This window comes from Exophiala oligosperma (assembly GCF_000835515.1).
Source record: "Exophiala oligosperma strain CBS 72588 unplaced genomic scaffold supercont1.2, whole genome shotgun sequence".
Classification (NCBI taxonomy): domain Eukaryota; kingdom Fungi; phylum Ascomycota; class Eurotiomycetes; order Chaetothyriales; family Herpotrichiellaceae; genus Exophiala; species Exophiala oligosperma.
This window is the reverse complement of record NW_015622819.1, coordinates 1-63061: the sequence shown is the minus strand read 5'-3', so window position 1 is coordinate 63061 and position 63061 is coordinate 1. Positions and strand designations below refer to the sequence as shown.

The window sequence follows — 63061 nt, the reverse complement described above, 5'->3', positions numbered from 1 at the left end:
TTACACATGATTCCGCTATCGCCACATGCCAATTTAATTTCTTTGTTGACTTGACATATATCGTAAAAAAAGGGCAAAAGCGGGGCTGAAAGTCCGAGGTATCGATCCACGTCAGAACCATGTGCTACCCCTGTAAGATGTATGGTTGGAACCTGGCCAGAAAAGAGGCAACATACGGTTTCTGTGTAGACGAGACAGGTTAAAAAAGACGAATCAACCAGATCAAGGCGGCACTCCGATAGAGGTAAGGAGGGTGGGCTGATAAGGCGAAGGACGTATCGACAAATTGATAGAACGTTGCTTCCTGGCAGATATGGAGCAAATGTGACAATCGTAGCTCCAAGTAACAGAACCGTCGAGATGTCTCGTCGGTCGGAGATCTGAATGGATCGAAGCGATGAGACGGATTTGGCCGCTTTTTTGATCCAAAAGTCCTCGGAAAATTTCGCCAACTCCGTCAGCTCCTGGTGATCACGAGAAAATAAGCCAGCGCCTGCAATCAGGCAATCCTTGAGCATCGAAGTCGAATGATCGAGGCGTGATACAATGGCTTGCCTATGTTCACTGTGAAGACTTGGCACCAACAGGTAGTGCTCGAGGAAGGCCTTGTCACGAAAGATGACATTAATCAGGCGCTGCTCTGCTGTATCGAATGCGCCGGCCGAGAGTACCCCACCTAAAAGGGTGGCAGGACAAAAGCTGCCGATAGATAACTGCGAATCTGATGGTGAACTTGTTTCTTCTGTGGACGGACTGGCATGAGATCCATCTAGAGAGCGTTGGGAGTTGGCATCGAACATAGGCCTGATAGCGCGCGGAGAGACTGGTTTTAGAGTGTTTCGAGCTCTTCTGCCGGGCCGACCTAGCTTCCGTTGAATCTCGCAAGTGTGATGCAGACGCAGGCATCTTTGGCATTTTGGGGAAGCTTGTTGCCAGACGCAACGTTCTTTGATTGCATGGCAGCGATCACAAGACGGCACTACGCTCCGTTTTGTGGGACTTGTATCTCTGTAATTCTCGGCGTCCATGGATCTGGTGACATAATTTCTTTTCGCGAAGTAGTAAGTGCTGACAGACAGAAACGAAAAGCAAGTTGGAGAGCGGACGGTACTTGCAGTAATAAAAACGTAGTAACCGCATGTTTATTCTATGACCCGGGTCTGATAATCGTTTTGAAGTGATCCATCATCGAAGCCACGTAATGCGGGGTCATGTAGCTGACTTACTACTTAGGTAATCTCAGGCGACGAACCGGTCATCCGTCATCCCGTTCTGACTAGCCGCTCGCCGCTTTGCTCATCCTCGGCTCACTTGGTACTCCTGGGGCAGCGTGCTGAGCCTGTTTGAACCTCGGATGGCCTCCTCTCGTGCATAAATAAATAAAACCACCGAGGTGTGAGGCCATGGCTCCAAGACTCTTGGATTACAAGGTGGGACTCGCCTCAGCACCTCGTCGCAATGGGATCTATGGGAATAACTATCAAATCGGCAGAGGCGGCCATTGACACCGCGGCGGCCAAAAAACAGCTCCATGAAGAGGGCTGGTGTGCCATCCCGGATATCCTGACCCAAGACGAATGCGCACAGGTGTTGTCACGGCTCTGGGCAGCCAAAGAAGCTAGTGAGAAACAGGGTGACCCGACGCGTCTCGCGTACCTGGATCCCAACCCCAGCAATGTTCGAGTGTTCTACCTGATGCAGCTAGACAAGATCTTCCTCGAATTAATCCAACACCCAACGGCGATCGAGATGGTCAAGGCGGTGCTGGGCAACGACTTCCTCATCTCAAACTTTACGGCCAACATTGCCCGCCCAGGCTCGAAGTCCATGGGCCTCCACTCAGACATGTCGCTGGTAGTTCCGAGCCCATGGACGAATATCTGGGCGCTCAATGTCATCTGGTGCCTCACCGACGTGTACTTTGAGAACGGTGCCACACTGTACATCCCTGGAAGCAACAAGTGGGAGCATCAGAGCCAAGTGCCGCGCAACGCGAAGCAGCTGCTCAAGCCGTTCGAGGCCAAAGCCGGGTCGATCATCGTCATGGATGGCAAGGTGTGGCATACCAGCGGAGAGAATGTTTCGAAGCAGGATCGTGCGTTGCTGTTTGGATATTACACTGCGCCATTTCTGCGACAGCAGGTCAATTGGACCGCGAAGTTGCCCGAAGTCACGAAGCAGGAGTTGAGCCCAGAGATGAAGGAATGGCTGGGATTGGGGGTCACGGCGAATACTGGCCGTGTTGTCCACCTGAAGTACTTGGATGACCAGTACCCCAAGTAGGAGGAGACGCTATGGCCAGTACGGAAATTAGTCAGCCGACCTGTTCGAGACAGTCTCAGTGCCACATTTCCGTGCGGCTAACATCCTAGCGGCCTAAAACTGCGCGCTCAACGACATGGCGATGTCATTTTACCCGAGTGACCAAACTTAACCCGACACAGTGGGATTTGTACTTGTGCCGCTCACATCAATGACAAAGGGCTTCATGCTGCCCTGCTCTAAAAGCGCCTTGCGTGACTTCCGATGATCCCAAAAATCATGTACTTGACCTGGACTCGTATTTCAAAGCACAATGCGTCCGGGGCAAGCCCTTGATTCTGCGTCTGCCTTTTCCTCTTCCTCTTCTTCTCCTAGCTTGGCTTTTTACTGTTGTATATTCGCTCCAATAATTGTCCAAAACTCTTCACCTTCCGTGCCCTGCGCCTCCCGCTGACTTTTCTCTAGCAGCATCACTTTCGCACGTACGCTTGATGATGGTCTTTGCAGGCCACGGATTATTTGCTGGACTCCGTTGTCTAACTTTCCAAGCAGAGAACGAGCGAACATTGATTATTTTCTAATCGTGGTGTCTTCTCTGTGCGCCAACTCGAAGTCCAAGGTAGTCTTAAGAATATTAATTGTCTTCAAGGTGTCGTAGAGATGCACGTCCATTGTTCCAATAACTAGGTGCTCGAGTTCGGCGGCCTTCTGCCCGGATTGGAGGGCCTCTTTTGCTATGTCCATGACTTTGCTAGGAAGGATTCGAAGCCAGCTCGAGAGGACGGTAGGGACCAGGGAGCCATGGGTGCGACTCACACGCTGAGGAGTGAGGTCTCTTACTGAATCCCGTGGAGTTTGCTACTGTATTTGGATTCGTTGCCAAGGCTCAAGAAAAAGTTCCTGACTTTTCCTGTTGCTTCCGTCATAGAGAAATCTTGTTAATTCGCCTCAGCGCGAACCAGATGAGCTTGCGTGCGTTGAAGTATCTGAATTATTCGAACCTTCGAAAGGCCAAGTGGATTCCTGGATTGTCTCCTTACGTTTAGAAATTGTAAGGCTGTAGCAAACATACTTGCCAGAACACGACTTTGTAGCTTCTCGGCTGGCACTGTACAACTGTTTCAGTTCAATCTCGTCGGCACTTACAAACTTGTAGATGATAGCGTGAGTTTAGTAAAAATAGAACTAAAAACGAAAGTCTTTTACATCTTAAAAGTGTTTTTGTCGCTACAAGAGTACCTACTCGCTGTAATTCTACACTCAATCTAATAATCTTGAGCAACACAGTGGATCTCATATACCATGTCCCAGTTTGAGGCCTCTGGGGATACCGGAAGGGATGACTATATGATCTCTCGAGTAATCATCGACCGTTCTAGTATTCGGGAAGCTTCATCGGGTCTACATGCATAAAAGTCGAGCTAAGCCACGCGCTGGCACTTCTCCGCATCCCGCAATGGCTATAGTATGCGATTATCTCCCAGCTGAGACTCCAAGCCTAAAGGAGGTGGATAGTATGAGGACGGAGAGAGAAGATGTTTATTTCCGCCCGGTTAGAAGTTTATACTGTGACGGCGCAAAAGTGCGCCATACGGAAAAATTACTTCTTGGGATCGAGATGGTAAGTCTAGACGGACACTGATTGCAGGACTCCGGAGTATGGCTTTTCGAGAATTTTCCCCGGATTAAACTCTACCCCGGAGGTAGCCCCGGGACAAAAGCGAGGCGCAAGTTAATTGACAACACGTCCTCCACAGCGTTTAACGCCTCACGGCCTCCGGGAGAGTTCTATTAAGTTTGTTCTAACCATATTGACTATTAATTAGCTCGTAAGCGTAAGTCACTGCTGCTATAGAGATGACCTCAATTTCCTATAAGTCTTGAGGATTTGGGATAACAAATCGAGTTAAGCATCGCGTTGACTTCTCGCCACTACTTCACCATGGCCGTTATCACCTCTTGTACAGATAGAATTCACATACCGGAAGAGACTACAGTGCTCAGTCAAGCACAACGAAAAGACAAACCCTTGGTCGTGGACAGGGATGATCAAGACGCAGCAGCTCTCCAGGACAATTTCGATGTGGCCGAACGACTACCGACCCAGACTATCCTTGCCGTGGCTGTATGTTAATAGATCTATGTGCGATGGGTACGGCTGATCTGATGACGCAGTTTCTCATCTTGTCCTTTGTTGCTCCCTTGGCTTGTACTTTTATTCTGCCCGCTGCCGTGCTGGTCCAGATTGGCTCCAGCTTGGGAGATGTGTCTCACGTGACTTGGATCGTGGGTGGCTGGAGTATTTCTTCTTCTGTTGCCTTCTGCGTCGCCGGTAGGCTAAGCGACATTTTTGGTCGTCGGTGGACCATCTTGAGTGGTCAACTTGTCAATCTTGTCGGCTGTGTATGAACCCTGACCAATCTTAATGGAAGATCATTACTAATCGTGCACAGATTGTTGCTGCCACTGCACCATCTACCTTGATTGTCGTGGCAGGCACGACCATAGCAGGGTGGGGCACCGGTGTTATCTTCGTTGCCTACGCAGGCATCTCCGAACTCGTACCAAACAAGTGGAGGTGGGAGACGTTGTCTACAGATAATAGGATGTACAATCCAAGCTAACCTGGTATATAGGGGTCTTGCCCTTGGTCTCACGGAGGTTGTCGCGATAGTTCCCTGGGCAGCAGCATCTGTGTTGATCGGCACATTGCTGAATACCCACACAGCAGCGGGATGGCGTTGGATTTTCTACATCGGCGTCATCTACGATAGCATCAGCCTGGTCGGAACGGCATTGTTCTATTTTCCGCCTTCACGCCCTCTTCAGGACCACCAGAAACGCCGATGGCAGCAGATTAAAGAGGTCGATTACATCGGCATCGTCCTGTACACCGGCGGGCTGACGGCATTCCTGATCGGTTTGACCTGGGGAGGTACTCCTGGGAATTCATGGGCCTCTGCCTCGACCATTACTCCTATCGTGGTTGGTTTCGGTGGCCTCTGTGCTTGCTTCGTGTACGACTTCCACGTGGCACACGAGCCTCTCTTTCCCTGGAGTCTATTTCGCCAATTTCGGGAGTTTTCCCTACTGCTGGTGGTAATTTTTGTGGCTGGCATGGTATTCGTTTCCATGTCGGCCATATTGCCCCAGGCCACCCTGTACATTTTCACAAGCAATCAAATAGAGATTGGAATCATGTCTCTGCCCAACGGCTTTGGACTGCTGTTCTTTGGTGGTATATGCACGGCGATCAGTGGCAAGATAGGACACCTTCGACTACAAGTGGTCTTCTACCTGCTTCTCTGGGTTCTCTTTGTGGCTCTGTATTCCGTAGCGGTGCCCAATCACCGTGGAATGTGGATGGCCTTCCAGTTCTTTGGAAACGGTCCATTTACCGCCGTCACGGTCTTGTGCTATCTTATCGCTGGACTCAATATTCCACTCCGATATCTCGGTATCGCGAGCGGCCTCATTGGAACATTCCGAACCGCTGGAGGGAGCGTGGGCAACGCTATGTTCAGTTCCATCCTCAACAACATAGTGACGGAACACTTGGCCAAGAACATTGCCGAAGCTGGCCTAGCCAATGGCCTCCCATTATCCTCTGTGTCAGACCTAGTGACAGGAACCATCAACAACGCACTGGGAGTTCCCGACTCCTTCATGAATGTTACGGGTAGCACACCAGCCATTGAATCTGCAGCCGCGATGGCGCTTCGGGATGTTTACGCGTACGCCTTCAAGCGGGTTTTCTGGGCCGCTACGCCGTTTGGTGTGATTGCAGCAATCGCCAGCTGTTTCCTGAAGGACCCGTCTCGCTACTTGACCAACCACACTGCCGTGCATATGGATAGAAAGGCAATTGGGCGTATTCGAGCTCATGCTGCCAGCAACAAAGTCTCTGTAGAGTCCGAAAAAGTCTGACAATCATGCATGGCCAACCACGTACCTCAAAAATCTTCTACATTACGGGTCTCTGAGCATGTGGTCATTACACTAGAGGCTAACTCTCTCGCATTACTCTTTTAGATATTATACTGTTGCATTCAGAATGAAGAAAGTAGTATACAGGTTTCGAAATGAGCTACATATTTATGGAACAGAGTGCATACAATCATAGGTCTTGGAGCCTTTTCACTCCGGCAGTCGTACTGATGTTCATGCTGAGCTGCGGAAGCCACAAGGACTAAGTATTTTACCCTCATTTCTGGCCTGAATACCACTGGACAAGTGTTGTAACATCCGTATTTGACGTATAGGCCGCGATAGTTAAGCTATGTATTGCGATGTGACTAAAATTCTTCTATGATATCTGCCCATTCACTCTTCTCACCACCGTACATAATATCAAACAGCCATTTTCGAAGGAGAGATACAAGTGCCAGATTATTGTTGGGCAACTCAATCGTCCTTCCCCTAAACTCGATGACCGAGATCGAGGTTACAAAAGCCGCCGTTCCGCAGATGAATACGCCTTCAAGATTGCCGTCGCTTAAATCTTGTAAGAGTTCGCCCATGGTGAAGTTCTTTTCGATCGACTCTACAGGCCCAACTTCCTTGGTTGTATCGCCAGATAATCTCGCTCGTACCAGTTCAAGAATACTCTGCCTGGTCACACCTGCCAAGATGGATCCTCCCTCGAGAGGCGGCGTGACCATTTGCAACTGGCGATTAGATTCTCTGCGCACAATGAATACATTCGATGATCCAGCTTCAGTGATTTGGCAATCCTCTCCATACAACCAGAGGACTTGGTCACAGCCTGTTCTCTTGGCCCGTCCATGCGCCTTTAGAGCAGGGCCGTAGTTTGGACCAATCTTTGCGAAACCTGTGCCCCCTGGCCAAGCTCGCAGCTCTTCAGCCTCACTGGCTAGTAGTCGTAGTCCGCGAGCGCCGTCTGAATACGACGGCTGTGGCCAATAGGAGATAACCACGTAAAGAAGGGCTTCTTTTGGGACTTCGAATCCCAGACAGGGATCAGTGCCAATCAATGCTGGCCTGATATAGAGGAAACTGCCCCGACAGTGCGCAGGTAGCCACTTTGACCCGTCCATTGCACACAGCCTGCGGATCATCTCTACAAGTGCTTCCGGCTCAAATCCAGGTAATGAGATTCGCTCCGCTGACTTGACCATCCTTGCACAGTTGGCAAGTGGTCGAAAAAGGCGCAGCTTACCGTCCATGCCGCGATAGAGCTTCAGGCCTTCGAAACACTCGGTGGCATAGTGCAAGACATTCGCTGTCGGCATTATTGGCAAAGGTCCATATGGTGTAATCTCAGGTTGCTGCCAGCCGTCTTTCAATGTCCAGACCGCGCTCACCATGTGATCGGAGCAGACTTTCTGAGACCGCTCTTCAGCTGATCCTGGATCGGGGACAGTCCTTGGATTCTTGTTAATGGTGACTTTAATGTTGGTTGCGTCAAGTTTCCAGGGTCGACTTCCATCATAGTGATCGTTGCCATTCATCTCGCTGGGCTTATAGTCGATCACAGCGGACTTTATGCTTGACATTCTAAATGAAGTGAACCGAATCGACGAATTGTTCACGATCTCAGGCGAGCGAGATGTTGCTGTAAATTAGAGCTGCTCTTGAAATGCTTTAGAACCCATAATCTATGTCGAATCATCGTCCCAGCAAGGCATCCATCTCGAGTGCCTGGGTACGGCTTACATCGTACATCACCGAAATGAGAAAGAGCTCCACACCGGATGTAGAACTTGAGTATCCTGTGTTGATTGGTTGCTGGGGGATGGGCCCGGAGTGGGCCCGGAGCTTTTCACGGAGAAAACCCAAAAAGCACTTCGCCGGGAGTACAGGGTGGTTCCGCGGAGACTTGCTAGCATTGAAAAGTAAATTTCACGCTACGGAACTTTGGTGATTTCGGATAGGCTCTTTGGTGGCGTACAGAACTTGCAGTATTTCGGTGTCTTTCAATCTTGGAGGGAGTTTATAGTGTGGGAGGTCTCAAACATCTCAAAAGATTCTGGTAAGTGAATGGACTAGCATCCCATGTGCATGAAGCCTGAAATTCAGTGGCAGAGGATGTCGCGCGACCATGAGATCGTTCCCTTTGGGAAGGAAATGCGAAAAAGGCACTTTCTCTTCGAGGATGGTTTTGTTAATCTAAACCACGGTAGGCACTTAGCCCCTTCAATATCTTTCTCACAAGGAACTGACCAGGAAGGGTCATTCGGGACCTACCCAAAAGACATTCGGAAAAAGCTCCGTTACTTCCAAGACATCGCTGAAGCAGCGCCAGATCGCTTCATTCGATACGAATATCCACGACTCCTGGATGAATCTCGTTCAGCGATGGCTGAATTCCTCAGTGTACCGGTGGAAGAGGTTGTGTTTGTGCCAAACGCGACAACGGCGGTAAACGTAGTGCTCAGAAATCTGGAGTATCAAGAAGGCGATTTGATTGTTTATTTGGATCCCATCTACGGGGCATGCGAGAAAACAATCTCATACGTGACTGCCACGACTCCAGCAAGATCAGTCAAAGTCGATTTCACATATCCTATCGACGATGATGAGCTTATTTCCAAGTTTTCAGCTACGCTTGCAGCAAACTCGGGCAAAGTACGTGTTGCTTTGTTCGAGACTGTCGCCAGTCTTCCAGGCGTTCGTCTTCCTTTCGAGCGACTGGCCGCAACAGCCAAGTCTTATGGCGTTTTGACATTGATCGATGGTGCACACGGCGTAGGTCATTTGCCGCTCGATCTTACTAGACTAGCACCTGACTTTTTCGTTTCCAATTGCCATAAGTACGTTCTCGTCCACCTGCAACGGATTGGCGGCCCAAACAAGGAGAATGCTGACCAGTGATTGAGGTAGATGGCTGTTTACTCCCCGAGGATGTGCAGTCTTCTACGTCCCCAAATGCAATCAATATCTGATCAAGTCATCGTTACCAACCTCGCACTATTATGAGCCGAAGTTAGAGCCGGGGGAGTTGGTCGTGAACAACCCACTGCCTCCGACTGGGAAGAGCAATTTCGTGTCGCAGTTCGAGTTTGTAGGGAGCGTTGATGGCGGCCCCAATCTTTGTGTACCTGAAGCACTCAAATTTCGGCGCAACGTATGTGGTGGGGAGGAAGCAATTCAACATTACTGTCACAGGCTTGCCATTGATGGCGGGCAGCTCGTGGCCAGAATACTAGGAACTGAGATCATGGAGAACGCAGGACACAGCTTGACTTCGCAATGCTGTATGGTGAATGTCCGGTTACCCCTAAGCGTTGTGAACGACCAGCAGCACACGCGTTCAGCTCCAGTGAAGGCTGCGAAGCCCATCCCGCTGTCACTAGTGCCTCAAGTGACTCAGTTTCTGACCTCATCATGCGTCTCTGAGCACGCGACATTCATTGCATTTATCTTCTATAGAGGCTGTTGGTGGGCCCGGCTTTCAGCTCAGATCTACCTTGATCTCGAGGACTTTGAGTATGGTGCTCGAGTGCTCGACGCTCTCTGCACTCGCATAACTCGAAATGAATACTAAATAGGCAATCAAGTGCTTGTGTGTCGGGATCTCCACTGATATAGACGCTGTAAAGATGTAACCGAAGGGTATTCTACTATGAAGTCCTACAGTACAACGGCTCGACGCTTAGAAGGGAGAGAGAAAACCTCTTCCACCCGAGTTGGGGTTGGCAGGTTTTGTAAAGCTCTCCTCTTTTGATGTCACGTGCTCTAAGCCTTCCGAGGCAATGCATACCGCCGGCGTCCTTTCTCACGTAGTCGCTAGGCCCTTGTCCTAGGGCTCTATTCTCTACTCCTTTCCCACCTGAACCCTGTGGGGTAGGTGTAGTATTTCGTGACACCGTGGCTGTGCTCGCGTAAGATTCTTACCCTCTTTTCTGAGAATTCTATCACATCGGGGAAAGCTACTGTTCGTGCTTCCTCTCAAGGTAATGGACAGAAATAGAATAGATGCCGGCCACAGCAAAACTTGGACTCGCGCCATAGTTCAGAATATCGGAGTTTACCATTGCGGAACACCTCGAGCAATTTGTCAGCCTGGATGTCTTCGGGTGCATGTACATAAAATGCCGTGCTAGTAATGCTTGATCGCCCACAGTGTCTCTTCGATTTGATTTTCGGTTCCTTGTTCAGGCCCTCGTCCATGTCAGTCATTCAGGAAGTCGTTTCTATGCAGAAGGGTGTTGTGATTCAAGGCCTGGGAGTCGCCGCTATACAAGAAATTGCGATCCCAAAAGCTACTGGACAATTTTTGAAGATTAGAACTTGCGCAGTTGCATTAAATCCTTCTGATTGGAAGCACGTATACTGGCGTGCGGATAAAGGGGCGCTTGTTGGGCTGGATTATGCCGGTTATGTCGAGGAGATTGGCCCTCTCGTCAGAAGGCCATTCAAAGTTGGTGATCGAATTGCAGGATTCACACACGGATGTAAGTTGCTCGCATATCTGGCTCAATGCTGCTCTGACAAAAGAACGTGTACCAGCAAACACTATGAATCATCTGACCGGCGCCTTCGCCGAACATGTCATTGGTAAAGGCGACCTAGCACTACATATACCTCCAAGTCTGGACTTTGAGCAAGCAGCCTCGCTTGGGGTTGGCTTGGTGACTATTGGTCTTTGCTTGTACAAATCGCTTAAACTACCTCTTCCAACTTCGCCGGTCGACAGGTCATTTCCAGTCCTCGTCTATGGCGGCAGCACGTCCACGGGGACTTTAGCCATCCAATTTCTCAAGCAGTAAGTTATCCCGCCACGATATTTGTTGACAATATTGCATTCTAAGCCTATTCACCTCTAGGTCTGGTCTGATCGTGTACACAACATGCAGTCCTCACAACTTTGCCCTGGTCAAGTCATACGGAGCTGATTTTGTATTCGATTATCGAGATCGCGACGTGGGCAAGAAAATCCGACGGGCAAGCCATGAGACCATTAAGCATATCCTTGACACTATCTCTGAAACAGCATCGGCGAGGATTTGTGCTGATGCAATGTCACCAGAAGGTGGGCGGTACACCAGCATCCTTGAAGTGGTCTTTCCAAGGGACGATTGCATCACGGACTTCGTCATGGCATACACAGCATTTGGGGAGGATTATAAGATGGGCCCCAATGGGGCCCTAGAAAAGGCTCAGCCAGCCGATCAAGATTTCACGCGCAAATTCTTCGACATGGCCGAGCAATTGTTGGCGGATGGAAAGATTCGTCCTCACGACATTGAGGTCGGAAAGGGGGGTCTTGCGGGAGTGCCAGAAGGACTTGAGCGACTACGAGGAGGGAAAATTAGTGGTGCAAAATTGGTGTATCAAGTAGACTAATGGCTCCTTTGCGTGTTCGATTATTGATAAGATATGTAGACACGAGCTCTATGGCAGTGTCTTCTTGATGTGCGAGAAATTAGAAGCCTATTCAGCTCTTAGCCTTATATATTGAAATCATCATGGAATGTTAGACGGCCCAGGGCCTCCCATGCGGCGTACTCCGCCAAACGTTCTTTACAAAGTTGAGGCCTATTCCTAGGCCTCAAGTCGCTCTTTTACTGTCCCATTTTAAGCACTTATTCCTCTTCCTATTCTATCTGACGAGGTGCTGGTTATTAAGGCAACATCAAGGGCCTCACTCTCTAGGCCTATCCATGTTATCGTGCGAGAGTTGATGCGGTAATGAGGACGGCCTTAACCGGAGGAAGAATTACGCTCCTTTTAACTATATAATAGATAGCAAACAGCCTCATAGTCATCGAGGTCAGACTTGACAATTCATCATATTAGACCCATGGCATTTGGGTTACCTGGAGGTTGCACCTCGTTTGACATCAATTCATTTCTCTTCGCACCGCAACAAACACAAAAGAAGAACTTCACGTGACCAGTACGAAGCCCATTCTAAGACGATTGGACTGCATGGCACTCGCCCACGATTCTTCGAAAGTTTAAGGACTGCATTGTCTCATGTGATATTGGACACATTGAGGCTGGTGCTGAGGAATCTCAGATGGCCGTCCTTCCATAAGTTTTAGACCTTAGGTGTCGGAAGCCAAATACAGCAAACCGGTATGATCCCCGGACGCCGTTGTGGGTATTGCACTAATGACGAGGACGGTCTCCGGCTTCCATCATCGGTGTCACAACAGGATTTACACCATTCTTTAAGTTCGAGCATATAAAATCGAGCTTGTAGCAAAATTTCACAATATCATCAACTCGAAGTTTTTGGCCATTGGTCTTTGCTTCAGGACTTGTATTGCCCCCGCATCTAACCATGCCAATACCTTCCTTCGATCGTCTTGTTAGATTCAAGAACCCCTCCGGTCATGTCTTCTACGGAGCAGTTCCAGATAAAGAGTCTTCTGCACAGAGTTTGAAAGGCCAATCTGTATCAACCTACAAGGGCGAGTACCCGTGGGGTGATGATTTCGAGCCCACCGGCGCTCAGGAAACTATTGAGGAGGTAAAGGCTCTGTTGTCAATCACTTGGCAGTCTTGAAGATAGTTTGCTGACTAGATAGGTGCTCTGTCCTATTCCTTCTATGCCGATAGGTTACGGTGCAGGGGTTAACTATCAAGCCCATTCTCAGGAGGCTGGTGTAAGTCTCTTCCCGGGGTTTGGCAAAAGAATAATCTGGCTAAAGCCCGTGCGAAGCTCTCAGCGGTGGACTTCCCCCTTGTTTTCACGAAAACTCCAGGTATGGCATGATCATACCTTAACACAGAAGACCACGTCATTAAAAGAGCCCAGGTTCCCTGGCTGGGCCATTTGACGATGTGCCGTTGAACAAAGCCCTTCCAGACATCGACTATGAGGTAACAGATTCTTTCTCTATGGACGTCCCCGTCGAGTCTGATTCATGTTAGGGCGAGCTCACTGTCGTGATGGGACGCGAGTGTAAGGACCTTAAGGATGACGAAGATCCTGCCGCATACATTCTCGGCTACACTGTTGGGAATGATGTCTCCTCCAGATACTGGCAGGATCCGAAGCGCTGTGGAGGACAACATGGATATGCAAAGTCGTTTGACAAGTTTGCACCCATTGGGCCAGTATTGGTCTCTACTACTGCCATTCCCGATCCGAAACAGCTCACGATGAAGACGCGAGTGAATGGAGAACAGCGACAGATGACAAGAACTGATGACTTGATATTCGATATTCCCGCGCTTATCCGCCACATTAGTCGAGGCACCACGCTACACCCAGGCACCATCATCATGACCGGAACTCCTAGCGGTGTGGGTGCTTTTATGAAGCCTGCAACCTGGCTAAAAGATGGCGACATCGTCGAGGTCGAAATTTCTCAAATTGGGACTCTCCGCAATCGCATGGTGGCTGACAAGTGAGATGGCTTGGTCGAGAGCCTTGTTCTTCTCTTAATGGCAGCAGAAAGGATCGCGGAGAGATTCGAATGCTCTCTAATCGGAGCAGAAAAGATCGTCCTCGGATACGTCTGGTTGGCTATTAATGTTTTGAGGAGAAAGCATCTCCCTCGCAAGAATGAAAAGTAGAAATCTCCGACCATTCTAGAACATTAGCAACGCGTCCTTAGCTCGATGAGGCCCTTAACTAGGTTCATTAGCTCCTTGAACATGAGCGCATCAATGTTTTAATGATGTTAAAGGAAGTAACGCCTGTAATGACAAATGTAGTCATCTGCCAGCTCGCCAACTTATCGTCGACGCCAAGAGGACGGACCTTTCACTCGGAGGCCGATTCATTCTCCGAGCGCATTGCGCCCTGATTTTTTCCCCCTTGGATCCACCACCCAGCAGAGTTCTGTCGTCGCATCGGCCCATTCGCCCGTTTGTTGAAGTCAGAATATAGGAGTTCGGTTTGACTTTCAAGGTCTCCCACTGAAGGAGATTTTAACGGCGTCGGCCTGAGTCACAGTGCAAGCTCCCTCCTCCGGAAATCACTTCTTCGTGTGACTCGATCAGCAAGATCCTCTGCGTTGTTGACCGCGGCAATCCAGGTAAATATCCTTGCACTGAGAATATCCGTCTTCGAGATCGAAATGACTAGTAATGAATGGCGGCGCCTGGTCACGCGATCCCCAAGCCACCTATGCTGCCTAGGAAGGACAATTTATTGAGGGATCGAACAACCGGGGGCCTTAGTATAAGAAATTAGCGCACATATAGCTCCGGTGGCAGACCGCATAAGTAAGGCACTGTAGCTTCCGTATCGAGTCTGTTTTGATGCGACTTGCCCTCAACCTTGGAGACCTTTATCGTCCTCGATAGATTCGAAATCGCTTTTCCTACTTGTTTCACTACCATGAACGGTTACTCCAGGGCTGAAAATAGCCACCTCAGCCCTCGGGCTTTCGTCCATGCGGTTCTCAGAACATCGCCAGAGTCATTCCCATTGATGGTGGATTTCTACAAGAAGTTCCTGACGGCGACGGCTGCCTACGAGAACGATTTTATCTCTTTCCTCCGATACGACGAAGAACACCATCGAATGGCTGTAGTGGCGATTCCAAATACCGCACCAAAGAACCACAAGGCGTGTGGACTTGACCATCTAGCTTTTGCCTTTGACACGTTGCGAGATCTTGTCACCTTTTACCAACAGAAAAAGGCCGCAGATATTCACCCTATTTGGTGCATCAACCACGGCCCCGCGACGAGCATCTACTACCAGGATCCGGATGGCAATAAGCTTGAGACACAAGTCGACAATATGGACCCCGATTCCGCCACTGCATTCATGTACTCCGAGGCCTTTGCCAAGAATCCGATTGGCGCCGACTTTGACCCAGAAGAATTGATACGCAGGATTGAGTCAGGGGAAGACGAGGCAAGCATCAAGAAAAGGCCGGATGTGGGTCCGCGGGACGTCGACGGTTATTAGTCATGACTACAAGTGCAAGATGAAGCAAAGGCTGTTTCTTATTTTGATCTACCTGACACCAAAAAATATGTGATAGCTTACTAGGTACATCACCCAAACACATTTTTTGGCATAAAATTTACTTTGGAGCATCTTCTCATATTGTGAACATGTATTTATAGAACTCCGCTCCTTACGGACTACCTTGCTTACCAGGTCCGGGGTTTATCCCTCCCCAGAAAGCCCATTTGCGTACATTGTAAATCTGGGGTGGGTACGGAGATGTATAGCCAGAGTCCAGGGGCGAGGTCCTCACCCCGGAGAAACTTCAGCATGCGGCAAAATCTACCCGGAGCAGACTTCTTGGGTACATCGTCGGGTTGAATGTCGAGTTGGCTCCACTTGTAACGTTAGTGAAGGTGGCGTCGATTTAAAATCGATTGCTCAACGTTCTCAACATTGGTATGGGGCTGGCTCGCGCAAAGTAAATACTCTCCGAAGTGAGTTCTGGTGTTTACCGGTTTGGAGTTGGTTCTGTTGATCACATATTGTCCGTCCGGCCTGCTGTGTAGATTATGGTCTTCATATACCGTCTCTTGCGCTCTCGATTATTACAGACAACCAGTGTCTTGATAATTTATCATTTATTGAGAACTATGGCGATCCTGAATGATGTCTTCTATCTCACAACTAGGCTATGCACACCAATCGGTGTAGCCTTTGGAATGGTATTGATTGGTTGGGCTGCTGTACAATACCTCCAGGTACTAAAACAACGTGGAAGCCTGCCCCCCGGTCCGTTTCCCTGGCCTTTGGTTGGGAATACGCTACAACTGTCCAGATCCAAGCCATGGCTTCAGTTCCAACAATGGTCCCGGGAAAATCGAAATGGCCTTCTGACCATCTGGATCGGCTATAAGCCGCATATCATCTGCAATGATGCTTGGTCAGCGTCTGAGCTGATGGAAAAGAGGTATGTCACCTCTCTTTAAGGGTGGTCGCCTCTAGCTCTAACATCAGAAAGATCGAACATTTACTCATCCCGCCCCGAGTATGTCATTCTGGGCGACCTCACAAATCAAGCAACCACAAACATTGTATTCATGCCATACAATGATCATTGGCGTTTACAAAGGAAAACTATGGTGAGATCACTAAGAGTGGTCGCATTAGGTCTGATATCTAACAAAGAGAAACAGCATTCTGCATTGGGCTCACAAGCCATCAAGCCATACCGAGGCTTCCAATGTGACGAATCCAGAGTGCTCATGCATGAGCTGCTCACCGATCCAGCCCAGTTCGCTCACTACTTTGAGCGTTATGCTTGCTCCTTGGTCTCTATCCTGGGCTGGGGTCGACGAATTGGGAGCTTGGATGATTCTATCTTGAAAACTGCGGTGCGAAACTCCCTCCCTTTTCTGCGCCTTTCCAAGACTCTAACCAGAGCACTTGAACTGACGGCCCACGTACCAGGTCAAAATGATGCATGATATAACGCTAGTGCAAGTGCCAGCCCTGTATTGGTTGGACACCTTCCCCGCCCTCCAACACCTTCCCAAGTGGTTTTACCCATTGCCAGCTCAATTTAGGTCGCTGGGCAAGTCCTTGAAAAGATTCTGGTGGGCGCTGAGTTGCGAAGGTGCTGAGCGCGAAACACCCAACTTTTCCCATGCATTGATCAAAACTGCCGAAGGAAATGGCTTATCGCAGGCCGAAATCGGCGAGATGACTGCAACTTTGATCGGGGGAGGCCTAGACACCACCTCAAGCACACTGCACACTCTCGTGTTGGCACTGTGCTTGTTCCCAGAAGTGCTCAAGCGAGCACATGACGAACTTGATCGTGTCGTTGGCAATACGGCCCCAAGCTGGGATGATCTCGATGGAGGTCGATTGCCCTACTGTGCAGCGGTGCTCAAGGAAGCAATGCGTTGGAGAAGTGTGACAGCTCTGGGAGGCTTCGCTCATGCTCCTATTCAGGATGACATTTACAAAGGCTATCACTTCCCTGCTGGTATTCCCATCTTCGGGAACGTGTGGGCAATGCACGCAAATCCGGTTGATTTTCCGCATCCTCATGACTTCCGACCTGAGCGGTATCTGGACCAGAGACAACCATATCCGAACAAGATCGGCCATAGTGCGTTTGGCTGGGGACGTCGGTCCTGCAGTGGTCAATACTTTGCTGAACAGAGCCTTTCGCAGACCGTTGCTCGCCTTCTTTGGTCATTTGACATTCGACCAGGCCTTGATGAACATGTGAGGAAATCTCGTAAACAACTCAATTCAAGTGTGCTGACGAATGATGAAAAGGGAAATCCTGTCAAGCTTGACCCGTGGGCATATACAGACAACGAGAATACGCAGCCGCTTCCGTTCAAAGCACAATTCATTCCTCGAAACGAAGAAATCAAGGCTCACATATGTAGGGAAGCTGAAGAGGGTCGCGAGCGGCTCCGAATATACGATGGAGAGACGAAGGTCACGCTCGATCAATTCATGTGATGAAGCTTCGCGTGATATTTTTGTTGAAGGATGATCTACAAAGAGCTGAATGTTGTTGTCGAATAGGGTCGGTGTAGAATTGCAAGGTGTTCGAAAATCACTATAGCCAGGGACTTTATAGCCAGAAGGATCGCCATGGTTCACAATTGCGGCCATTGACGAACCACAGCTAGAATAGCTAGGGAATACACACGAGTCATATATGTCAAGACACAGGGGGCCGAAAAACAGCAGAACAGAATCTATGTTCCGTGCCCGAGAGGATTGGGTATCTCAAGACTACATACTCTTAGAGTGGCTGGGCTCTTAAGTTTGTACAGAGTTAAGAATGCATGTACTTTGAGGGGATAGAGTAATGAAGACGTTTGTTCTACTGCACGTAGTTCCACAGTTGTCCTGACTTGGCACGACTGTACGCCTGCTTTACGGTTTTGCGAGCCGCTCTCAGATGCCAAAAAGGTCTCGGTGGTATCATGATCAAGTTCGTTCGATGGTCCTGCGCTGTACATGAACTCAAATATCCGCTGCCCCGCACATCTCGTAGTCTGTGCCGAGGTGGCAGGATGCGTGGTTGAATTGAACTGACAATTAGTAATGCAAGACCCTGGGGCCCCCGCAAGAGCCACTTTGGGTCAACGGGCTCATAGCACTCCGTAGCTCTTCGCCACTTCATAACTCCCGCTTCCCTGGACTGCTTTCTCTCTTTGCTTACTCTCATTACGTGACATCAGTATTTCCCAGGGACCTTCGTAACTCCTGGACTTCTCATCATTGTGTTTCGGCCAGCTGAATGGACAATAGCTTGACCCATATTCTAGAATATTGGGGTGGGCGCGATGCACCACGAAAGCAGCCTCCCCAATGGGCTTGCTTAGAGTGCCGGAGGTACAACACCCACGATCTACCTCGCTACGCTGGCCGACATGCTGACCATCCTCTCCTACAGAAAGAAGACAAAATGTGCGACGAAACGAGCCATCCCAACCTTTTTACTTGATAGGCATTGACACACACGACGAACTATGCAGGTGACATGAAGCACCCGTCGTGCTCCTTGTGTTCTCGCATGGACCTAGACTGTACATATCCAACAATGCGCAAAGTTCATCGCGGGCGGAAAAGGACGAAGGCTTCTTGTGCCGAGAAAGGTATGCCTGCTAGGTGGCTTCGCAAGGTGATGCACAGCTAAAATGACAGTCAAGATGTGACTCTGGGCCGTGGGACACCCTCCCACCAAGAGCGTCCTCTGGTAAAGACTCCTGGCCTCGACTCTTCAGGGAGGCTTCCAGAAACCTGGTATGAGAGGTCCAAGATGTATTCAGGTAGGCTCTCTTACGTGGGAGACAGCGTCGGCTCTCAGCAACAATTCATCGACAGCTCCGAACTTCCATTCCCAGACACGTCTGAGACGGTCGGCTTTATGGACGCCTTTATCTTGAACGATCCGTTAGATGGTGAACAGACTAATCTCGAAGACTTGAGCGGCCTCTCCGAGTTGGGTCATTTTGGTCTCGACATTCAGACGCCTTTCCAAGTCCCTGATCTCGGAGCGAAAGCTTCGAACCCATTTTGTTCCACAGCTGCTCACACAGCCTCAGAACAATTGCCGTCAAGCACGGGCAGTGCCATCATAGCAACCGAACCCAATCTGGAATATCCGCCTTTTTTGGCAAATCATCTGTGAGTGTGAGATAGGGGGTGTATAGAGGGACATCTAGTCAACGTGCTGATCCGGTCAGGTTCCAGCTCTTCTTCCAGTCCGTTCAGGGCTTCCTTCCATTATTCCATAAACCGCGCTTATGTGACGAGTTTTCTACTCATTTTGATGGAACCGATAGTGGCTATGAAGACTTGAGCATCACCAGTGCCATCCTATTGAATTCCATGTTTGCATTATCCGCCCGATTTTCCGAATGGGTTCCGTGCTGCGATGTCAACCCCAGAGATCGGGGTGCGCCCTTTGCAAGTAGGGCTCAAGCCCTCTGGCGCGAGCACATCACTGACGATGAGGAACCTTCCTTGCGCTTGCTCCAATGCCGCATTCTCCTCACGTTTTATGAACTCACCTCTGGTCCATCATTTCGTGCATGGCAATCTGCAGGAATATGCTGTCGTATGGCCTACGGCTTGTCGCTTCATCGTATCGATGATGTCGATCCAACCCAGAGACAAGATTGGATTGCAGACGAAGAACGCCGTCGAGCCTGGTGGGCGGTGTATCAGATTGACAATGTTTCGTCTGTCATTGCCTGCCGACCGTTCAACCTCGACACCTCGAATATGGAGGTCCTGCTCCCTATTTCCGACCAAGCGTGGTTCTCCGGAAAATTTACCAAGTCGGCGTCCATGTCCCCACGGGGACCATCCGAAGTTTGGAGGAGTCTTCAAAACTGTGAGAACCAAGCCCCTTATGCATGGTATCTTGTCATCAACGAGCTTCTACGAAGTGCCCAACGACTATGGGATCGCCGGGCTCGCGCCGTGGATGAGTTAAAAGTCATTCAGTCAGCTCTTCAGTGTTTTGCCCTGGCCTTACCATCCAGCTTCTGCCTGACTGCACCAAACATGGCATTTAATGACGATAACTTCGTGGCGAAAAATTGGATCATCTGCACCTCGATTCTCCTGCAGACGTAAGCGAACCACCTACTGCATCTGATAGATAAAGACTAACATTGGATGTGTAGAGCACAGAGCTTGGTAGCTTTCAGTGGAGAGGTCGAAGAATTGCGCAATTCATCTTTTCGCCTTAACGTGGAAGAGTGCCAACGACGGCTCTTTGCGGCGTGTGATCCCAATGTCAACAATCAGCTCCGCGCGCTGCATCTCTGGTCTCCCGATTACGTCGCCCTCGCCTCGCCTCTGGTAACTTATGCACTTCTCGGCCCTGCAGCTGTTCACGCTGCGAGATGGCCTCATCGCGAAGCCAACGCCAATAAAACGGCTCTGCGCTTCCTCGAAGGCGAAATTTTGAGTTTTGTTCTACAACGCTTTGCGCGCTTCTGGCCAGTTGGAAATGTGGTCCACCGTAAGTGCTCACGTTGACCCATGCGCAGAGGATCTGCTTCTGATTTGAGACTACACCAGAGTTGTTAGATTCGATACGGTCTCCTTCTTCGAACACCGACAGCAAAGCCACATCCCCGAATGTGACCTGGATTCAAGGAATAATGCCTATGATAATCCAGTCTCATTTGTAAAGGAAATTGATCTTAGGTAGCTCTCATAAGAATAGTTTCTCGATCTACGAAAGTTGTTTCAGATTTGTTCACGTCTATTTTGTTCAGCAGAGAACTGTGAGCTTCGAGACCATGATGACACCAAAAATGATGTTGACATACGAGCTACACTACTAGGCTCAATGAAACCAATGATCATACTAAAGACTTTGTCTCCACAGCGGCCTACAAAGTCCATCATCCTTTTGATCAGACTTTCCAGTTCCGTGGATAGCACTGTCTTTGATGCGCTCGACAGCCTTTGTGGGCCTTTGTGCATTTTCATGCTGGCCGTAATCTTGGAGTCATGGAGCGGTGGTATTTTCCAGATTCAGGTCTTTGTTCATCTCTGTCAAAGTCGGCAGCATCCTTAACATAACCCCGGATTCCGGTGCAGTACCACTGAATGATGCATAATTCGTTTCGTCCACCGTCTTCATTGCTGAAGCGTCCTAATTGCACAAAATCTGTCAGCTCAAGAAACCAGCGTTAACATGCATCATGCAACCTACCATCCAGACTTTGTAAGACTTGATTCTTGGCATGGCTGAGAGAGATTGAGACAGACGAATGCGGGCGATGAACTCTCCCCTTTTTAACTCGCCACTCGCAAAGCCTGCCGTCAATTGCCCGATGAGTAACAAGTCGTCCCCTTCATAGCTGTCGGTGTAGACTTTCAACACTTCATGGCGTCTCGAAGTCAATGTCATCCACGCATTAATTCGGGATCTCCGGATCGCTATGTCCAGTGTTAGTCTTTGGGTCGGACACATCAAGTTGGAGCAGAGATCTGGCTGCATACCATCTGCGCCCTCAAATCGATGATGCGAGTCCAGACATCCGTCCTTCGTAAAGACCTCGTCCGCTAACGTATCGCCTGCTTCAGGTGCTTTGCTGTCTAACACGGCGAATAATTTATCCACTAGCAACTTCGCCGGCTGTGGTACACTTGTGGAAGGCCATTCAGTCAGTTCTGTGTTGTAACCCATTGCTTTCCGATCGCACGTAACTGAAAAAGCACTCTCAGCAGGCAGACCCTTTAAGAACGTGCCAAAGCCGTGTGCTTCTAGTACAGACAACCCTGTGAGACACAATTTTTGAGAGAAGTTCTATATGATGTAAGGATGAATGCACATATGCTTCGCGGATCAATGCCTCACGTGTATTGTTCGTAAGGAGTAATCTTACTGAATACTAATGGTCTATGCAGAGCCGCAACTGCCTATTGTCTAGCCCCATTCGATCATGGGTGGGCACGGGGCAGACCAAATTCGGATTTTGCCGATGTACGGGCCGTTCAGCTTGTATTACATTGATTGATAAGCTCAATGCGCTCTCCAGTCCTCCAGTAAGCACCTACAGGGCTAGATCGTGCGGATTTGTTCCACAGGAGCTCCCTGGGGGCTCGGTATGCCACGGCCTTGCGGTTGTGGCTCGCCTGCTTTATCTACGATCTTCAATATGTTGGTCTGCAGCCGGAGCCTCATTCCCAATCACCATCCGCATGAGAAGCAATAAAGTCCCTCGTCAGCCTCCCATGGTTTTATATCACTTGGCAGACGACTCGCTCCAGTGAGCGTTGCAGTGAAGCAGTGAAAACGTGCCTATATCATTTCATCGCCTATCTGCGAAACTTGTACCCGACAACATACAGAAATGCCGCTTTATCACGTCGGTCAATCACCCCATGTGGTTCTTTCTGTTGGTAGAGAAAGGCTAACATCATAAAAAGTGCTCACCAGGTCCAAAACAGACGTGACCGAGGCGCAACTCGCAGATTTTGCCAGCTCAGTCCAATCCCTAGTTCTCCATGTTCCTGGGCTACGAAGCCTCAAGGCCGGCCAACCACATCCAACGACGGCCTCCCGCTCTCAGGGATTCAACATGGCTGTAATAGCACTATTTGATAAACCTGGAGATTTGCAGATATATACCGACCATCCGGCACATACAAGGTATGTCGAGATTAGCATACAAAGTACGCTAGAGTCAACACGCAGGATGTGAATCTAATGCACTATGTCAGCTTACACGATAGGTTTGCACACCTTTTTGAGGGTATGTTAGCCTATGACTTGGAATTTCTGGAATAATAAATGGTGTCTGTGGCCTAAAGGGTAAGATACTAGGTGGTAGTATACGTAATGAGGCGAGCATGAGAAAACAATTTCCAGTCAAAACTGAGGAAGAGATGGGCGAGACTCGTGTTGTCTCCCGTGATAGTGTTGGCCTTCGCGTGCCTCAGACAACTCTTTCCGGTATACTTTTGAGGAAATAAATCAACTTTGTAGGCCTGAGAGCAGGCTTCAGGTAACTTACCTCTCATAGCTCTGGCAGACAATGTAGCGAGATAGATTCTCCAGTCGAAGATCTCACGGAGATGTTTGGTGTCAGGTCGTATTTCAGAGGAGACGCTTGTTGCATCGTTGTTCTCGTTCGTCTGCATGACTGTACGCTGAACAGAAGTCTTCAGGAAGATACTTTGGAGCTGCTTCCCCAGCTAATAAGTATCCTGCAGCCACTTCCCCAGAATCCGAGATTTCGAATTAGTCCTTTATGGGAAACTTCTTCTGGCAACCACGTTTTATCTCTAATGCCGGTTCCTCGGACCGTGCACTGGGACAAGAGGAAATGGTATCGATAGCCTTATGAATTGCCGAAAGCAAGTCTTGAAGTGTGGTTGCGAGGTAATTGGTGGTGCTCTTTGTCCTCGAGGCAAATATCATGTCATCTAACTTGTCCTGTCCGGCTAGCGGATGAGCCGAACATGCCCAGGTGGACCATTGCAGATCTATCGGAACTGACATTTTCCGCCGCAACAGCCTTGGCGCCCGTAGTCGCTAATTCACTAATGATATCTCGAGTCAGTCGTGGCAGGAAGGTGGTCTCTTGGTCGGCTACAATCTACGATAGTCTCACGTCATGATGACCTGCGCCCCAAGCATTGCGTCCATGTCCCTTGGGCGCGCCTGGGCAGGGCACTCACTCGAAACCAAGCTGGCCTCAGCACACGATGCGGGCTTCAAAGGAATAGAAGTGTTCTACGAGGATCTGGAGCACCTCGCAAGCACCCTTCCAGGAGGGGTGACCGATGCAAACATCATCACTTCTGCCTCCATGTTTAAGTCTCTGGCAGACCAATTCCAATTGATCATCATTGCTCTCCAACCATTCATGCATTTTGAGGGTCTTGTTTCGGAAGAAGACCACCGCCAGAAATTGAAGGCCCTGGAACTGTGGTTCAAACTCGCAGAAGTTCTTCAAACGAATACCATACAGGTGCCGAGCAACTTTCTGGGAAATGGTATCACAGATGATCGATCACGTATCGTCAGCGACTTGCGCCGTCTTGCCGATGCTGGCATGAAACAGAAGCCCCCGATTCGCTTCGCATACGAAGGCCTGTGCTGGGGCCGCTTTGTCAATAAATGGCAACAAGTGTGGGAAATTATTCAAGCTGTCGACCGTCCGAACTTTGGCATGTGTTTGGATCTTTTCCATATCCTAGGGAGGGATTGGGCAAACCCTGCCGCAGATGATGGAAAGATCGGTCCAGAAGCAGATACCCGTCTGCACGACTCATTGCGGGAGATGGTCCAAACCCTTGATATTGACAAAGTGTACTATGTACAAGCAGCCAATGCTGAAAGGGCGGGACTCCCTATGAGACCTGGTCACCAATGGTGGAGTGATGACCAGCCTGCGCGGCTGACATGGTCCAGAAATATGAGATTGTTTCCATTCGAAAACGGAAGCTACATGCCCGACGAGGAGGCTCTTGCGGCTGTGCTGTTGCCCCGGCCACTAGGTCTGGGTTATCGAGGCTGGGTCAGCATGGAACTCTTTTCTCGGTCAATGGCATCTAGTGATCCTGGAGTTCCTCGTCGACACGCGGAACGAGGCATAGAGTCTTGGAACATTATCAAAAATAAATATCAGCTCTAGGTCCATCAATGAAATCATACATGTCTCCATCATTGCATCGTTGTGCATAATGAGACCTCCCACTGAAGATTGGGGTCATCTCAAAGAAGTAGCTTCGGTTAGGGTGAAAATTCTCTTAGAATAGGCGTTGACCATATCTGATCCGTCCATGATTTATTCCCCGGTCCGCGATGAAGCTGGGGACTCCGGTCTGACAATGCTCTCCAGGACCAACCGGCATATTCTTTTCCCGAGGGAATGCGGGGACTCTCGGGGCCCTAGGCTATGGTGGGTTTGGCTGCAGTGATCGACCTCAATGACCTCCATTTTTTGCTTGACACAAGTATTGGTTATTCCTGTATATTGGTAACCCTACGAGACCGAAGAAAGCCCAAGTGCTTTGCCACAACAAGTCATACTTTTTCTCGTAGCTTAGGCAAACCCTCAGGCGTGTATCATGGGTTCCATCGCAGTCGGGAGTCCGGTGACCCTTGTTGTTGTGGGTGCTGGTATCATTGGAACTAAGCATGCTAGCCTCATCTCTCAATCTGCAGATGCTCATCTTCTTGCCATCATTGACCCGACACCGATCGGGCGAGAATTGGCATTCAGTTACAACTGTGCCTACTTCGCAGACGTGGAGTCGCTATTGTCCAGGTCCTCTGAGCTTCCCGATGGAGCCATCATCTGTACACCAAACGAGACGCATGTTCCGATAGCCCGCAAGCTTGCCTCTGCAGGTATCCATCTCCTTATTGAAAAGCCCGTGAGCACGAGCGTTGACGACGGACATGAGCTGCTCAGATTTTGTCGTGACCGGGAGGTGCGAGTTGCCGTCGGACATCATCGACGGCTGCATGCCGCTATCCTCAGTGCGAAAAGCGCTCTCGAAGCTGGGTCGATAGGGACAGTTGTTGGTGTCTCGGGGTTGTGGGCCGCTCTGAAAACAGACTCCTACTTCGCGGGCGTTGGTGCCTGGAGAAGGGGCCCTACCGCTGGAGTCGTCTTGATCAACCTCATCCATGAGTTGGATCTTTTGCAGTATCTCATAGGACCAATAACAAGGGTTCATGCAGAAAAGTCCGTCTCGACGCGGGGATACCAAGCCGAAGAAGGAGCGGCAATTTCTATCCGGTTTGCTAATGGGGTTATTGGGACATTTCTGGTCCTGGACAACAGCCCTAGTCCTTTCAATATCGAAAGAGGAACCGGCGAGAATGAAGTCTTCCCTTTTGCAGGGAAAGATTCATACCGAATCTTTGGCCGATACGGGGTATTAAGCGTTCCTGACAATTTGATCTGGAATCCTGTCAGCTTAGAAAAAGGATGGTACAGCGAATTGACCGAAACACATCTGGAACACCAGGAACAAGATGTGTACCAAAGACAAATGGAAAATTTCATTCGGGTAGTTCGCAATCAAGAGAAACCAAGTTGCAGTGGAGAAGATGGGCTCGCGGCAGTCGCCGTATGTGAAGCGGTCAAGGAGTCACTTGCCACCGGGGAGCCTGCGAGCGTTAGAACTGTTATATAGCCTTGGGGATCAGCATCTAAACTGGCAAGCGGAAACCGGACAGATGTTTTCAGACCTTGAGCGCGTCCTTCATAGCTTGTCGTGGCGCCCGATAGCCGGTGAACTGTTCAAACTGGAGAATCGCCTGCTCATATACAACGTCAACGCCGTTGACAATGGCCCAGGGATACCCTGTCGATTCTCTAAAACTTTTGATCTGCTTGAGAAGAGGAGTTTCGGGTGGGTTGTAAGAAATCTATCATCGTTAGTGACCAAAAGTTAATAGACACGATGATCTAGTGAGACAAACATCAGCTACAACGCCGCCTGATGGACTCCCAAGCCACTCTTCAGGCAACTGAAGAGGCAAATCCGAGTCGCCAAAGAGTGACACACTGATGGGAACACACGACACGATAATGGTTGGGAGAGTTGTACCCTGAGGCCAAGAAGTTCCTTCTGGCTCCAAGATAACCACAGAAGACTTGCCAGAACCTCCTTCTCTTGTCTGACACCACGTGTTAAAGTGTGCCGCCAACTTTACTGCATTGGCATGGGTTCTATTGTATACATATACGGTTTGACAACCGAGGCGAAGTAAGGCATAGACCGCGGATCGAGATGAGCCACCAGCACCAAGGACAAGGCCAGCACCCCTACTACAAGCGGCGGTATTTCGTGGGGAGAGCCTCCGTCGAATATTGTTGTAAAGGCCTTCCCAGTCGCTGTTGTCCCCGTAAAAGCCGACCACCGGTCCCCCTCGATTCCTGAGACGAGCGTTTTCGGCAAGTGCATCTGCCTTGTGGCCTGGCAATTGGCGCAGGGGCATGATAGTATTGACGGATCCGATGACAGATGCGTGTGGACTTGTGACGGTGCATGCTTTGAAGGCGATCTCCTTGTAAGGATAGCTCAATGCTGCCCCACCAAAGAAGTGATCTCTCGCGAGAGTTAAGATCTCGTCAAAGGTGGATACATCGCGGTATGAGAACTCATGGCGCATTCCGTAGAGCCTGAAAGCCACAGTGTACATTGCTGGAGCGCGACTGAAAGATACCAGCTCTCCCAGTACGTGAAAATGTAATGGATCATACTCGAAGCATTGAAACAATGCAGCACAAACCTGATGGAGCCACACGCCGGCTTCAGGGATGTCCCCATGATTGTTAGTGATATCCGCCTCGTGGCGCTTGACAGGTGTCATGATCTTGTTGAAGACTTTCGAGGTGCGGCCAAGATAACCCAAGTTGTACGCGATAATCGGGATTTTCAATGTCTGAGATGTTGCTATTGCAAATTGAAGGGAATCTTGATTGTCTTGCCTTGATGTTGCAAATTGTGTCACTCTGACAAGGTCATATCCTAGGTTCTGTGCCTTTTCGCACAAAATCTGTCGTTCGCGACCTAGCCAGGTCGAAGGGCTGTCTGGGTCAAGATGAATCTCGGCAATTGTTCTGGTTTGCCCCTTGCTTGACAACAAAGCCTTTTGAATCGCCCATGGAATGTTGAAATCGATAACGATGTAGTCGACGGCAAGGCGCAGAATGTATCTTATCATCTCCCAGTATGCTTCGTGACTTGGACTCGACGATTCTGTGCCGGACTTGGCCAGCGAGACAACAATTCGGATACCCAGCTGCCGTCTCAATTTGCTGATCCACATAGCGATATCATTGGTAGTTCCGGGCTCCCAGGTATCAATGCATAGCTCAACGGCATCTTCGCCACTCTCTGCCCAGTCAAGCTCTGCAGGATTCTTCTTCATTGCAGATAGTCGGATGAAGGAGATATAAGAACGGGTTTTTCGTTCTGGAAACAGGGCTGATTGTGAAAAAGGGCTAGAAGGTACAGATTGGTCGCGTGCCAGAATAAAGTCTACATATGCCTGGATATCGATCTTGATCTTCTGGAGAACAAAAGATGAAGTCTGGTTGAAATCTTCGGCACTCGTCTCCGTCTCGGCGACGCATGTGCTGTCGTACAGATTGTAAAATTCCATGTTCGAACATTCTCTGAGTCGCAAGTCGGTTTCTTTGAGGTATCTCGCCTGTTGCTCACCGAGTTGAAGGTGGCGCGAGAGGTGGTCATAGTTGCGGATAATGTGGATGACGGGATGAGTTTGCGAATAATGCCGGAGTAGCTCATGTGCTTCAGCCGCAACACTAATCATGCCACAATCAATCACACAGTCTTGGGGGTTTTTCGCTAACATATATTGAAAGATAGCAAGTGCTCGGGTCTGAAATTCCGCCTTGCCATATCGATGAAGGTAAGCAGCCTTGCTAAGCCCAGTTACCTCTTCAAAGTACAATCCGTCGGAGATAAACTTCCGACCAAGGTGGGTGGCAGCGATGAAACCGAGAGATCTCTTTCCAGCTCCACGAACACCAACAAGAGCGATCGAGGCTCGACTGTCAAAGTGTCGGAGGGTGGTCTGGAAATCTGGGATTGGATGTTCTTGCAGTGATCCGCGACGATGGTCTGAGGAGGAAGTAGAAGTGGGATTGGCAGGCCTCCGCGAAGCCATTTACAATCTCACGAGACGATCAAGAGCACATTCAGCGAAAGGCTTGATTGTGGTGTTCAAGTTTTCGGGATATTGAGGGAGAGATTTGGTGGCGTGTACGCTCACATTCCAAATCGTGAAATCTCTACCAGCTCATTTAGGCGGCTAAGCTTTGACCGACGAATCCAGCGCTCCTAGAATTCAGCGCCCGGTCTTTCCGATGCGGGGCAGGGCAGGGTTCACGTGTTGCCAACTTCTACTATCGGACGAGCGAAAGGCCGTCTTGGCAATTGGAGAACGCTTACCGTTTTCACAGGATGTTCAACCATATTTATGTGATTCTGGTCGGGGGACTTGCAATACTTCTGAGGGTCCTTGGACCTGTCAGACTGCAGGGAGTATAGTTTCTTGAGAATGAGAGACGCTGATAGGCTTGGCAGCCTAGCCAAGGTCTTGAGAGCCCTCTAAGCTGTGTCTGTGCAATCCTCAGCTAGTCGGGGTGCTCACAGGCGTCACACATATCGTCGTCCTGAAATGTAGGAAGATGAATAGTGATGTAATCCGAATCTGCGAAGAGAGAGAAGTGGAAGAGAGGAAAGGGTAGACAGAGAGACGGGAGAGAATTAATCCAAGCAAGATGCATTTACAGTAGTGGCTAGTCTACAAGGGGCCCGTGGCGGATGCACTACTCCCGCCATTCCAAGTTGACCTGGTGGAAAATATGCGCCCTCTACATCTTAACTTAGATCACCTATCATCGAGTTATCTCCTGGTGCATAACATCCTGTGCGGCTTTGTCGTTGATCTGTTCGCCACCGCTAATAAAGGTTGTCTTCTTAAAGACATGATCCTTGTCGAGTTCATTGGCAAGTCTTTCCGGGTCGATTTCTGCCTCTTGCCCAGCGAATGAGATCTTTTTCTTTGCGGGCTTATCTAGGAAGACCCATATTGATCGATCTGGTGTGAACAGCAGATCCAGCTCCTCCAGAGATCTTCCTGTAGTTTCGGGATAGAACAGGTAGCCGATCAGAGCGCAACCGAAGTTGATGCCGGCGAAGATAAAGTAAAGCTTCCAAGATGCAGTATTTAAAGCCTCTGGAATATACAGGCCAAGCCAGAAGTTGGTGAAGTAATTGGCGGTAACGGCGAGAGAAGTGCCTCTGGCTCGGGCAATGATGGGAAAGACTTCGCTTTGATACGTCCAAGGTAGAGAGCTGCTGAGCGCACCAAAGGACACCTGAAAAAGGAACATAAATGCCAGCGCGGCTTCTCCTGCGGAGGTGTTTTCAAAGGTGAACTGAATCGCCTGGGTAGTTTGGTCAAAAGAGGGGCTCCAAAGCGGACGAGGAGAGATGCAACCACGAGCAAACAGGAGCCCATGGCAATGGGACCAAGGAAAATTGGTTTTCTTCTACCATAGTAGTCGATCATGATGGTCAGAGATGTTGTGGCCACAAGGAGCAGAGCAGAGCTGATGCCGTTGGCAAGGAGAGCCGCCGATGGTCCAGTTCTTCCAGTCTGGGCAAACACCTTCGCTGCATAATACAGGACAATATTTGCTCCACTGAGTTGCTGCATACATTGGAGTCCCATAGCGAGGCCTGTTCGGCGTCGAAATTCTTTATCGATAATCAATTTGAGGTATGAAGGTGCTTCGGAAGAATTCTCAAGCTGAACAATAGTTCTAATCTCCGCGAACTCAGCACGCACAAACTCATTGTTGATATCACCTTTCCCGTGAAGATTTGCCAACACGAGAAGAGCTTGGTCGTCACGACCACTTTGAACGAGCCAGCGAGGCGACTCCGGGCGCCAGAACATGATCGCGCCGACGATGACACCAGGGCCTAGCTGAAGAGAGAAGCAGAGCCGCCACGCAGCGTTACCCGAGATATTCAACGCTCCATACTGAATCCAATATGCGATAAGGATGCCAAGGGCAATGCCACTGTTAAGAGTCGCAGTGACACGACCACGGATGCGAGGAGGAGTGATCTCAGCAGTATAACTTTCTTTTGTCAGTGACTTGAACAATCTTGCGTCGTGGCTTAAGAATAAGTGGCCGAACTAACAATGAAATGGTCTGGAACCAAGGCCCAGCTCCGAGGCCGTTGATTGCCCGTCCAACAATAAACATGGCCTGGTTTTGCGCCGCGACCAATATTACTTGACCTCCTAGATACAGCGCGATCGACACAAATATCGTAGGTTTGCGACCAAAGCGATCTGCAAAGATGAAGCCGACAAAGAGTGATCCGACGATCTCTCCAGCTATCATAGCAGCGGTCATAAGCCCCTGGCGGAAGTCCGATGGTGTGCCCATGTAGTTTAAAAATTGAGGCATAGCAAGGATGCCGCCCATAGATCCAACTTCCCAGCCATAGGCAATGCCTGTAATGAGTGAAGGAATAACGTAGTAGAGGATGAGAGATATTGTGAGGGAAGTCTTTACAGCCATTGTTGCAGATGCCTGAGTGAATGTTGGAATGGATGACGGAGGATTATGCATGAATCCATTGACACTTTACGTGTCCGCCAGGGAATTTTCCTTGAGGACAATCCCCAAGCTAGCTAAACTGTGTAGTTCTCCAGGGGAAACTTAGACTTCTGGTGCTTAATCTTCGGCGAAAGAAATTTCCGGGTTCTGATTTAGGTTTATAGCTTCAAGTAAAGAACGTTTGTAGATATGAGGGGGTCAGCCGGCAAAATCTTGAGCCGTCGAACTTCCATGGGTCATTGGATAGAGATTTGCTTAAAAGGCTTTGAATTTTTACCTCGGGAAGTGCCACAGGTACAGGTTTACATTCAAATAAGAGAAAGAAGCAAGGACGCGGTCCGAAATCTCCACTAACGCAGCCTCACCATGGCTACTGTCAATAGTAGGGAATTCAAGTTCCTGAACCATCATCCTCGCAGCGTCATTGAACCCACCAGACTACCATCCACTCCTTATGCATTTCTTCTCGGTGAACGCATCTCCCACTCCTTATCTCCGCATGTGCATCATGTTTTCTGGAATCACATGCAACTGCGATGGCAGTTTTACCTGTTGGACACACCGGACGTCGATGCCTGTTTCAAAGAACTTCAAAGTCCAAATTGCGTTGGCTGTTCCATTACCATGCCCCATAAGGTTACTGGCCTAAGATTTGTGGACAATCTCACCGAAGAGGCTAGAATTATAGGCGCCATCAACACAATTTATCTCAGAGATAACCCGTCTTCGAATTCGAGAACATATATCGGAGCCAACACGGATTGCATTGGCATCCGGGATTCATTCTTACGAGCATTTCCTGGTGTCGAAGAAATATGTAGGGGCCAGCCTGCGTTGGTCATTGGTGCAGGAGGAACCTCTCGGGCTGCTATCTATGCTCTATGGAAGTTTTTCGACGTTTCCACGATCTATCTGATCAATCGAAGCTTCTCAGAGATCGAAGAGGTTGTCAAGTCAATGTCGGAAGGAGGATGTACTACGGAATTGTTGCCACTGACAACATTGGACCAAGCTAGCTCGCTAGACGTTCCCAGACTGATTGTCGGTACCACGCCGGACCTTCCAGCAGAATCAGCGGAAGAGAAACACGCTCAAAAGCTGATCTCAATCACGTTGCATAAACTCACACGTGTGGGTGACCGAGACGGCTATCTCCTCGATATGTGTTATTATCCAAGCCCGCATACCAATCTCATGAAAGCTGCGGAGATGTCTGGCTGGCAGACCGTGTCAGGAGTCGAGGCAGTGAAGTACCAAGCCGTCGCTCAGAACAGACTATGGTCCAGCAAGCCAGTGTCTGAGCTAGCTATCAAGGAGGTGTCGAATGTCATAGAGGCTACACTACATCAGTGCAATTATCTTAACAATTGTTCGAGAGAGAGGAAGAGCTTGGACTAGACATGGAAATCTTAATCACCAGGAGAGAGTATAGAAACGCGAAATTCAATCATGCTAGCTGAGACAGTGATTCCATCTCAGGCCTTTGATCTCCATTGCGATCCTCAACTATAGTCTCGGTATGATGAGTAGATGCTTCGGAATATACTTTGATAGCAGCTAATCTGCAATGTGTCATTCGCCACGAGGCGAGGATAGAATGATGGAACCTGCCATCCTGCATTTTTTACGTCCGGAACAGCTCAAGCCTGTCTAGAAACTCTTCCACAGCAGCATTGAATCGCTGGGGCTCTTCCATGAACAAAAAGTGTCCATTGTCCGGCCACACCACAGTTTCTAGGCGCGGGATATGGTGCAACCAGTGACGATCAAAGTCCTCGAACATTGGGGTCACTAAATGCAACGCCGGCACTTCATAGATCTCCTTGTACCTCCATGCGTGTGGTTGCACGACTGTTGTGGTTGCATTTGTCCGTACATGAAGGGCCGTTGAAGTCATTATGTCGATAATTCTCTCCCAATCTCCACTCGACAATTTGGGTGTCGCGAAAGGCGCCAAAAAGCTCCTGAACTTTTCATCATCCGCGTGCGCTGCAGCAAGCTCTTGTCTTTGAGAAACAGTCATGTATGTCTCTGGTAGGTGGAAGAACGAGTCGACATAAATGACACCTCGCACTGCTTGGGGCTTCAGCCGTAGTACCATGGTCGAGACTGGGCCTCCCATGCTATGACCGATTAGAATAGCGGAGGAGATATTTTCCGTATTCAGTACTTCAATGACGGCTCTGGCCATGAATTCGAGACTGTATTCAATCTTTGGAGCGTCGCTGCGGCCGTGGCCTGGTAGATCGATGGTAATGCTGTGATGTCTGTGGAACAATGGTGTTTGCGCGTAGTATAGAGCGGCCGAGCATGACCAGCCATGGATGAAAACGAGCGCGGAACCCCCACTACCATAGCTGTCGTAAATGACCTTACTACTGTGATATAAGACCGACTTGTGTCTGATCGATGCCATGTCTATGGTTTCAGGGTCACACAATTTCGAGCTTCGATTCAGGTTGGCAACCGTTGGAGATCTAACCAATTTATCGCGTACGCGAGAGGTACGCATACAATGTCTTCCAGGTACAGAAATTCTCATTCCGACCACAGATTTGTGGAGGCCTCCATACGCCCAACACGGAATGCCGAGCCGACCTGACTTTCGGATGAAGTCATAGCCGACCAATGAACACTTGTTCCCATGTCCAGTCACGTGAACAGGATGCCTATTCCAACCAAAAATATGTAACTCTGTTGCAAACGCGCCATGCATTTATCGCTAGAACTTACGGTTGGGAAAGTAAGATGGTAGGCCTACATAGTCTAGCAGGAAGGCTCTAGACCTAAAGATTTAGTGTGAAATAGTGATTCAAACAGTCTAGCATTAGAACGCTACAAGTTACGCGAGCTAGCAGAGGGTTGGTGCATTACAAACAAACCCTCAACACCCGAACTTCGGCAGATTACTGAAGTGGAAACTGCACTAGGGGCGTCACGCCTGCGAGTGGCAAAATCTCCTATCAATCTTCCATCCATCGGCGTACATCTATACCACATGGACGGGGAAGACATATCATAAGGACTCTATTGCCGCATCACAAGCTGGTATGGACGCTGGCGCCTTTATCATGCACAGATGTCACAAAATTAGCACAGATATAAACAAAGCTGCCACTCGTGCTGTCACTGAAATGAAAGCGACCATCATACAAAGACTCATTTTAGACGGACCCGAGGTCGATTGCTGATAGTGGCTGTCGCTTTTTGTTCTTCTGGGCCTAATATGATGGTCATGGTAACCAAGTTGAGGGCGGTCAAGATGGGGAGCAGAGAGCCCTCTGGGTTCGAGGTTGGTACGAAAAGGACAAACTTATCCCCGTTTGTCCTTCCAAGGTGTCTACAATCGGCGAAGAACTAGTTGTAGAACCAATTTCCGTCCGAGTACCGATACTTGGCATACTGCAGCAGCAGATGATGGGAGTAAAAGTGCTCCAAGACATGCTTGGCCATAATCGAGAGAAGGGCATTGAAGGTGGCAGCAAAATTGCAGTCGAGAAGCATGGCTTGCTGTGCCGGCAAGCTAAGGCCTGTGTCGAAGTTGATGACATTGAGTTCTGATTTTAATTTGGAGCATTCTGGTACTTTATAGGCACTAATTCCGACAAAATTACTTCACATCTCGTCAAAGAACGACTTCAAACCATCGTTTGTAGCTTCTAGTTGTGAGAAGCCCAGGTGCTGAAAGCTCTGTTGCCAGGACGAATCCCTAAGAAAGAAGGCGTTAGCTGCCACATACATGCCCAACAGATTGCGCAAGAAATACCATGTGAGGGCATCCATGGTAACAAAATCGGGCATTAAAGACCCGGTATCGCTTTGGGTGCTTGGGGGTATCGGCTCGGTGGGACCGATTTGACACAGCGTAGACGTATTGGTAACTTCGCCGTCGTCCGCTTGAAGGAGACGAAGGTCGAGGTCCGATCGGTGCAAGTCTGCTGGAATTGCACCTCGTGACATGTTCATATCATTACCAACAGGGTCGCTGGCGGACACAAGCTCCTGTTCAGTCATGCGAGAGAATGCATTGTCTGTAGCTTGGCCCTGTTGTATTGGGGGCTGTGTTGTGCTGCGGCGAAGCTCAGCTGTGTCTGCTGAATGTGACTCAAGTCTGCCATTGAGATCGTTAAAGGCCGGCCAAACACTGCTTGCGCTAGCGACAATTGCTTTCAGAGAGACAAGTATGTCTTCGGTGAAAGTTAGCGATAAACTCTCGGCTTCTTCAATATTGTCCATTAATGTAGATAAAATTGGCTCCCAGATCGGAGGAATGGCCGCCGAGTTCAAATTCTTTGCCCGAGTTGTCAGTAGAAGACTCAGCTGCTGAAATAGTGCTGATAGTCGATAAGAATTCTTCGGATCGGCTTGCCCAAGCCGTTTCCGTTGAACCACCACAGCAGTCAAGGTACTCAGAAGTATTAATTGAACCATCCAGAGATGAGGAGAGTGGCCCAAGTCATCTTCCTTGAATGAATATGCCAAGCGACTCTTGATCGGGAGACCTTGACACCAAGATTCAATGTCATCTTCAAGTAACTGGAGCTCCGCCAAACGCCGTTCGGCAGACGTCGAACTTGCAGAAAGTCGTCCGTAGAACTTCGACGCTTGTACCAACTGATTGAGAGTACTCATCGCGAACATCGGCCCAGAGGCCGCTCCACCAGACTGGAAGGCTTGCGGCAACGGTGTCCACTCTTCATCACCATCCTCTTCCACGAGATCCCTGTCTGTGAGGTCTTCAGGTCGAATATGTGGGTGAATGGAAAGCCTAGATGACAACAGAGAGTCGATGACAAAACATGCAAGTAATACATGTTGTATTCTGTCTGGTTGAGGGCTCTGTCTCAATTCGTAGCTAGGTATGAACCCAGCACTTGTCGATTTCAGGAGAAGGATCAATCTAGAGCACCGACCTACAAGTAGCCAGGCATCCAAGAGACGTCCCAGGCCCAGCACTGTTAATGTAAGAATAAGTAGAGCCTGAACATGGGCAAGTCGAAGCTCCTTATTGTCCTTTGGTATCAAGTTCTCTATCGCGACCTGTAGATTATAGAAATCTCCACCATTGATAGCGGCTTCAGGAGTGGCTAAACGTGGAGATTTCGGTCCATGTAATTGTTCATAGATGGTAATGGCCATGAGGCAGACGTGCTCGCCTGAAAGTGAAGTTGAGGTCCCTTCGGAATATTGGTGCCATTCGCGGTAGATGGTGTGTTTTTCAATGATCGGTAGCCAGGACTGAGTCCATGTAAAATAAGAGTTGAGCAGATCCGGGGTAGATGCGGTCAGCACAACAGTATTCTGGGAATCATGCAGCGCTTTAATTGCTTCGTTCTGACCTCCGATGTCGTCGTCCATTGCTGCGTCCTCAGTTATTGCGATCAAATCTGAAGCATCACGAATTTGTGGAATGCCTTGGGCTTGGATATAGCTGTCACTTCGATGGAGTTCCTGAACAACCTCTACCTCATCTTCTCCGGATGTGTCTTTAACTTTGTTTAAAGGAAGATTTTCCAGCGATGGGAGCAGATTTTCGAGTTCTCGTGACACCCTAGACCTTTTCCATCTCTGAAACAGGCCATATTCGTTGAATTCGTCCGTCCAGAGTGCGGCAAAGTCTTTTTGAGTCGGGTCTTTTAGCCCATCGGATACAATGGCGAGGATGTCATCCTCCAGGTCTGAATTGCGCATTATAGCCATAGCCCATATCTTTTGCAACGAACGTACCCATCCCTCTGGTAGACCTCGCTTTTTGGTGTGACCGGAGTATACGCATTCTCTGCCCGCGGCTACGCAGCCAGAGCAATACGGCCGAGCTCCATCGCAACGCTCCTTCCTGCGACGACAAATGTCGCAGGCTCTCTCGACGCGATGGCGAGAGTATCTCGCACGATAGGCTGGTAGTTGTCTCCCACTTGCTGATGATGACCGAGGTACGTCGCCAATGAAGGCTGCAGACGACATGGACGTTTCTTTAATAGGAATGCTATACTTCTTAGGTACTCACATAGCTGTTATGGGATTCCATCACCAGGTACCTCAATGTCGCGATTGGAGCGAAGATAGAATCATCGTTAGAGACGGAGTAATTGGTTCTTGCTTAGGACGACGAAGCGAAGTAGTCAAGCCACGTGAACGACTATTCCGGGAGCACGTAGCAAGTTTGAATAGAAAAGGTAGATGAGGAAGAGGGGAAAAAGGGAAGAGATCAGAGAGAGAGAGAGAGGGACGCTACTAAGCTCTCGGCATACTTGCCTGAAATAAGCACTCGGAACTCCTTCCTTTAAGAGAATCGCCATAGCTTCCGTCAATTTTCAGTCTAACGGTACTCTCGAAATAGTCCTTCGCGCAACAAGAAGTGAGGTGTATCGAATTGGAACCAAGATCAACAGTTGTCCTAAACATCAGGAACCATGCCTGCGACCGAAAACCTCACTTCCCCCTCACGTCAACCCGAATACCCTCCAGCAGCACGTCAAGTCTTTTGTCTGCGCTGTCCCATTGGTTTCGAATAGTCTGCTCCCTCTGTAGAGACCTCGCTTTAAACTCGACCTTGAACGGCATCGGCTTGGAGTTCAATCCCTGTGTGAACGCGAGCGGATCGACTTCGCACTTTCGCCTGACTTGCACTGCATGACCCTTGGCATCTATATCCATCACAGTCTCATATGCATGGGTGATATCAAACGCCCAGAGGATCCGCACCATGTTGATGAAGAGGCTGTTAAGTGCGAGATGTTGGCCCGTGCAGATCCGCCTGCCGAACCCAAACGGAGCAAGCGGCAGGAAAGGATCCTCGATCCACCGGTCCGGGTTAAAGGTGTCTGGGTCCTTGTAGACGTCCTCGTCCTGGTGGATGGACCAGTGGTTCCCTATGACGGTCGCGCCGGCGGGGATGTGGTAGCCGAGATACTCGTCGTCCTGGATGACCGCGTGAGGGATTCCACCCGCACTCACGGGTCTCCAGCGCAAGACTTCTTTGATCATGGCGTCCATGTAAGGTAGTAAGTCCCTGTGCTCGAAGCCGGGATAGTGTTCGCCCACTTTGCTGTCGACCTCAGCCTGCGCCTTCTTCATAACGTCGGGATACACAAGCATTGCCAGTGTAAAGATCTCGAGGGCCATAGACGTCGTGTCGCTTCCGGCCTCGTAAATAATACCGACATCGTAAGCTAGCTCTTTCGTGGACATATTCCGTCCCTCTTTCATCCCTGAGACATGTTTTGACCAGTTCCACGATTCCGACTCAAGGCCCCTAGTCATGTTATCAATGCAGAGGGTAGATTCGAACTTATGAAGCCTGTCACCGAGTCGTCTCCACGGAGCAAGAAATTTCGGTAGATAGTTTAGTATGGGGATTGAGTCAACAAGCCAGGTGCCCACACGCGCGGCGTAGAGAAAGTTCTTCATCACCTCGTCAATGGCTTGGATCTCCGGCTCATCGCCGACGGGGAGACGTCGACCGTAGGCGAGCGCGAAGATAACGCTCGACGAGTATCGGTGATAACGGTCTACAAAGTCCACACTGGGGGACAGGAGCTCGTAGAGAAGCTGTTTACTCTCGAGATCCTGCACGCAGCGGTAGCTCTGTGAGACTCGAATGTTAAGGTATGAGGCCTGAAGGCGCTGGTGATTGCGCCACTGTTGACCGTGAGGCATAAGCAGAGTGCGCAAGCCGCGACTGAGACACTCACCCCCCATGACGGCTCTCGGGCGCGAACTATAGATGTGGCTTCGCTTGTTCAACAGCTCGTGCGCCGCCTGGTAGGTGCCAAGCATGATGATGGTGTTCATGCCGTATTGCAGGCTGAACACGGGTCCGTACTGCTTCGTCCATTCCTGATACACGCGCCACGGGTATACCTGTGGTGCTTGGTGTAGGTTGCCAATGAAGGGAAGTCGGGGAGGGCCTGGTGGAAGATGTGGACGTGACTTGGAAGGCAGAAGTCGACGACCTAGGCAGAGGAGCAGTAGTATGGTTGCAGAAGCAGCGACAAGACCTAGGTTCGGGAACATTGCGGAGCAGTGGTACACATCGCCCTTCAATGATGGGGATATGGGGAAGCTGACCACAGATTTCAATTTTTCCATGAGCTGATAGGGTCTACAGATATAAAAGTCAGGTCAAGTCGCATCGGTACTCTTTCACATGGGGCAAGACATTTTATACGCGCTCATTCCGCTCTGGAGTCGGGATTCGGTGCCCGGTGAATAGGGGGCCGTGAAGGCGTGAGAAAAGGTGTTAATTTCCCCTGCTCTTTACAATCATCGGCAAAGATCTGCCATGTCAACAAGCTTCTCGAGTGGGTGCAGAACTTGGACATTGACCTGTCGGCCCGCTTGAGCAATGATTCATCGTTGTACTTGTGTCTTGGAAGTCCCGGGTGAGAATATGTTTGGCTACCGGGCTCTTGGCTTGATTGTTTAGTTTGGGAAGGATGTTTTTTCGTACGCGTACGCATGCTGTAAGAAGCGAACAAGGACAATCAAGAAGTGGGCAGCTGGCTTGTGCAGTTACACCTGCCAGCTTTCCGCCCCGGACTGTACCTCGGATACTCCAGACAGGCACTTAGCACACCGTACACCCCACCAAGTAGTGAGGCCTTCACTGCCAAGAAGCCGATGCCGAACTGAATTCTCATTCTACTCTTTTGACAGCTTGCAGAGACCTTGATCATGGCGATGCGATGGCACTCGGCGTCGTAGCGAAGAAACGCCGGCTGATTGTCCATGAAAGATACCTCGACGCCTGGTAATGTCTACCAGAACTAGATTATGAGCTCATAATTTGATGTTCGAAGGAGAACATGGGCAAGACCTTAGATGACTTGACTGTCAATTGCTCTGCGCCATTCAAAGTGTGACTGGTGACGCCGCTTGTGGTACTGACGTGCTAAATACCGTCGTGGTTCGAAATCAATGGGAGATGAATATTCTGCAATGTAATCATCGAACAGGTTTTTGAGATAAGTGCTGAGCAACTATAGTCTGTGTTAGGATGCCTCGAGGAACTGATCTCTTTCACATTTATCACTGTCTTCATTTTTTTGTTCTTAAAGTGTCCAAAAGGTGCTCCAAGCTATTTCTGACTAGTGTCCTAGCTGTGTGCTAACCATCTCTTCCACGTACGAGTTTTCCCCTGGGTAAATCCCCTGATAACGGCATCGACGTTTCAATAACCGGAGGCGGAAGTCCCAACAACTCAGCAAAGGCGACCTCAAGCTCTTGACCATTTGCTTTTGAAGGTCCCAGCGATCGCCAAGCAATAAAATTATCCGGCCGGACCAAAATTGCACCCCCATCCTCGAGTTCCTTGACCCTCTGCCACTGATCCGTTAAATCCCTCAAATAATCACCAATTCGGGCTGTCTGGATAGGGATCTTGTACTGAAAACCGAGTCGTTCTGCAGCTGCGGCCCATTCAAGCTCACTATCATCGGTCAGAAGCAAGAACGACCCCTTGGATCCTACCAGATCGTGTGTGGAGACTACTCGGTCGTCCAAGACCAGCCATGCATGAGGAAGTCGGTGTGCTGGTCTTGTCGTGGGGAAGTATTGCTGCCCAAGGTGATCTACTTCGGGAGCTTCGATGCCATCTGAAATCCTGAGTCCATCCTCGTACGTGAAGCCAAGCTCGATACCGTGTGCTCCAAACTCGATGCTTTGAGACTCAATCATTTTCTTTATCTGCGCTTGGATGCTTCGCCCAGTCAAAGAGTCTTCAAATACTGCCTCGAACCTGGACTTGTTCCTCTCCTTCTGCCCTGCAACTAAACCAATAGCTGCGTTGATGACAGCCGAGTTCTCGAAGGTGAACAATCCCCAGTCCGCATTTCTTTTGCCGACTGGTCGTCGTTCTTGGTCATAAGTGTCGAGGATATTGGTGTTCACGTTGTGCTTGAGGACCATGGCCAATTTCCAAGATAGATTGAGAGCATCTTCTATCGCCGTGTTCAGGCCCAGTCCCGTGGTTGGAGGGCGTCTATGCGCGGCGTCGCCTGCCAGGAACACGCGGCCAACATGATACTTGTCAGCAACAACCTTTTCGATGATCCAGTGACTGATCCTGTGGACTTTGATCTCTAGATCTGGAATCTTGAGGAGATCTCGGATTCGAGAGATCAGTCTATCCTCCTGGTGCCTGGCTTCGTCTTCCAGTGCGAAGCCAAAATGCATGACCCATTCTTCAGACTGCCTACCCCAGGTTGGCCCCATGGGAACTATGGCTCCGCTCTCGAAGATTGTTCCACATTCGCCGTTGATGAAATGGCAGGCGAAAAAAGTGTCGTTCCAGTACTGGGAGAGGTCTGCTCCGAAGTGAACAGAAACCATGTCAGTAATTCCGGTTGCGCCTTGCATCGTGACACCGATCTTCTGCCCAATGGTACGTCCACCGTCCGCACCAATGAGATATTTGGTGCGATAAGTTGAGAGATTCCCGGCTGTATCTTGGACGGTGACTTTGACATGGTCATCAGACTCGTGAAAATCGATGACTGTATGCCCAAAACAGATACGTCCAGGGTTTCTTTCCTCAGCTATTTGCCGCAAGATGGGCTCCATTCTGCAGAGTGGGAGATTTGCAGATCTTGCTGCACTGTCTGTTTTGTATGCATGTGCTTTGAGGTCACCGTCACCGCCACCAAAACAAGGAAGTTGGTGAATCACGATTCTGTCCAGATGCCCATTGCCTCCGAGCGAAGTAGCCCATGCAACCTGGCTCATCTGGTTAGGCGGACAACTTCGTTTTTGGATCTCTTTGTGCATGTAGTGCAGCCTGAATGTCTCCATGGTCCTCTGGTTGAGGTAATGCGCTTTTGGAAGAGCCGAGGCCTCGACCTTGCAGTCAAACAGAATGTGATCGACTCCATAGTCAGAAAGGAACGACGACATGGATAGACCGCATCCTCCTCCCCCAACAATTATGACGGGAAAAACCTGATCTCGAGACATTATGCGTCATGTAAACCAATAATGACTTGCTAACCAGGGAGTGTCCTGAAAATCGAGCATCCCAGCAGGACGATTCAACACCATATCTACCACCCACCTACTCAATATCATGTCATTCGCTGTTCGGTGCAAGTGCTGAGTTTCGCCGCCGAGATAAAATGCATACCCGTAGATCACGTCTATAGCCAGTCCCTAGAGCCAAGAAACCGAAGCTCGGGGAACGTGTTCGCAACCTATCACCGAGTGCCGGAGCCGGAACTGGAAGTGGTATGGTTTTGTAATAGAAGTTCATCAAGTCAAGAGCCAGCTGGAGAGGCATCATATAATGAACCCCTTCAGACAACCGGTCGACGGGACATGCGAAGACAGAGCGAGCCTGCCATTTCAGCCAACCTTCATCAACATGATTCCTGTTTCTTTCGCCAGCAAGCTGGTCCTGGCCTCCTTCGCAGTCCTCACCATCGTAATTGCTCGGTACGCTGCTGCTAGTCGTCGACCTCAAGCATTTCCACCCGGGCCATCGATACTACCAGTAATCGGTAATCTGCATCAGTTTCCTCTCAAAAAGCCATTTATCAAGTGGGTTATTCCGGCGACTGCTAACATGACACTTGGTCTAACCATCCAGATTTCATGAATGGAGTAAGCAGTACGGCCCTATAGTAGGCCTTAAATTGGGCCCTCAAAACGTTGTTGTATTAAACAGCTACAAGAGCGTGAAGGAGTAAGTTCGACCGAGCTTTAGATTCGCGTATCTCTTGACCCTTTCTTAGACTCTTTGATAAACGTGGAGCCATCTACTCCAGTCGGCCTGATAGCTATGTGGCCAACGAGCTTCTTTGTCCCTACGAGACACATATCCTCTTTGCTCCCTACGGTCAGCGCTGGAGGGCATTGCGGAAGGCAGTCCAGGCCATGTTGAATGTTACTGCCGTGGACGGACTCTTACCCGTGCAAGAAGCCGAGGCATCACAAGTGTTGTTTGAACTGATGACGACTCCAGAGAGATGTTTCAGGCATATTCGACGTTATTCTACCGCGGTCATTCTTGCGTCTGTGTTTGGCCAGAGAGGCGCGAGCTACGAGTCACCCAAGGTACAAGCACTCTATCATGCGCAGGAGCAATTCACGGAAATCCTGGCACCTGGTGCCACACCCCCCGTGGACTCCTTCCCATTCCTGAGATACGTTCCTAAGTTTTTGGCCGCTTACAAACGCTGGGCGGCAAACATTCGGCAAGAGCAGCGAAACCTCTATTCCAATTTGCTCAACGAGACCTTGGCGAGGACACGAAAGCAGGGCAAGATTTGTTGCTTTATGGACAAACTGCTGGAGGGGAAAGAGAAGAGTGAGCTTGACGATGAACAAGTCCTGTACACTGGAGGCATTCTGGTACGTTTTTATTGCCGTCCTGCATAACAAAGTTTAACGGTGGTTGTAAGATGGAAGCAGGGTCTGATACAACCTCCTCAACTCTCCACTCTTTCGTCCTTGCCATGATCAAACATCCCGAGGTGTTGCGGAGAGCACAGAAGGAACTCGACGAAGTCTGTGGCCCCTCAAAATCACCTGGCTCCCAGGATATCAGGAATCTTCCCTATATGCAAGCGGTCATGACGGAGGTGAGTGACCAGACGACGCGTGTGACCAGTTTTCACAAGGGAGTTGACACGCGTTTACAGACGCTGCGATGGCGGCCCGTAGCACCTAATGGAGTCCCTCATATGCTGATTCAAGACGACACCTATGAAGGCTACTTTCTTCCGAAGGGCACCGTGGTGTTTGCTAACACCTGGTCCATCCACCGAGACTTATCCGAGTATGACAGGCCGGAGGAATTTATCCCTGAGCGGTTCGTTGACAACAAATTCGGCAGCAAGGGCAGCAATCCAAACTCGTACGACGACGAAACCCACCGCAGAGTTACTTATAGCTTTGGGGCTGGGCGGCGAGTCTGTCCTGGTCAGCGTCTGGCCGAAAACTCCCTGGTGAGTCAATAGAGTTACATGTTCTTAAGATGCCCCCTAGCTACAAAGATTGGCACTTTCCGCATTACTTCATAGTACTTACTTAAGATTTCGTAGATGATCAACATGTCCAAGATGGCCTGGGCCTTTGATATACGAACCGACCCTACGGCACCACCCCTGGACTCGAATGTCGAGACGGGATACTCTGATGGCTTTGTGTTTGGGCCCAATCCGTTCTCGGCCTCCTTTTCGATCAGGTCTCGGCAACATGAGGAAACCATTCGAAAGGAATACGAAGAGGCAAAGATATTTTTCCAAAAGTATGAAGACTAGGTAGCAAAGGAAGGACTGAGGCATATATTCTAGATGTCGCATACAGAAATGAATACTCTATAAAGTGGAAGCCACCGTCTCGCGTAGCATACTATCCATATTTACTTTTGTAGCCCGACGTTAACCATTACCATTGACTCGCCGCAATTAATTTCTCAGTAATGCTTGGTAATGCTTAATCGCCGGCCCTGTGCCGACATTTTGATCGAATTCTGTTGCGTTAATCACAGAGCCAAAAAAAGCTTATGTCGTGATATGTTTTGCAAGCCGAGGCGAGATGAGACGAGGGACAGTCTCAAAGCCACAAGTCCGAGAGCCCCGCATTGCGGTACTATAACCTTGAAGGCGAGGAGGCATAGTATACTCCAGGGGCTCCACAAAGTTCTCACACCATTGATGGTGGAACAAAGCCTGCTCAATTGGAGGACCTGCATTTATGATAGATGTTGACAGGTTCGCGGGGTTGTCGTCAACTAGGGGACTCTGGGGATACAATCTAACTGCCTTAGCCAATCTTGAATCGCAGAAAAGCAGCTCTGGTTTTCCTGGCATCTTTCTGCACCGAATCTGACTGGGGGTAATGCCAAGTCGCCGAACCCCGAACGAAGTTCTACTAGTAAGAATGTGATGTGCAACCGTTCTGAAGGCAGCCTCGGGTTCTGATTCGCAATCTCAAAACACCCTCTTGGAGTTTTGTTGGCTAGGGTGAATCCTTCCCTTCCTCAGAAACTGATCTCTCGATTTATCGGTGCTTCGTCGGAGAACACGGAGGAGAATACACTCCAATCATCGAGGTTGAAGTCCTGGCTAGCGCAAAAGATGTCCTTGTGATCGTCAATGGGTAATCCAAGAGAGCTTCGGGTGTAATACAAACCGAGAACTTACCTGAAAAGGGATGGACATATCGTTTACGAGACCGAAGCTGGCGTCGTCACTCGTGCCCACGGAGAAATCGGTTGTCGAAGCTTTGTTGACTGTCTGTCGCGCGATCGTGGCAACATCTCGAGCAAAAGGAAAGTTAAGCTCCGAGCTTGTGACAAATTCCATGTGTCCAAAATATCCTGCTGCCACGTCGAGTAAGGCAACATCAGATCGCGCAGAGGGTAGAGAGGGGAATTTGAGAATGTGTACAAAAAGGTTGATAAGTCCAATCATGGGGTAGTAGAAGGTTGACCTAGATTAATTAATCAAGAAACAGTTATCGCTCTGCTCTGCTATCAAGCATTGACTGGTCATACGCACCACTGGATTGATGCACCGTTAATCTCCAGAATTCTGGCAATAATGATGATGTTCCTTGCAGCTTCTGCGACCGTATTCGAGCTGAAAACTACTTGATCTTGGGTAACAAGACCTCTGTCATTCCCAAAAACGGTGCTGTATACCCATGGAGATGCCAAAATAGTATGTATAGCCATCAAGCTCCCGTAGTACGCGCAGTGTAGAAGGGTTTTAGGGAGATATCGGGCATCACGAGGCGTTTGGAAGGACCTCAGGCGGTCTTCAGGTCTCAATCCTGCCGGAAGAGAATCCCTCCATTCCTGCAGCTGCTGAGCCAATTGAGCGACAGCTTCAAGCACAGTGTTTGGTGGCTGTTGAAAGGCCTTCACCGACATGAGGCGCTTGGAGATCTGAGATGATATCTGAGCATGACGGATAAGGTATGTGAATACCTCCACGTCGATTGTGCTTCCAGGGCAGGCTTCGGAAGGAATCTGACAGCTGATATCGTCGTCATCGATGGCCTAGAAAAGGCATAGATTAGCACATGGAAATTCCCAAGGCAGGGGAAGTGGTTGGTGCCTTACAGATGGTCGTCCAGAGCGATGGGCAATAAGCTTCTCGCAGCAGTATATAGCCCAAAACAGCCAGCTACAATGCAGTTCATCATGAGCAGCCAGGTTCCAGGCTTTGGCCGGTCGACGATGTAGTCCTTTTGCCTGAGCCACCCTCGCTGCGCCGCTACAGAACATGTACTCAAGAGCGGGATTGCCGAGCCCTTCAGCAAAAAAGGTCTGCCATGTATGGTCAGTTGATGTCCAGCACGTATGATTCGGAAGTCTTTACCATCGCGACTAGGGCGCGCAAAGCGAGCAAACACGTGGGTGTGAAGAGCAGCTCGACGAGGGCAGACATGGCACTCTGAAAATAGCTCCATGCTTCATTCTGGATCTCTGTGAAACTCATTGACGTGTTCTTGGAAAGGTAGATTCGACAGCCAGATGCATACACGGTTTGGCGCAAGGAAAACCAGGCAGCATCCTCACCTGACACCAGATCTCCACGAAAGTGGGCTCGAAGAGCGCTCTCAAACTCAGGTCTGTACACAATGCCGAGAGTTGAGTCGAATGAGTCCTCGAAGTACGCTTTTACAGCTTCATGTCAGCGTTTGCAAGCAAAAAGGATCAGGAAGAAAGTCACTTGCCATTGCAATATCTCCACGCTGTCTCCGGATCAGGTTCCCGGTGTTCGGTGCCTGTAATCTTGTTTCGATCCAATGTTAAGCGCTTCGTCCACGATGATACCAGTTCTTTGGAGCTACTTTCGAAATCTGCGACCCCAGTTCTTTGGATGACCCAATCCAGGCCTGGCCTAGAGCAGACTGAAAGCCAGGAACCCGGACCTGTGCCGCAGAATCAGAGCAAGCCTTGTGCGCGCGAATCTCATGGTGCCTTACCGTGATGTTCCCAGTTCACCTCGAGAGACGTCAGCCCGCACAGAAACATCTCGAGGAATGTATGCTTACCACCTGTGGAGCGAGGATAGTGGCCTCCTTATCCATATTCAAAGCGTCACAGTCCTCTTTGGGCACATCTGATAAATCCTGCGGGAGATCTTGCGCTGTTTTCGCCACATCTTGCCTCGCCGAAGGTGTTAGATTCTGATATGACGGCACAGGCTGTCCTGGTGCGGATGACATTGAGGGAGGACTCTGAAGCAGCGAGGTTTCCATGTTCATCCATAGTTCTGTATCGTTCCAGGTAGCCGTTGTTGCGTGTACACCATTCCCGATGTTTGAGAGCTGCGGCCCCAGCGTCATCTGCGCACGAAGAGTGCTTTGGCTGCTGATGCTGCCTGGATGAGGCCTTTCAGCCAACGACGGAGACAATCTGTCCCGGTTCTGTATCATGGCTTCTATGCGAGTCATGCGCTTCTCCAATAAGGATTCTAGACGTTTGTCGTGCTTTCGTCGCCCTCGTCGAGACACGGGATAAAAACATTCTGCTCTGGAAACCTAAAATATACTGTTAGAACTCTCATTTATTAGTGACTAGATCAGTATACTTGGCATTTATTACAAGGGCTTCCTCCATTGCCTAGCAACGGTTACGATTCTTGTCAGCTTCAAAGCTTCGTGACGGAAACACGGCAGAACATTTGGGGCAAGCACACATTTGACCTTTCGTGTACGGCACTGGCCGCACGCTTGAGACTGCTTTGGTAACTCCTGCGGACCTGCCATCCCGCAGACTCGACCTTGTTCTATCTCGTACTATTTATACCGAAGGAAGTGATATTCATAAAACGAGAGAAGTGATATTGATAGAAGTAACGGCACTATCACGACTGGTCTGCCGATTCTGCGGGGTAGTCGGGGCAGAATGAATGCCGGCAGAGTAATCCCGAGAACGAGATCTCCGAAGGACCAATGCGAACCACATGGAGTGTTCCTGGTGCAGCTTATCAATCTGTGCTGCCCAGCGACCAAACAGCGTTGCAGCCGATGGCGTGTAGAAATTAGTATCCTCAGCATTGAGCAACAGAGACATGTTTGCTGAATTCCTTCGGACTTCTATTTTGGTAGCCACCAGAGATCAACGGAGATGTACTCATAGTTACGATACCTTGAAATTGTGCTCCTTTGTGCTAGCCAGCTGTAATCGAGGCTGATGTGCACCTTTAGTAGGCGCTATTTGAAGAGAGCATATCCTAGTTCACAGGTTCTTTTAAAGCGCAGTAATTAAGAGATAAGTATTTATAGGGATTTACCGCACATAGAAAAGCACTAGCTCCGCTTTTTAATCATAATATTAAAATAAGCTGCGAGAAATAAATTCAATCTTATTTCTTAAGATAACGTGCGGAGCCTAACATTATTCTGACATATATTCACAGTGAATACACATATAAATAAGTGCTAAGACTAGGGTCCATTATCTTCAATACATTTATCTTTAATACACAGCCAAATTTTCTTAGTTATCCTCTATCTCTTCTCACATTACTCTTTAGTACTGCATTTAGTTACATTATTATTAGTCTATTAAATTTCATTATTTTTTTATTTATAGTTTATTTAGTATATTTAAAAGTATTATTAACTTAGGTTTAACATTATTATAAGGTTAGTATAGCTCTATAATAGCTAAAGAGTTATAATTTACCCCTTAACCCTAGCTATAAATACCTAAATTTATTATTACTAAGCTTACTCTATAGCTTTAAGTATATACTTAGTTTAGTGTACTACTATACACTATATATTAAATGTGTTTTACACCTAAAATTAATTTATATTAATATAATTATAATAAGTATTTAGTTAAAGCGTAATATACTAAAGACATTAAAAGCTAAGTTACTAGGTAAGAGATTACTCTTTAAGTTATATAGTTTATTAATAATTAACTCTATAGTAATTACACTATTAACTTCACTAAACTCTTAATAAACATTAAGGTCTAAATATTAAGAGAACTAGGTTATATCGTAATAGGGAAGGGTATAGCGTAATAGGCCTTTATTAATGAGTGACTAGCTAAGTGATAGCTAAATAAGGACTTAGAGAGCTTAAGGAGTGAAAGCCCATGAAGGGAGGTAAAGACCTCCTTATATAGACGTTAAGGAGAGCCTATATAGAAGGCTTTAGAACAGAATAGACTATTAATTATAAATTAATAGTCTTACTATACTCAGCCTTACGCAGTGTACTCAGCCTAACGCGGGTTAACTAGTTAACATTTTTAACTTAGAATAGTTAATATAGTTAACACTAAGTATATTTATAAACTAGTAAACTTTAGTGAACATTATTTAAGAATAAAGTTTATATATTTCTCACTAGTAAGAGAGCTTAGTCTATCTTAATATAAAATCCTATCACTACTAGTGTTTTATTTATAAAGAAGATTATAATCTATAGTTAGGCTTAACACTATCTTATTTAGAGTTCTAAAGAGATTTAAATCGCACTTTAGTGACTATATTATAATCTAAACACATAATTTTAGTCTAATATTTAGTGTTAAATAATGAAAGTAATTACTTTATAATTTCTTAAGGTCATTATTATTTTAGTGACTAGTGATAATAAGAGTTTAGTATTTATACTCCTTATATTTCTACCCTAGTTATTAATAATAGTAGTGATTATATCACTAGTCACACTTAAGTAAGATATAATTTAATAATTTTAAGATATTAATATTCTATATTTTATTTAGGGTCCTAAAGATTACCCTAAATAATTTAGTAAAGTAGCTATTCTCTTTATCTTTATTAAGTAAGTTATTTAAGAGTTATTTTAAAAATAAATTAGTATTCTGTCCTAGATTCTTTAGACATTAATTACTACTTTCGGTATTATTACTTACTTATTAACTCTCTCTAATTATACTGTCCTTATAGTTAACGCGCTTCATGGCTTATTCGCTGCGTACCTTGACCTTATCTAACTCACGGGTAACTTACTCTTAACTTACCTTTGACTTACCTTTGACTTAATCGCGCGACCACTGAGTGTTAGCCATCCTAATAGGTTAACCTAGGTTAGCGGAGTGCGCTAGGCTCTATCCCCCTTGCTAGTAGCGTGGGCTAATCTGCCGCGGCTATATATGATGTGAGAGTTAACGTGGGACTAAAGGGTAGAATGGCGCTATCTACGGTGCAGTGCAGTATATAGAGAGACAGAGTTAAAGGGGGTAACTATTATACTTCTAAAAACCCTAAGTACCATTGGGCCCCTACTGTGCCGACGTGATCGCGAAGTCATGGTTTTATATCGCCTACCTTTCTCTCTTCCCTACCCGAGAGAACATAGTATATTATTAATATACTAGGCTGGTTCTCTCTTCTATAAGAAGCCTAGATTTCTTATGTCCCTATCCTAGTAACCTCTAATAATCTTCTATTTCCTTAAGACTAATAAATAGATTTAATTTACGTCATATAACTATCTCTTTAACTTCGCGAGACTTAAAACATAAGAAGCTACAGGATTCTAGCGGATTTATAAACGCTATATAGATAACTAATAATTTTCTTACTCTAAAACCCGTTAAGGATAATATAGCGAATAATTATAAGATTATCTTACATAAATAAGACCTATATATATTGTCTTAATATCTTTAGGTTAGAGATAATCTTCTTTAATACTTAGATAGATTTATTTAAGAGTACTTAGAACTCTTTCTAAAATATACACTAACTCTTTATAGGCTAAGATAGTGAAGAACTTTCTTATCTTCTATAGAAGAGAAAGGAAAGATAAAGATTAAGTAAACTAGGAGTGTAAGATCTTAAACTAAATTACGAAGATATTATAAAAGAACTTTATAACTACCTAGTAGTGAAAGATAGATAACTATTTCTTAAAACCCCTATATAACATAGTTCTAAATATATATTAAGGTTTCTAGGGTATTAAGTAAGTTAATTTTAATGAAGTTTATAGCTTATTAATAGAGGTAATAATAATGTTTTAAATCTATTTAGAGAGAGAAAACTAACTAAAAACTATACCCTTCTTAACTTTAAGGTTATTTCTTATTAGCTATAGTAGAATAACTATTAAGAGAATTAAGTTATATCATAATAAGGAAGAGTATAGCGTAATAGGCCTTTATTAATAAGTGACTAGCTAAGTGATAGCTAAATAAGGACTTAAAGAGCTTAAGAAGTGAAAGCTTATAAAGAGAGGTAAAGACCTCCTTATATAGACGTAAAGAAGAGTTAATATAGAAGGCTTTAGAACAGAATAAACTATTAATTATAAATTAATAGTCTTACTATACTTAGCCTTACGCAGTGTGCTCAGCCTTACGCGGGTTAACTAGTTAACACTTTTAACTTAGAATAGTTAATATAGTTAATAATAACTAATATAATTATTACTATAAGCTATATTAATAGAGATTACACTATCTTTAACTTCTTCACTATAAAATATTTACTTACGCTAGTGAGTTTAAAAAGAATCTTTATTTCTATATAAAGAAAACACCTTTATAAGATCCTAAGATATATTAACTACCTTATATAGAATATTAGAATTTATTAAGTCTAGATAACTAATTAACTATAAATTATATTTAATCTTTAGTAAAATAAGGTTAAAGGCCTTTAAAATCTACCTTAAGAGTAATAAAGTATTTCTAGGTTTAGAGAGTTTTTTAGAATACTAACTAACTCTAAACTAGAATATATACTCTATAAATTAGTTAGTTAGCTATTTTACTATAATGTTATTCTATTTATAATGGCGCGAGTTCTCTTAGTGAAAGCATTATAACATTATAAGATATAGACTAATATTTACTTTATAAGAAAACCCTGTGAGTAGGCCTATCTTTCTCTAGACTATAAGGATTACTATCTAGACATGCCTATTTTCTCACGGTATTATGCGGATAGTTTAGTTAATAAAAGTTTAACCTTTATATCTCTAACTAATCACGCGCTTCTAGATATGAGTTACTAAATAGGCTTTCGCGAAAGCCTTATATTTCTTATATCTTATTAAGAGACTCTATTTAAAGTGAATAGTAAGTGCGAATATTACTAGTGTATAGCTAAAATATAGGCGCTAACCAATTAGATTATAGATATTCTATTAATGAATGTATGCGATTCGGCGCTTACTATAATTAAGGTATTTACGCGATAGCGTACTAATCCATAATTAGCATAGTTAATAGCTAGGCCACCTTTTTCGAACTTAACCATTAAAACTAATGGCTTTATAAGCTCTTTCGCGGGTACTCTTTATATTAAAACTATAATCATTAACTAACTTTACCTAAATATTAAAGGTAGTAACTTAAAGAAGAGTTTAGAATGGCTGTAGCTAACTAAAAGATAGGTCTGCCCATGAATAAATGTGAATATAACATAAAAATATAATAAAGACTCTATAATTAGAAACGCTAAACGCATAACTAGACTTTAAGGAATTAATAGACTTATCTACCTATAGAGTTTATAATATTTAATGATTTTCTATATAAGTTAGACTATATTTATATAAGGAAGTTAATACCTAAAAGGGATTAACTAGTTAAGAATTTATTTAAGGAAGGAAGTCTTTATAACTAGATTAGAATAATAATTATAAATAACTTAATTTAACTACTTTAGGTAAAGAAGTTATAAACTTACTACTTAAAGCTTAATAGCTCTCTTAATATATATAATACTTATTATTAATAATGAATTAAGTACGCGGCTAGTTTATTATTATTATAACTAGTGAATACTACTAACTTTTATATAGTAAGTCTAACCTATTTATATAGTGATTATATATATATTAATACTAAAAGGTAGTGGCTAAGAAAATCGGGTAATTTTAAGAATTCTGTTTTTTATGCTCTAGGTAGTTCTATAGTTTAGCCTCTTAAAAGCATTATGTGACTAAATGTCTCTAGCTTAGTAAGGAACTAGGTCCTTTACCGCTAAAATATAACATTATATAATTTTGCTATACCCTTCTATAACTGAGATTTTACCTAGAATACCTTAATAATAAGGATATCGCCCCTAACGCCTGGTTTCGGCAGTACACGAACGCGAGCGAGTGGAAAATACATGTTTATTATTATATAAGTCTCTGTGAGCGTGGGTGATAGGCTTATTCCTATTCACACTATATAGATCTTATAGTAAAGGTAACTTAGGAGGAGCTCTTTAAACACCTTATAGATATTCACTAGATTTCTTTCTCTATTATAGAAAGAGAGTAGGTAAAACGAGATAAATTAACTCATAAAGAAGGATAGAAGAAGTAAATATATTAGTATATTTCTAAAAGGAAAAGTATAACCTGACCGAAGGGAAATAATGGTTTTATACATTAAACCTTAGCCTCTATAAAGCAATAGCTTAAGGGCTAACCCACTTAAGAATTAACCTACGAGTGAAAAACTTTACGTAATGGAGACTTACCCTTAGAGGTGATAGAGGTAAGGTAACTTAAAGGACATGACTCCCATAAGGAAGATCCATTAGGAGTATTCATAGTAGATCATGACAATAATAGTTCTCCTCTATAGATAACGCGACATTCTAAGATCATGATCGTGCCTAAAGACATATATACACTCCATAATTATTCAAAAGTAGGATTAAATTACTGAGATAATATTTTCTCTCGCGGCTTATACCACAAAATACTACCTTAAGTAAAAGGTAATAATATAAAGCTATAAATACTTAACGCTATTATAGTCCCCCTCCAATCTACTTAAGTAGAAGGAAAGAAAAGATAGATCTCAGACTTCTCTTCAGCTTTTACTAGTAAGAAGGCGAAGTCTCTTAAGCTCTCGGAGATAGTAGGCAGCTAGCGGTAGATCAAAATTACTGTTGAGATTCCGCCCCTACCAGCTGATTAGTGGACTAGAGAAGAATAGGGATATCGTTATCCCTTGATTACCAAAGAACATATCTTAACCCGGCGTACCCAGAGAAAGATAGTGATGTTGTTACCGGAGAAGCCTCTGTCTAAGAAGCGAGGGAAAGTATAGTCTACTGGGAAACCGAGAAGGAGACTGAGAGGAAGACCCCGTTGCATTTAAGACCCTCCCCAGCCTCGCCAGTAATCTCCTGTCGATGACTATTGTCTGAGCCAAATACGATCCCGACAACGAGCCCGTAAAGCTGCCAGTGTGAGTCTGAGCGATTAGCCTAACCAGGATGAATCTGTCAGTTCTAAAGACCAGGTAACTAGCAAGTGAGATGTTTCCGACGAACACAATCCTTTAGGATTTACTCTGGGGTGTGTCTCATCATCGGTGCAACCGAGAAGCTCGTCATCTACCTATGTCGGTTTACGAAGGAAGGTTTCCGCCACGGGTCCAACAATTTCCCCTTGAGTGCTGTTAATTCTTAACTCACCTGACCCTCTGGTCGAACACTGTTGTGAACACTCTATTCCCCTACTGGCAGAGTGTTTAGCCACATATCCTCTCAATGAAGCGGAGTTTCAGCACAACTTGAGAAGGATTCCCCGTGAGTAACTTTGGCGGATGAACGCTCGTGATGATTACTTGTTTTCTTAAATCTCTCCCGGGTTTTCTTCAGCCGTCTCTTTCACCAATTTTCCTATCCCTAGTGCTGGTGCTGGTGAGACGATAGGCGTTGAATCTTTCCCTGAATTTCCATTCCTATCAGTAGAAGACGCCAATGACTTTAATCATTATCTTTGCTCGCCTTCACCGCCATGTGTATCATTCTCGAAAGCTGTGCACAATATGTCTGACGGACGAACGTCAATTGGTACCGAACAAGATCCATGCAGCACTATCGCAGAAATGTCATCGACAGAGAATGGCAAGGCTCGGCTCTGGGGCGTATGTGACGGAGAGGGAGAACTCCAGACTAAGTAGCGGATCCCTACTGTGTCTGGCAATGGTCTCGCCTGCGGCTGAGCCTACGATCTCCAAGATTGGACTGGGCCTCTTCACGGAGATTTTCGTCCTGTGCGAGATGATTCATTACCGATTTGCTTCGGGCAGAGCAGATAGCGCATAGCACATCCTGGTTGGAATGATGGTCTCGGTATGACCTCGTCGTCCGACTCGGAACTTTTCAGGCATAATCGAGAAGTCTTGGCACGACTTGGGCTTCGAGCCCGGAGCGATAAGGGGATAGATACAGTACGCACTAGGTCTACTAGTATTTCTCTTGTAGTAATGCTGTACTGTATAAGCAGAAGGCAGGTAGTAGCTATACAGTGCTTGCTAGACACTTCCATAGCGCATTGCTTGTTGATACGAGTACGGGCAGCCGCCCACGATTCGATCTCGCTCGCTTCGATCTGTTCCACCCTAATACTGTCTCGATGCCAACAGAGAGCAAACAACCACCTACCAACGCCAGCTTTAGTAACCGTACATCCGAGACTATCGATCTAGTGACGGCCCATTCAGCGCCTTCAGCCCATTCAACGTACTTTGGCCAAATAAAAAAAGAGTATCGCATCGCCGGCTAGATTCGTTCTCTAACCCACTCTCTCTTATTCGTTTTTTTCTGTTTTTTTGTTTTTTGCGAAAGAGTGATCATCGCAGGAAACGCTCGAGTTACACTTGTTCGTTTGTCGAAATTATGGGGGTCTTTCTCGCAAAATGGCTCACCAAGACGATCTCCGCCAAACTCATGGCGACTCACTGTCCAAGGAAAACATAAGTGTTCTGAATTGGTTCCGACCACCACTAGTGTGTCTGCTCTAGTGCTTAGCGTCGGTACTATGGCTCATTGGAGAGCTATGAAGTGTCCTGGTGCTAGGTGATATCAGCGACCATACCAGCCGTGTGAGAAGCCTCCGATTGCGGAAACAGCCCCATTTTGAGGTGGTGAGCCTTCTGACACTATGGGAAAACAAAATGTCATTGGGATAAAGTTGTCAATGCCTGTATAAATTTGGTTAGATATTAAGATTTGCGGGTTTCCTTGCTCATTTGAGATAAATGGCGATTCTCCTGGTATGAGCGCATTCTGCGGCTGCCATAGCTCTGTCTATCCTAGTCCTTTAATCCACACTGGTGGGCGTGTAAACGGATAGGGGTTTAGGGGTTGCGCGGAGTTAATTTGGACGGCACGCGAATAAATCATTAGTACATAGTTAATCTGACCCCCTGGGTAGAACGAGGTAATAGCGCTGTTTGGGTATAAGAGCTAAGCCGCGCTGTTCTGCATCAATAGTTTATAATTCGATATCGCTACCGTTAGTTTGCCATCTGTATTCGTTAGTAGAGTTAATTAAGGCTTAGTAATATCCTATAAGCTTAATACAGTAGCTATCATGGGTTCTTATACTGTTAGAATTCTTTTTTTATGTCGCTAATTCCTCTTGATTCTTTCTCTATACTTATCATTATGGTGAACTGATATTATTTTATGTTTGAGGCTGAATTATTCTCTTCACTTCGTATCCGCATATATCGCTACCCTTCTATCTTATGACTCCGATAGGACCGGAGGTAAATTATCTCTTAGCATTAACGATATAGTTCCTTCGTTACGAGGTATTGTCTAAATACTTTTATCCTGCGCTAACACTAGTAATCTAATATATCCTAGCAGTTCACTTAAGGTTGTAATCGCCGAGGGCGCCATATTAGATTGCGAAGGACTCGCAGAATAACATTGAAAGATAATAAGTGCTCATTCCACGCGAAACATATCTTTGTCTAACACAGTCTCCCGTCGCAATAGAGACATAGCTAGCATGACCGCTGCGCAGTACATCCCGAAGTATCGTGGCCAGGATGAGACAGCAATGCTTAAGTCAATATTATGTATGTAAGTAAAGGTGTCAGAAACTATTCGCGCTAACTGGAGTAGATTGTTAACCATGTTCTTCGTTTTATTGTCGTGAAAAGAACGAAACCTTCTTTCTTTGGCGGCTTTTTTATCTCTAATGGTTAGGGTAACTGAGAAATATCGAATTAAAGCACAGCGAATGGCAATCTCTAATAGTTAAACCTTAATCTGATGATTAGTAATAGTAATCCTAAAGAAATTCGTTATATAAGACTCCTGTTATAGTAGAGAGAGTTAAGCTTGATATTCATGAAGCCGCAATAAATACCCTTTTAGAGTCTGCGCATATACGTTGTGGGCAAGTGTTTTCTTCGAGTTAATAAGTTCTATAGCCTTTAGCACTAACGACGAAAATTCCTGGATGTTTTGGCGGAACGTCTTTTCCTTGTCTGGTAGACTCTTAAGTAACGGCCGCAGTATCTCTTTCTGGAGAGCTATGCGTCGAAGTGACTGGCCTAGTATTAAGCTGACTCGAGCGTCGAAGTCTTTGAGAAGTCATCACATACGCCGTGGAAACTTAACTAATTCGTTAGTGGCATTGTATTGATTTACTGGGCATTGTTAGTAACAGATATTGTGAGGAGAATAATGACGGCCTGATAACCAATCAGTTTAGCTATGCAAATTAAGCTGGGCAGTCCTGTCTATGCCTTTATAACTTTGCCCTCCTTGAAAAGCCGTATCATAGACATAAGCTTTATATATATGTGGCGAAGAGGTTTTAAAGGCTGATTTTCTAGGTCTGTAGAGATACGTAAGCGTGCTCCTACTACGTGGTTTGACTGCTCGGGACGGATCTGTTCTGGTATGAGAAGGTTATCACCGTATCCTCTGCACATACTAAAGCTTCTAATGATATCAATGGAGGTAATGACGTTAGCTACGTCCGATCTAGAGGATCTAAGGGTCTTAAACTACCATTCACCGGTAAGTTTTCATCAAGGTATATGTGAGAAAACATACCACATCAATAGCCTGTATTAGCGATAAATCCCCATAGAAAGAAAGTGGTGGCTTAAAAGACTTGTGATTGTCGTTAACCTTATCATGTCAAGCCTGGTCAAACGTATCTTATGGTACAGAACAATTAGAATCGTGCGGTTGGTCTGGTTCGAATAAGAGCGTTAAACCACTCTATCACGTTAACCATTCGGTCCAGTCGCTAAGGGATATAGGAAACTCACTCCATTATTATCGTTATTTCCAGATAATCCGGCGTCATAAAGATAAATGGGTTGACTTCGCTTCCGCTGACATATTGAACAGGGAATTTCACCAGAGCACTTACTATCCCGTCAGTTTCGTCACTAATTTGAGTGGCACGAGTTAGTAGATAACCTTTAACTTGCTTAGGCGACAGGGGATGTAGGAAGTTCTAACTCGCTGGTCAGCTTTTGGCATCTCTGGACCGAATTGATAAGATGATAATGTGTTAAATAAGATGTATTAGTTTCACGGATGAGGTTATTATGCTGTCTAGATGTGCGTGAATAATAGGACTTTATACATGGAGGCAGGTGAAGGTCATACTCATGTCTTTAGACTTTCCTAGGTAACGAAATGCTACAGTATAAGATACTGATTAACCAGAAGCTGTTGAAAGCTACCTGCGAGCAATGATCCTGGGTCGAGAAGCTAGGGAAGTCTTGAAGTGCAAGGGTTTTCCGCGCCAATGTTTGCTCGAGTCAAACTGCACAGGTCTTTTCTGCCTGGTGACATGGGTTCTCAGCCTCGTTGTGAATGCCTTCTAATTCATTTGATCTCGAAAACTGTTCAGAACGCGAGGACTGTGACTAGTACGATCGGCGATGATCAAGTGCTTAGGGGGACTGTACTGTGCTCGGGCATTCAATTAAGATATTTCCATTTCAACTAAGGACGAGGGCTGTTGGCCGGGAACTTACACCCGGCACGTCCGGGCCGTGGAGATTAACCACGGGAAAGCCCTCCATCCACCGCAATTTTCGCTTGATCGGCGACCGTTAAGTGGACGTTTAAGTCCATAATCTTTCGTACCGCCCCCTAGTCAAGTTGCAGCCGCTAGCGGACCGGTTCCGCACTCCCGGAAACCCCAACACCAATAAGGAGGGCCTCCACACCACCATACTCCTCATTAGATTAGTCTGTTTAGTAAGGTCTATGAAAAGATCTTTTAAGGCGGTCCGAACCAAACAAATCATACCTGCCGCCCAGGTCAGGCCAGGTCTGTCATCGACGTCGTCAAATGTTGCTTATTGGATCTTTTTGTCTGTGTTTCCAAGCAATCCTTGCTTAGTGGAACAATTGTAGTATCTGTGGCCTCAAACAGTACGTCGAAAAGTATTATCGTGATTACTTCATCCCTGAAATCCCTGTTGCGGTCCAAATGCGAAAGTAAGACATGTTCGTTAGCGTTGGATGTACGTAGTTACTGCAGGGGTACCCCGTAAGATTGCGTAAGATCGCCGTGATCAGCTCAACCACCAATTTGGCGAGAGGGCTGGGCGCCCGTTTACAGGAGGCTTTAAAACAAGGTAGTGCTACCGATAGTGCGGATGTGCCCAGAGTGGTTCGAGATCGCGTTATCGTAAGGCGATCTCCAGGAGCTGTAAATACTGTACAATCACTTAGCCTGTCTCCTTCCCGTTTTCATTTGCCTGCTACGCTAGAGGAGTGTCCGTTCTGAGTGAGTAAGCTGCTACTTTGCATTTGTTGATGGCGTTGTGGATAATGATCGACATCAAAAAGGAAAGAGAAAAACAATGCTGACAGATTCTTATGTCACACTGCTCCACGGTGCTCAAGGGGATGGGATGTTCCTCTACAAGCCTTCTTTCAATTGGTCAGAGATTTTCTGTACGTGATTTCTCTCAGAGCATTCTCGCATGGGTGCGGAACCTTTTCTATCGTTGGTGCATAACGGTGGGCGTCGGTAGCAACCCACTGGTCGGGGAAACGCTGCTTTGCGCTCAGCACCACATGCACAGAGATCTAATGTGCGGGTGACCTATGCTTCATAGGTTACATCGCTTTCCAAAGGATTGGGCACATATCGCAAGCTTGTGGATCGACTCCAAGGTCTCAAGGTCGTCTTCTCCTAATACTCTCCTGCGTAGTCTCACGACCTTATGCATGAGTAAAAACGCTTCCGTGTATTGTCTGTTCTCGCTGTATTCGATTGCTAGCTCGTATATTGACTCTATCGTCTCCGGGTCATCGTCTCCAAGAGTTTGTCGTCGGATCCTCACCACCTTTTTTAGTAGCTGTAGTGCCATTCCGCGTCGCCCACTTCCACCGAAGAGCATCGCAAGTTCGTGCATGGACTCCAGCGTCTCGCGATGGTCGTCTCCAAGAATCCGCTTGCGCTGTCTCACCACATGCTCCATGAGATACAGTGCCTCCTCATGTCGCCCGGCATCTTTGTAATCCACCGCCAGCTCGTGCATCGACATCAATGTAACAGGATGGTTGTGTCCGAGTTTCATTTGGTGCGCTTTTACCAACTTCTCCATCAGTCCAACGGCTTCCGTATGCCGACCAATATCGTTGTACTCAATCGCCAATTCGTGCATCGACCTCAAGGCGTTAGGACAGCCAAGGGCGAGCTTCCTCTCATCCATCTTCCCGAGCCTTCCCGAGCCTTCCCGAGTGTAGGGCTGAGCAAATGTCGAGCCTCGCGTCTAGGAAAGGTATCACTGCTGATGTTGTATATATTGTACGATATTGCAGAGGAGTCACCCGCAATATGTGTCGGGTAGTGGCCGGCCAGGAATGGTCCTATGAAGGATCACAGACAGTCTGGGAGTGACTTTCTTTATACGAGTGGACATCTAGAAAGTGACAGAGAATATGACAAGGACATGGACAGAAAGTCACTCCGGCACATCAGAGAAACAGTCCCACTTATGTCAAATATGTAGCGTAGGTGACTCTAGCGTCACTTTGATGGCCTTGTGTTTGTCGTCGCGCTACCGGTAACAACTCCTAAACCTTTGCAACTTATCACCAGTCCTGTATCTTCAAAGCGGAGACCAAGAGAAGAGTCTTGTCTCTAGAGATCGTGCCTGGTTTCATTCCCCCTAGCTAAGTTGAGATTATTCCGATTCCTGCGGCTTCAGGGTCGATTCTTTCATCCCGCTCGCCATTAAGCTTTAGTCCCAACACCATGGGCTTAAGATCAGGCAGTCTATGATATCCACGACATTCTCAAAGCGTCAACAGGGATAAATATGACTCTTCCTGCCTTGATTCTCTATCTGCCTCCTCTTCATTTCGTCCTCATCTTCCCGCTGTCTCTTCCATGTGTGTTATCCCTGCTGGCCATGGCCGTCACTCGTCACGTTCAACACTTTCAGAAACTTCAAATATCGGCCAGGCCGCAATACTGTCGTACACACTGGCATCGCATAGCACGCACACCATGGTCGTAAATCACGTCCTCCGTTGTCGCCAATCTTGTTGCAAGCCGAAGACTGCAGGGATTGAATCTCTGCTTCCGGGCAATCGTACGTACCAGGAGAAGTCAAGCGCGGGTTCAACAGGTTTGTCGCTCATCTTTTGTAGCCGGCTAAAGAAAGAGCAAGAGTGGGCGCCGTGAAGAGTGTCCCTGTGACGAAGGACTGGAGAGGGACGCCCACCTCGGGGACGTCTGAGGGAGAGGTGGCCATAACTATAGCACGCCGGGCGAGACGACAGGCCGACAAAGGAGGAGGGAGGGAGGGTAACAGCGGCACCGGCCTCTCCTTAGGGTATGTGGCGAGGATACCGACGTTTTGGACCCTAAGACCATATGCTCGGAGAGGCAATTTACATTGTGGTGAAAGACTCAAATGGGCTTGGCGAATGGCAGGGATGCTGGTCCTGCAAAATCTCAGAACGGCGAATTGGTGAGATTGGTGCCGAGTCTGACGGCAGGGACCAGGGTGCTATATATCTCGAAGTCGTTGTCGTTGATATTGGGACTCGGTCACTAACGGGCATTGGGCTCAGGTAAGCCTCATGGGAAGCATTCTGAAATGACAAAGAGTTGAAAACAGCGTTATGAAGAAGTATAAGCAGTCCTCACCTCGCTACCATCGCCTGCAGCCAAGCCCGTGTCTTCTTCGATTAACGTCGGACTCTGGGGAGACGGATTCTATACAGGCTTCCCACCATCGCTAGCCAACCGAGCCGCTATATATCTGATCGAATGGGTGAAGTATGTTTGGCATTTCGTATTGCAGAGAGGAACACTGGGGCAAAATCCTTTGCAAACGCTCGGGAGTCAATCTCGAGGCGGGCAATGTAGCCTGCTCCCACATGCATGAGAGCGACTTGACAAATAGCCGAAGGAGAGGTCGGATCTGTGAAGCGTAGTGATGGAAAAATTGGCCAGGGCATGCAAAATGGTAAGGTGAAGTTTGACCGGCTGTGGGAGGAAGAGCTTGTACCAATCAAGGTATACACCGTACGCTTAGGAAGGTCGCACAGAATCAGCGTTCGTGACGGAGTGGCGTGCAGCAGTAGTCACCGCTAGATTCGTCGACTTCTGAGCTGTGTAGTCCTCTGGGGGAGAATGAGCGCCAGTGGAGGAAATTATCTGTCGTTGAGTCAAGGCGCGAGTATATCTAACAATATTGTGAAACTTGCAAGTAGGACCTCGTCGACGCCAGAATGAGAGCCACCTAATTCTCTCATGGCAACGAAAGCTTGTTTCAAGCGCAAGTCGGGTCCAAAGAAATGCACACATTTGCCGAGGATCAACTGCGCCGCAGGGGATGTCCATATATCGAAGGTAAGATTGATCTGGGATCTGTGTCACCGAAGGCTCCGGGGAAGGAGATTCCAGATCCTCCTCCTCTTTCTCCTCCTCCTCCTCGTCGTCGTGCTCTGCAATTGTCTCCCTGCGAAATCTTTTGACGGTTTTATGATGACGTCCGGATAGATGCCTCGAAACATTGCAAGGTATTTGATCCGTGCGAAAGGAGATGCGACCATCACAATGATCACATATCCAGTGACCAGTATTGGGTTGATTGGCCTTGATATATTCAGAAAAACCA

The 63061-nt window shown here is 47.4% G+C and overlaps 9 protein-coding genes across 10 annotated transcripts; 6 read left to right on the top strand and 3 right to left on the bottom strand.

Annotated features, from left to right (window-relative positions):
- Nucleotides 1-10393: 10393 nt before the first annotated feature.
- PV06_01519 (uncharacterized protein) lies at nt 10394-11571 on the top strand (the record flags this gene model as incomplete). The annotated part of the gene is made up of 3 exons (XM_016402127.1): nt 10394-10679; nt 10735-10990; nt 11052-11571. 3 exons carry the CDS (start codon nt 10394-10396, stop codon nt 11569-11571), a joined length of 1062 nt encoding a protein of 353 aa, XP_016266024.1.
- An 899-nt stretch (nt 11572-12470) lies between these two features.
- PV06_01518 (uncharacterized protein) lies at nt 12471-13725 on the top strand. The gene is made up of 5 exons (XM_016402126.1): nt 12471-12703; nt 12762-12839; nt 12896-12938; nt 12992-13056; nt 13108-13725. Exons 1-5 carry the CDS (start codon nt 12515-12517, stop codon nt 13588-13590), a joined length of 858 nt encoding a protein of 285 aa, XP_016266023.1. The 5' UTR covers nt 12471-12514; the 3' UTR covers nt 13591-13725.
- A 731-nt stretch (nt 13726-14456) lies between these two features.
- PV06_01517 (uncharacterized protein) lies at nt 14457-15191 on the top strand. Its single transcript, XM_016402125.1, has one exon. The coding sequence runs from the start codon at nt 14525-14527 to the stop codon at nt 15101-15103; it is 579 nt and encodes a 192-aa protein (XP_016266022.1). The 5' UTR covers nt 14457-14524; the 3' UTR covers nt 15104-15191.
- A 3708-nt stretch (nt 15192-18899) lies between these two features.
- PV06_01516 (uncharacterized protein) lies at nt 18900-20787 on the top strand (the record flags this gene model as incomplete). The annotated part of the gene is made up of 4 exons (XM_016402124.1): nt 18900-19267; nt 19327-20220; nt 20275-20615; nt 20675-20787. 4 exons carry the CDS (start codon nt 18900-18902, stop codon nt 20785-20787), a joined length of 1716 nt encoding a protein of 571 aa, XP_016266021.1.
- Nucleotides 20788-23730: 2943 nt separating this feature from the next.
- PV06_01515 (uncharacterized protein) lies at nt 23731-24750 on the top strand (the record flags this gene model as incomplete). Its single annotated transcript, XM_016402123.1, has 1 exon — nt 23731-24750. One exon carries the CDS (start codon nt 23731-23733, stop codon nt 24748-24750), a length of 1020 nt encoding a protein of 339 aa, XP_016266020.1.
- PV06_01513 lies at nt 24629-28852 on the bottom strand. Of its 2 annotated transcripts, XM_016402121.1 has the most exons (3): nt 26553-28852; nt 26111-26498; nt 24629-26028 (listed from the first exon to the last, which is right to left on the bottom strand). In XM_016402121.1, exons 1-2 carry the CDS (start codon nt 28767-28769, stop codon nt 26313-26315), a joined length of 2403 nt encoding a protein of 800 aa, XP_016266018.1. In that variant the 5' UTR covers nt 28770-28852; the 3' UTR covers nt 24629-26028; nt 26111-26312. The 2 variants fall into 2 exon arrangements, with proteins under 2 accessions (XP_016266018.1, XP_016266017.1); XM_016402120.1 differs by having other exon boundaries at nt 24629-26498.
- On the top strand, nt 25187-26263 carry PV06_01514 (uncharacterized protein; the record flags this gene model as incomplete). The annotated part of the gene is made up of 1 exon (XM_016402122.1): nt 25187-26263. One exon carries the CDS (start codon nt 25187-25189, stop codon nt 26261-26263), a length of 1077 nt encoding a protein of 358 aa, XP_016266019.1.
- Nucleotides 28853-34783: 5931 nt separating the features above from the next.
- On the bottom strand, nt 34784-37413 carry PV06_01512 (uncharacterized protein). The gene is made up of 2 exons (XM_016402119.1): nt 35012-37413; nt 34784-34954 (listed from the first exon to the last, which is right to left on the bottom strand). The coding sequence occupies exons 1-2, from the start codon at nt 37207-37209 to the stop codon at nt 34861-34863; spliced, it is 2292 nt and encodes a 763-aa protein (XP_016266016.1). The 5' UTR covers nt 37210-37413; the 3' UTR covers nt 34784-34860.
- Nucleotides 37414-40353: 2940 nt separating this feature from the next.
- On the bottom strand, nt 40354-42198 carry PV06_01511 (uncharacterized protein; the record flags this gene model as incomplete). Its single annotated transcript, XM_016402118.1, has 1 exon — nt 40354-42198. One exon carries the CDS (start codon nt 42196-42198, stop codon nt 40354-40356), a length of 1845 nt encoding a protein of 614 aa, XP_016266015.1.
- Nucleotides 42199-63061: the final 20863 nt, after the last annotated feature.

Coding starts and splice junctions, on each gene's coding strand:
- PV06_01518 (XM_016402126.1), top strand. CDS start 12,515: ATGCCAATACCTTCCTTCGATCGTCTTGTTAGATTCAAGAACCCCTCC. Junction 12,840..12,895: donor CCCATTCTCAGGAGGCTGGT/GTAAGTCTCTTC, acceptor GCCCGTGCGAAG/CTCTCAGCGGTGGACTTCCC. Junction 12,939..12,991: donor TGTTTTCACGAAAACTCCAG/GTATGGCATGAT, acceptor AAAAGAGCCCAG/GTTCCCTGGCTGGGCCATTT.
- PV06_01513 (XM_016402120.1), bottom strand. CDS start 28,769: ATGGCTTCGCGGAGGCCTGCCAATCCCACTTCTACTTCCTCCTCAGAC. Junction 26,499..26,552: donor CAGGCGGCGTTGTAGCTGAT/GTTTGTCTCACT, acceptor TAACGATGATAG/ATTTCTTACAACCCACCCGA.
- PV06_01517 (XM_016402125.1), top strand. CDS start 14,525: ATGAACGGTTACTCCAGGGCTGAAAATAGCCACCTCAGCCCTCGGGCT.
- PV06_01512 (XM_016402119.1), bottom strand. CDS start 37,209: ATGTCGTCTGCAGCCTTCATTGGCGACGTACCTCGGTCATCATCAGCA. Junction 34,955..35,011: donor ACCATGGATGCCCTCACATG/GTATTTCTTGCG, acceptor CTTCTTTCTTAG/GGATTCGTCCTGGCAACAGA.